This window comes from Leuresthes tenuis, unplaced genomic scaffold (assembly GCF_036924035.1).
Source record: "Leuresthes tenuis unplaced genomic scaffold, fLeuTen1.0.hap1 SCAF_14, whole genome shotgun sequence".
Lineage (NCBI taxonomy): Eukaryota > Metazoa > Chordata > Actinopteri > Atheriniformes > Atherinopsidae > Leuresthes > Leuresthes tenuis.
In genome coordinates, this window is record NW_027325368.1 from 13,097,369 (window position 1) to 13,166,347 (window position 68,979).

The window sequence follows — 68,979 nt, forward strand, 5'->3', positions numbered from 1 at the left end:
CCATTCCATAAAAAAGTCTGGAGACAGTTAAGCTGAGACTGCCATGAGAATGCAAACCGCATGTCTTCTTCTGTTAGGGTTTCTTAAATCACCTCAGCTCAGTTAAGACAAAATATCAGGGTACAATTTGACACATCAGGCAAAAGATGCATGCAAAAGGCATTTCTGGAGCTACGAAAGGAAAGAAGTTGGGATAGTCTACATGTCAGCTATGATGATGCTATGTCAGCTATGATTTTTTTGCACAGACATCATGCTTAGAAATATTTTTGAGTGGGTGTACTCAGCCAAGAGCAGCAAAACAATTAATTTTGTATGTCTGGATAAAAGAATTTTAGCAGTTCTCAGCTGCACCTTCCACTAAAGTAGACTTTCTCCAAGTTTGGATAGAGAGGTTTGAAAACTCAGGATATGAACAAAGATGAGCCCGATAGGAGAAAATTTCCTGCACTTGGGAAGGCTAAATGGAGGTTCCGTGGCTAAGACTGTAGATGTGAATCAAAAAGAAAGATTGTTGAAAAAAAGCCTGAAAAAAATTCAAACTCGGAAAACTGTCTCTGGTTCTCTGATTCCACCTGTTTTCTATTCTTTTGTGTAATCATAGCCATGCATGTGTCATCATTCCCTCATTTCAGTTCGAGGCTCAGTCCACTAACTTTCTATCAATTTTCCTGACACAAGCAATCTCTTTCAACAATGCAATGACTTTTTTCTTCTTCCAGAAGCTGTGAGGTGTTACCTGCCAGATGTTTCATGCTCAGTTCAGATGTTTTGATTTGGACATAGCTTTTCAAGACCTAGCTAAAATGTAACTATGTGTGCAATAGTGGTAAGGAATACCGTATGGAAATGTTCAAAACTAAGCGAATGATCCACATAAATGTTTATGTCGCACTGCCGACTTAATAGTTACCTTGGGCTGCCACCTCTTCGTCTGACATTTTCTCTCCATAAAATCACAGATGAGTGACATCTGGACTCCATGCAATAAACCACTTTAATGTTTAAACTGTAAAAATGGCTCTCACTACCTATCTGCATTAAATGTGCTCTCCAACAGAGTAAAGCAATATTGCATTAAATCACTGAACTTCCAAAATATAAAGTGTCACTTGAAAGGCTGCATGGAAAATATCCCTCAGAGCCTTATTTTGTCTGACCATCGATCAAACATGCAAAGATACCAGATGAAAGATGCTTTAAATACTTAGTAGTGCATTAGATCTAGATAAATATTGTGTCACAAAGTACAGTGAGTAACACATTTTGAGATTTTGCCTTTTCTTAGATTAGTCTTTTCTAACAGGTAAAAATATTGTCAGTACTGCTTTTAATATTGAACAGATCACGTAATTGTACACTGTAAATGTAATTTTTTCACTGGAGCTAGATACACAAACAAAATTCATAGCATTACGGCTATGCACCATTTTCCTTCCTTGAAGTAAATGCTCAGTGAACTCAGCTCCAAATAAAGTGTAAAGGCTGGCAGTACATGACATGTATGAACTCTGACATGACAAAATGACTGGTTGCATTTATCCCTGCACAGGTTGTGACTGACCAGCTATGCACAATGGCTGCACCAGTTGATGAGATTAATTAACTATCTGGAAACTATTTTGGCCCTGCCAAGTTTGTGTCACTTCAGGTATGTCTCCATTTGATGACTTCTGCTTTAAGTACAGGTGGCTGGTGCTGGCTCACAGTGTTTTTCTTATGTGTGGAATTATAATGTTAGGACATACATATGGGCCCAGACTCAAAGAGCTATGTGTTTAGTAAAAAAAATAAGAATAATGAATTGATAGACCCTCTATTATTGGATTAGCATTTCAATCCAACATACAATATGCCCTTTCTAACAAAGGAAAAGCAGTGTCTTGAGATGTAAAGATCTAAATTTAACGTTTTTCTTTTACACTGTTATGGATGATTATGTTTCCCTATTTATTTAACCCTAATTGATGCAGTGAGTAGCTTCTCATTTCCTAAACAACCATGTTGGAAAACACATCCTATGGTCGTGGAAACGATGTCTGCTTCAGACGGGTGAAATTATTAGCATGCATCAAACTACTAAAATTGGATTAGGAACTGTCCAACACATTATTAAATACTGGAAGCATAGTGGGGAACCATCATCATCAAGGAAGAAATATGGTCAGAAAATAAATTCTGAGTGATCGTGATCGGTGATCACATAAATGTTTGGTGAAATCAAATCATAAAAAAAACTCATGTCTTTGTTTAATAGTGAAAGTAAGAGCATTTCCACACGCACAATGCGAAGGGAACTGAAGGGATTGGGACTAAACAACTGTGTCGCCTTAAGAAAACCAACTATCAGTGAGGAAAAAAAGGTTTCAATTTGTTAGGGAGCATAAAGATTGGACTCTGGAGCAACAGAAGAAGATTTGTGGTCTGCTGTGTCCAGATTTACCCTGTTCCAGAGTGATGGGTGGATGAAGTTTTGCACCCATCATTCTTACCGTACTTACCGATTTCTGCAGTTGGTCAGGTCTAGGTTCAGCAACTTTATGTGCCCAAAGAATGAGGTCAGCTGTCTACCTGGATATAATGAATTTGAGTATTTAGTGCTTGTAAGTAAGAAAAGAAAGGAGTTATCAGAGGCACTTGCCATCATAACAGTGCAGAGTGGAGAAATTCTGTGAAAGCTTTCATCTACCTGTGTCCAAAGGTCTACTCTCTCTTGGCCCTATCAGCTGCCAGTTCTTTTTCCAAAAGAAAATCCATTCAGAGCCTCTTGGGCAAGCACAATCCCAAATTTCTGTTAAGGAAAGGATCAGTAGGCAATCTTGTGTTGAAGAGATAACTTTTTTTTCCAACAGATACTATATTGCTTGTGCGGCAGAGATATTAACCGTAACCCATAAAAAAAAAAGAATGCCATTGTATGCGCTGCTCTCTGAAAGAGAGCTTTTCACATATTGAGGGCTGCCATTCACTAAAGTCAAGAATTGCATAGTTGTTCAATAGAATAGAATAGAATAGAATAAAATAGAAAAAATACTTTATTCATCCCCCAGTGGGGGAAATTTAAAAAAAAGTGGTTAAGTAAATAAATTAACAGCAACTTATAGAGACAACAAAATTTGTGTGACTGTAACACGGAAGCGTCAACCATGTAATTCAATTCTGTTCAATTTCATAATACTTTAATAATCTTGTTGCAACATATATTATTAGATATAGTATATGCTATAGTTATAGATAGATAGCAGATAGCAGAGAGAGATGTGATGGAAATTTTAAGAGATCACCATTAGTGGATATGGGTGTTTTTGACGCTTGGCAGCTCAACATCCGGGGTGCAGAGACGCTCCTTTCTACTGACATGTCAGTCTGCTCTGAATCTACAACATCTCCTCTTCAGCCAATGGGAATTGAGGTCTTGTGAGGTCTTTCTGGGCAATATTTGGGTTTTGGAAAGCCCAGCCAACTACTCCACTATGCAAACAACTTTCCCGTTGCCATGGTTATGCATCATAACAGATATATAAAAAAAATGCTTGAAATAACATAAATCATTGCAGCTACACAGCATCCAAACCATTACAGAAATATGTTTTCAAAAATCAGCGTTTTCCCAAGTAAAAGCTCATGAGAAAATATGAAGAAGACGCAAAGAAAGACGTGTTTCCGTGTGTGTTCATATGTTCCGAGCAGCACCGTTCTATAACTTAACATAACTTGACTTTCAATGTTTGAATATTATTAATTTACTTATAAATGTTTTGGTAACAGACAATTACAAAAAGTTACAGTTATGAAAATAACAATATGTAGGTTTCTTTTAGTCAAAATTCAGAACTCATTTATTTGGTGTCTATGTTGAAAAGACATCACAGCAAAGTTCAGGGTGTTTTCTTCTAAGCATGTGATTTTTCCACTTAAAATAACACAGCTTTTTTATCTGTATATTTATGTACATTGTATGTATATGTATGCATTGTCAATGATGAAATTAAGATGGAAAAGGTGTGAATTTGTGAATTTATTGGTACCTCAAAATTTTTGCTCCCCCATTTGGTGCACTTTAAAATTTTTGAAAAAAAGTGAAAGAGTACTGTGAGACCCTGGTTAAATTATAGTAACAGTATGAGAGCACCCAGGTCAATTATTGTCAATAGAAATAAAACTGGCTAGATAATGTGGGCAACAGCCGACATGTTCTCACAAATCATGTCCTTCTTCCCACTAACATGTGATTTATTCATTCAGTGAACATGTGCTAGAAATTAAGCTTATTTCCTTCAATAAATTGGCTGAAATAACACAAACATTGCATTATCCAAATGCAACTTGTGAATACCAACCAAAGCTATGATAAAGTGTCTTCATTACAGATGTGTTGCTTCTATGGAAATAACCGGGCAAAATTATCAGTTTATTCAAATGAAAGCTAGCCAGCTTAATGACTTTGAATGCTTTTGCTTATACTTGTTTTACTACTTCAGTGCTCTTTGTCTTTGTAGAGCATAGACGTCCTTGCACTGTATATCCCAGCAGCAGTGGTTTTAAGTGATGTTTGTACTGTAAAGTATGAAGTTGTACATGTGTTGATTTTGGTGAAGCACAAATCACAACAATTGTATACTGTAGCTTGACGATAGTAAAAGTGAAAGAACAGACATGTTAATGTGCTCTGTGGGGTCTTTGTTCATGCCTGTGCTTATTTGTTTGGTGCATTAGCATATTCAAATATTGTATGAAACACAGTTGTTGTATTGTTGCATTGCTTGCACGAGTGATGTGTGGATGTCATCTGGTCTGTTGAGACAGTTATTGCAGCACAATTCATCTGGGAACATCAAAGCCTCTGTCTTCTATGTAAAACAGCAGAAAGCTCTTGACGGTTTCACATCTGCAGCTCAGTAAATTGCCACTTCAGTACGGATGTGGAATTTCTGACACACAATGAAATGTATGAACATATATTGTCAAATCAATCTTCAGTTACAGTGATGCTCTGTAAACATGAATTAATTATATTACATTAAAAATGTCTTTGTGAGAAAAGCCTCTAATACAGCATATTACCAGCCAGTGTATGTGTGTGTGTGTGTGTGTGCGTGTGTGTGTGTGTGCATGTTTCTGGAAATTGAAAAGACAGTTTGATATTGTACAATTCATGAGAATCCAGGATTTAATTTTTCACCTCAGTATGAAATTATTGATGGACAGCATTTATTATTCACACTTCTCATACTCTGTGTAACAAATTCAAATGCGAAAGACAGTGTGTTCTCTATTCAACCAACTTTACCATAAAGAATTATCTTTAAAGGATTTGTCAAAGACACAGCCTAACAGTGTGCAGTAAAAGAACATCCAGAAATAACCAAAGTGAGATTGAAATCCCAGAAACTGCATTATTTTGTTTTGCTTTCTGTAGTGTGACTTAATGTTTAACGTTGAAGTGTAAATATGTATCATCAGAGTTAAGACAGATCATTTCTGGTACAAGAGTAGAACTGGATTATTGCCAGCAAGTTCAAATTGAAGACTATTTTTGCATTGTTCACAGTGAGCGATTGCTGAGTGTGAGCATTAGTTATGCTGACTGCAGAGCCATAAATAATATTTTACTGTGGTAAGAGCGTGTGTGTGTGTGTGTGTGTGTATGAGCATGACAACTGGGTTTTAATTCTGTGAGAAAAATCCCATATCTGCATGATCCTACCAACGCAAGCCATCTGAAGAGAATACAGATGAGCAACGGTCCTTCTATTCTCCCAGAACCTCCCTTCAATAACAGTGCTTGGAAATACACACAGTGACCTTGGCTGATTAAATATTCCTCTCTGCTCTGTATTTTGAAAACCCAGCCTTCACCATGTCTCTATAGTGTGTTGGTACTGAGCACCTACAAAGGTGCTGGACTGTGAAAAGGGATTTGAAATGAAATATTTTAATAGCACAGTGATTCGAACTGCTTCTGCAGGAGCTTGTTTGTCAGGCTGATATTTATGCATATGATGGGGAAGAATATGTGTTTGCAAATCAATAAGACTTCATTTCACGTGTCTCATGGGATTTATTATTATCAGTCATTTTAATGAGGTAGCAAGTGATAGGGCAACAAGATTACTAAGAGTAATGTTCCACTGGGAGAGTGCAAAGGCCGCCAACAGATGGTTTGATTGGGAATGACTGGAATACCAAACAGATTTTTACAAATAACATCATTTGACTCAGTGTTTGGATAATGTAATTTCTGCCATGTTTACAGAAATAGACTTAAAATATCCTGTCAGCGGGTTTCAAGAAAATATGGAAAGCAAAAAGCATGATGCAGCGCTCTTCAATTCAAGCAGCATCTTTGAGAAACACATCATGATTCCTATGCAATATGAATGAAAACAACTCCTTCAGATGAATGCTACAGTGGACTAATATCTACAAGAAAATAATGTTGTTTTGAGATCTGTATTGAGGACATGCTAAATATCTTCATCATAACATTTCATAGTGCATCTCTGAAGATATACAGTATCCCTGGCTTAATTTCATAGCAAATTGCCAGCACTTTGAAGCCTTCGGTTACCACATGGTGGCACTGGAAATGGTCCATTTAATACCTGTTATATTGTCACTACACCCACTAGTCATTCAGCCGCCTCAAGCTCTATGTGAGATTGGAAAGGAACAAAGGGAATATGAATTAAGTCTGTAACTGATCTGGCCCTTGGCATAGGACTGAATTCAGCAGTGCTTTATGAGCCTTTCATTTGATTCTGGTCTGATAATTTGTGGTCTTAATTACAGTGGTAGCAGGCAGACAGAGGCCAGACAAAGATGTTGAACACAGGAAGCAGAGCTATCAAGAGAGTTAAAAAAGACTGAGATGAGCTAAGAATACCACTCCTACATTTTTGATTTATAAAGGGAAAGTTGGAATCAAGTTGAATACCGAAAGATCAGAAAGCCCTCCTCGAATCAGCTATGTCTTGAGCAGCGTGTTTGAGGACTCTGTGCAGACTTCTGAGCTCTGAATTTAGAGATATTTGACAACCCCTTCCCTGCTGAACACTGGTGCCTTAGGCCAAAACTGTCTCCCATGTCCGAGGCAAAATTTAGAGCTATTTGAAAACAGCAGTAATGTGAATGGAGTTTAAATCCAAAAAGAGTCAGATCTTATTAAAGCAGACACAATGCACGGAGTGCGTGTTTGCAATGGGTAAATATTTAGAGCAGAGGCAGTGACATTTTATTGACTTGGAATTCACAACTACAGTCTTTTGTGCTGCTGCCAAAAACGTAATTTATTCAGTCCTTGAAAAACTAAGGAGTGAGAAAATAGAACAATGCAGAGGTTATTAAGTGAACTGACACAATTGTTGAAGCTGCATTGATAAGACTGTTGGTAAAAAACATTGCATGGCCATACTCAAGATAAAAAAAGAGTTGCTGACTCACAGGATAACTCATACAATACTGAGAGTGAATACAGAATTAAGGTCAAGTAAAACTGCCCAAGACGTACTTGAGGAGATCTATTCAGTCATTCTCTGTTTGACCTTTCTTTGGAATTTTCAACGCAAACTAGTCAATAAACCTGTTAACCCATAGCTTTGCCAAATTAAATTGTATACATCAAATACCTATTTACACTTTGAAAACCTTTCATGTAGTCTTTATTCATATTTCTCCACATTTATAAGAAATGTTCTAGGACACACAGGAAAGTAAAATGCCTGCAAGACTGAAAGCTGTTGCAAACCAAGCCAGAGTGCAGCTAAAAAGGGAAAAGAGGACAGAAAAGACTTCAAACAGATTGATGAAACATCATCAAAATGAGAGTTCCTCATCCTCGCTCTCACAGACATCACACACACTCCAAAAGATGTCTGTCTGTGAAATTGACAAGTGGGACCAGGTCGGGTGTTTGATCTCAGTCATGATCATTACGATGCTTTTAATTGACATGTGTTTGTCCTCTACTGCTGCAGGCCCAGGTGAAACATTTGATCCATGTTCCCGGAGGTAAACTTTTCCCAGACCAAAAAATGTACCATTCACCTCTTTCCCTAAGGCAAAATCAAACATTTACGAAGGCAAGTTCAAATGCAGAGCCTATAGATATTTCTACATGGAAACTTCAGGGTTTGCCCATTTACGATACTCTGTGCATATTTAATGTCGCTGGCAACTATTTCCCAAAGTATACAGCAGCTTTTTAGATTGATCAAAGTGTTTTTATTCCTTCTAGGGAGCCACTGTTTACTCTTTAATGTCTGTTCAATTTGAAAATGAACTTGATATTTGCAACATGCCTCTGAAAATGCATCTATCATAATATATACTCTAAGACATTACTTGTGAATTGAATATTGGTTAAGTTTCGATATCATGGAAAGCAGAGGGGGTACTTTCATGTTCTGATGTGACAAACAAGAACTCGAAAGCTTCTCTTTGTAAGAAGAAGTTCCTTTCTGCACTTTTCAAAGCGTTTCAACAAAAACCTCAGCTATATCAAGTACATTTCTATCAATGTAATGCTGGCTAACAATACATTTCCATTATGACAATTACTTTTCCTTTGAAAGGTTCAAGTGTCTGCTGATGATTTTTATTCCATACTAACATAAACCAAAACTATACGCTGTCCAGGAGGTGAAAAAAACTGAATCAGTTCATCTAAAACAATGTGTGTAAAAGTCAAATGTCAAAAGCCGAAAGGTTTGGTAAGGTATCAATGGACCTCTATAGAATGGTGATTTAACAGGTGGGTTTTCTCAGATAAACTATTTGTTGTACATCCATCTACAAAATGTATTTTTTAATCTAAGGTCAGGACTTGGCCAACAGCATTAACAACATTCCTTGTGTGCTTGAGCTTGTCATCCTTCTGCAGCACCAACTTTGTCTTGTGAGAAAATGTCCTGTCCTGTTCAGACACATGTCCTGGATAAGGTTTTGATAGTGGACTGACGTAGTTCTCTTTCTACGATCATAATGCTGAAAGGTTTCATTTTGGCCTAATCAATTTACAAAACATTTTTTTCCAACATCCTTCTGGCTTGTCGAAGAGATGTTAGAGATGTTTTGCAACCATCAAAGAGGCAACAATGTTCTTTATGGCACTTTTCATCCCTTTGTTTTGGTCTTTATTGCAAGACCAAACTTTTTAGAAGCTGGCATGGAACCTTTTATAACTTGATGTGCAAGAGAAACTCTTTTTTTGAGGTTCCAAGAATTCTCTTTAGTTCACGATGCGATGGACTTTTACAAATGAGCTGTGAAGATCAGACTTTCATAGATCCCTGTTCTTGAAACAAAACAGGGAACAGATTAATTAAAAACATCGGACTGTAATTTTGTATAATTCTGTCGATTGCTTGTAAAAAAGTATTCTTCACAGTCTTTTGCTGCTCTCAGATGTTTGATATTGGCTCATTTTCCTCTGTTCCCTTTAACTGGGTTCTCTATAGGCTCCTTGGATTTGAAGGATAGTCTGCTGGTGTTTTAGATGGTATTTTATCAGAAATACAGGCAGTTCTAAAGGGTTTGACAACTTTCAAACACCACTGTATCATACCTTAAGCTGTAGTGCACAAGTCCCATGCTCTAACTCTTTGTAAAATGATACGTGAGTCAAGATAAATTGTTTGTCGTGACAACATTATATGGCCTAAATCTCCTCCATAAATGATTATGACCAGTGTCATGTCTTATCAGTACTGGCATTACACAGGCTTTGCACCACAACGGCTCAGGTTTAATATCATCATAGGTCATTTAGTGTGCTGTTTGCATTGCTTTGAAGGATTTATGTCTAGCTTGCTTGCTGTCCAGTTTTCAGGCAAAAGGGGCTTATGTTGGTCCCAGACGTGGAAAGACTGAGGATGGAAACAGTTGAGTTGAGTTTAGGGTAACGCTCTTGCTTCATGAGGGCGGGGGGAGGCAGACATTTAAAAGAGCTTATTGCTGTAGCTTTCACTCTGGCTTTGATTGTCTTTGCTTTGATCTCGTTTGGGGCGGCCATGTTGTGCAGTGTTATCCTCCCATAATCTCTGCCATCTCAAAAACTCTGCAGTGGTGCAGTGGAAAAGACACTGACTGGGGTTTTTCTGTCTCTGTGCTGGCCAATATTTTCACCCCTCACTGAAAGCACAAATCACCCTATGAATAAAACTGAGAAGGATACACATAGTTGAACCTCTCAGAGGAGAAAATAACGCTGCACAGGGTGACCCAGCCTACTTTCTGGCTATACTTTGTGCTTTCTCATGCATGCCCTGCTTTGTAAATTAATCAACCTTATACTTAATCAAATGTATCATCATCTCCCCCTCAGCAAATAAAACCGAGTTCTACAGAGAAGCTGTAATGTGCTATTTTCTAGGGGGAAATTTTAGAGTGATAGCACGAAAGCAGAACTTCAAAGGGATATTCTGCATCTATCCCAAATTAGCTGCTAGTGCAACTGTCTGAGCACTCTGAGACCATTCTCTGCTGGTAAGAATACATTATCCTGTGGTTGTGAAATTACAGGCATTCGTGTTGTAGTGCACCATTGAGCCTGCCAAAGAACAAAAAACATGGTTATATCTTGCATGAAGCCACAATGCAGACCTGTAACAGTGAAAAGAAACTGCACAGAGACAAGCCCTTGTGTTTTTCATTCATGATCAACATTCCCAGGCGAACGTGCTGTAAATATGCAGCACCTCTTCATGCTCGGCGCTGCTTGGAGCTTACACAGGAAGATGAGTGCCAAGCTCCAAACACAAGCGAGCTTTAATACTTAAAGGCTGTAAAGCAAAAATAGGAACAGAATACAAGGCATTTTTGTTTGTATGTTCCTGTCAAGTTTTAAACATCTTCATAAAAGCTTACAAAAAAAAAATCGACTGTGTGTTAGTTACAACATCAGACTTTGGGTCTTTGCAATAGGTCATTTGAACCTCTTGACTGAGGTCCAAAACACATATTCAACAGAAATATTTTTTACCAGGAGAGCTGTCACGTGTGTTGAAACACACTTGGAAGACCTTCAGCAGTTTGCACATGATTTGTATCACCTGCATGTCATTAAACCATGAGCATATGCTAGAAATGAACTATAACAAAGACAGGACCTACATCATACTAATATATCTGATCAAACTACAGCTGAGGACAGTACAACACAGTTCTCAGTGCTATTTTCTAAGCTTAATTACATAAACAATGGATGATTAAAAGTTTTTCTGAAGCTCTACACCAGCTGTTTGAAGCAGGCTGACACAGCTGTATACATGTGTCTTTGCACACTAAATCAAATGTCCCATTGTGCTCATCTGGAGTGAATTAGGGCGTTAGAAGGGAGGGGGACACAGAGGCTTTGATATACAGAAAAGGAAATGGGTAATGTCCTGGAACCACATGCAATCTCCTAATAGGAGCCGGTGACTGATAAGAAGGAGATAAACACGACATCTCTGTCTGTCTGCAACCTGTAACCTCTACTTACTCTCTTTAACCAGCTCACAGCTTTCAAATAATAGAGATATGAAAACATTTTTGGAAACAAACTAATCCCATTGCTCTCCATCCATCCATCCATCCATTTTCTGTACCTGCTTAATCCAATTTAGGGTCGCGCGGGTGGGGGGTGGGGGGTCATTGACTGAGAGGCAGGGTACACCCTGGACAGGTTGCCAGTCCATCACAGGGCCCATTGCTCTCCTTCTTTTAATATCAGAATTCATTGATGACTAATATTTAACAGTAAAAATGCATGCCGCCAACCCTACCCCTAATCCCTGCAAGATGAAGGAAATGTAGGGAGTCAGTGACAACAAGAGGCTGCAGAGCTTCAAATATAACACACTCTTCTCCCTATAAATTCAGCTGATGTGCTGTGGAGGAAGCCACTCAAGCCGTAACCACTAGAGTAGAGTTGGTTGGTAGCCAACAGAGGAAATCTGTGGTTGTACTAGGCAGCTCCTGTGTGAATGTGAAGCAGGGTGTGTCTGGAATACAGCCCCCATATTTCAATTGCTGAGAAAAATGAATGAAATAGTGTTAAAACTATATGTTTTACACTCATGATCAAATTCACATGAATTTGTGTTAATGGATACAAAATGATATTATCATTATAACTAAAATAAAGAAACACAATCTACAACTACCATTCTAAGTAGGCCGAATCCTAAGGATAGACACAGCTTTTCATTCATTCATTTGGGTGACATGAATCATTCCCTTTGAAGCACAGCCAAGGCTGTTTACAAGAAACATAAGAAAACCAATATGGAGAGCAGCTGGTCTGATAGGATGAACATGACCTGCTCTTTGTGGAGAAGAAAACTGAAAAGAATGGAGAAATGAGGAGATAGGAGGGAAAACACTCAATGACAAAAAAATAAAAAATCACAGATTTGCACACATTCTCTATGCAAAGCAAAATGAAGTACTCGACTATGTTTACAGAGAAAAAAAGCCTCTTGGACTGCTATCATTCCACAAAGGGTTTCTTTTTTTAACCATCAGACATGCCAAAGCTTGAACAGGACACCCTGTCACATGTTTGTTACAAAAAAGTTACTAACTAAAAACTTACTAACAAGAGAAAGCCTTGTTGTCCTAAATTTACACAGCAGACAACCAGCAGGCTTACATCAGCCAAATCCAATTTGAACATACATAGTGTGCAGAATTTACCAAACTGACCGCAGAAAACTTAAAAATTAAGAAATTAAATCAACTCCTCGAGATGGTGGTCAAGGGAAAACATGACTGCACACAGAATTTGAATGGTTTGGCATTGCAGAATATGTAACAGAGATCTGCTGCCCTCCTGTGTTTCAAAGTATTATGAGCAGACTGCATATCTGGCTAGCTTAACATCAAGCCAGGATAGCACATTGTAAATGTGGTTTTCATGTTAAGCAGGAGACTATTCAGCCAACAAGGTGAGTTAAGGTAGAAGTATGTTTTCAATTTGTCAGTAAGCTTGTGCCAGGCTGAATTTCATAAAAGTATATGGTGAGGTGGAACGTAGGTAAAGGGGAAATCCCAGTAATTATGGGGGAAATGAGGATCACTTGTTTAAATGTGTGAGGAACAGGATTCACCTATGAGCGCTTGTTTCCCCACATACCTGAGGACCAGCACCTCAAGGGATTTTTGCCAATCCATTCATTCACCCATACTTTTTCTTTATTTGGTTTAGGGACATGAAACCATCTAACCTGATGGAAAATAAGTGAGAGGTGGGATACAACCATGTACACTCACACCTACAGTTAAATTACAATTACCAGCTAAACTTAATTCATGTGTTTGGAAATTGGAGCATCTGGAGAGACCAATGCAGGCATAGGAAGAACATGCAAACACCATTCAGAAAGTCACCGGGTATAATTTAAAAAGGAGGGCTGGTCGAATGGTCTTTTTCATTTTAAGAAGGTTTCTAGTTTAATGAATTGACCCAAAAGTACTAGAGCAGCAGCCATAATGAGAAATCTCTGACCATCCTTTATGAAAAAAGGAGATCATTCCATTCCACACTTCCCTGCACTTTTAAAGGAAAGCTCAGTTATTTTCCATCTAGTTAAACTAACCGTGATTTGGATATAAGGACACGGGGGTAGGTGTGAGCAGACTACAACATCTTTTGTGCCTTTTTCTTTCCTTTTTAAATGATGAACCTTGACGATAAAATAATATTTTACATCTTATTTTGCTAACACAATATAGTCTCTCCTCTCTCTCTCGAATTCAAAGCACTTTGTGGGGAACATTTATTGAATATTTGTAGTTTCAGTGTTGCAAAGCCACATCACTGCTTAGTGTAACTGTGGACAGATTATTTTTTCAGTCCTTTAAAATTCATCTTATCATCTTTCCTTAACCCCATAACATTTTCCAACACGTTCAAGGAGAAGAGCTTAAGATAAGACAATAGGAGCCTTTTTATTTTACTATATGACTGGACCAAATGACCTCCTGCTGCGTGGCAACAGAGCAAACCACTACACCACTGCGATGCACATCTGTCCCCAAACTGAAATTTGATTAGAAGCTTTGTAGCTAAGGTAGTTATGTATCTTAAAATAAATGACATGAGAACGAAGAGATATTATCTGGCTTCTTATCATAGCTATTTTCTTGGTTTCAGTGCTTTAGTAAAGAGTGTTGCAACACTTTTGTGAGACACATAAAAGACTATCCTGCATTTGAAATGTCACAGATGTCACAAAATGTCCCCGGTTTAATGCAACTAGCTAAATCATACACTAGGTAAAGGATTTCAAACATGTTTTAATTGTTCTGAGTTTATTACAATTTTGTCAATAATTAAATAAGTAGTGTTAGTGGAAGCTAAGAATGACAAAATAACACTTGTTAGGTATGTTTAAATAATACCCATGACCAAGGTGAATAACAAACAGATAAACCTACATGTGGATAAGTGTAGCTACAATCAACAGTTACCACAGCGAATGTCATGCTAAGAATGCTGTAAGTCTGCACTCAGAGAGGAAACAAGCATCAGACGCCTTATCAAAATATGACAGCTGGCTGACTCTGTTAGAGAAGAGGGAACCTCCCATCCCACATGGTGATGATAATTTGGCTCACGGTATGTGCACTGGGCTAAGCAGTAAGCTCTTCCATCTCAACAACCTCTGCTGTAATCACTCTCTGGTGCACCGTGCCTTGAGATGTTTAAACTTACATGTGGTTATTCCTTATTTTTCCAAACTCATTCTTGATCATAATGACATCTCTAGGATGTAATCACAAAGACAATCATTTAGTATTTGATATTAACTTTTACCTTAGATGCTACAAAACCATCATACAATTTACAATTTATATCATACAGTTACAATTTATGTGGACATCATTATCAGTGGTGCAATGACACTTGAAATCGTCATCTTTATCATGGAGAGTTTAGAGGATAATTTTTTTCTCAATGCTCTCTGATCTTGAGAGATCTGACACTGTGGCTATGTCTATTTTTTTACATACAGTACAAGACAAAAACACAAGCTTTCTCCATACTAACTCATCATCAATGAATCATTTGTACTACATGAGAGAGCATCCTCGGTTCCTCAGGATGTTGCTTCTTGTGTTATAATTATAAGCGCATGCTTGAGCCTAAGAAAGAAAAAAGGAAAGAAGTTGGCAGCATAGACTCTGAATTCAGAGTCAGCCCAATACGATGAAAGGAGCCTGTTATAGTGGTTGAAAAGAGCTTTACTTCCTACTCAAAGACATGCCTAGTGCATTGATGAGGACCATGGATGTTTTCTGTTATATTCACTGGAAGGAAGGGGTACAAATAAGCCTGTAGTTCAAGTAAGAGAGGATCTTTGCACCACAAAGGCACAGTTATATGACTGCCCTCATGCATATAGGCAAGACGCAAGGAGTCATGGACAAAAAAGAGCAGCATGATATACATGCACTTGAAAGGTGAGGAAAATGTATTTTCTGCTTAGACTGAATAGAAAAAAGGTATGCATCTTTGAAATCTGTGACGCAATTCCAGTGCCATGGATTCAATATCTGAATGACATGCATTCAACATAGAATCAAAATTGGAAAGACTAAGGTATTTGTCATGCCTTCTCTGATCAAGACATTCCAAAAATAGGATTAGTGGTTTTACAGCCCAGGAGATGGAGCTTTCCTGAGACTATTACAAACCAGTTTTATTCAATTTACTCAATTCAATTCAATGCAGTTTTATTTATATAGCGCCAAAATGAAACAAATGTCATCCCAACAAGTTTGAGAGACACAGCCCAATCCAAGCAAATTATAATCAAATTCAAATAGTTGAAAACAATATAATCAAAATAATTCATTAAAGCCCTACTTACTGTCATCTCACTAATTTGATGCCAATTGAAAAAAAAAAAGTTGCCTAGCTAAGAAAACCAACAGATGGCATTGAGACTTTTTTTCTGGTTAAATTCCCCCATCCTGAGCATGCATCAGGATATGAAATACTCTCTTTAAACAGGAAAAAACCTCTGGCAGAACTAGACTCAGGAAGGGACAAGAGAGAGGAGTCAATAAGCACCATAACACCAGGCGAGGGATACCTGCTGAGAAAGGGAAACGCAAGTTCTACTCATATGCACATGGAGAGTAAAGAGAGCACAGTGAGGAAAATTGCTCAGTCCATCATGTGAGGTCCCCCAGCAGTCTTGGCCTTTAGTAGCATAACTAAGCGATATAATTAAGTGCCTTGAGATGACAATTGTTGTAATTTGGCGCTATATAAATAGAATTGAATTGAATTGAATTGAATTGAATTGAATTGAATTGAATTGAATTGAATTGAATTGAATTGAATTGAATTGAATTGAATTGAATCGAATCGAATCAGAAGGTCACATGAGCCATCCTTAATGATGAACTTTATCAAAAATGAGCGCTTTAAGCCTAATCTTAAAGGTAGAGAAGGTGTTTGCTTCCTGAACCTATGTTAGTAGCTGGTTCCACAAGAGAGGTAACTAATAAGTTAAGTCTCTGCCTCCCATACTACTTTTAGAAATTCTAGGAACCACGAGTAAACTTCCAATCTGAAAGCAAAGCGCTCTGTTGGGAAAATATCAAACAATAAGATCTTGTCAGATATGATATAAATTGGTCATTAAGAGTATCATGATAGAACTGGAAGGTAAGGTAAGGTAATGCCATCCAGAGTAACTACACTGTTGAATTGAGTCTTCCTGAGGCACTCAGCTCCAAAGACGACAACTTCAGTTTTGTCTGAATTTAGAAGAAAAATAAATAATTTCATTATATAACAATAACATCCCTTAACAGAGAGTCTGATGTCTGAGACCGTGACCAGGACAAAAAGGAATCTAATCTTCCACAGCCTGTACTGTTTCACCGAGTATAGGTGGATGTTATAGTTAATGCATGGGTCGTAAAGTGCTTTTCTAAGATGACTCACACTTGGAGAACAGCTCATGGTCATTGTCCACTTTAGGTTGGGCTTTACAAGAAGCACTGAACAGCATTAGCACTTCTTTGCTTTTTAAATAAATAAATAACAGCGTGGGCACAATAACTGGAAATTTACTGGTTTCAGTGTGCTTTTAGAGGATGCGAATAAGCAAAAGGTGAAAGGAAAACACTTTTACCAATGCGTAAAAATATTCAATCTGCTGCTTCGGGTGGTTTTTGCCTGTTTCAAGGATAACTTCATAGCTTTAGCGGAATGGAAACAGCTTTTCCAATGGCATCTATGCACTCTAATACACCTAAACAACATCAAGAAGACATCACATCGCCAGATCCTAGTGAACATAATATTTTTATAGAGTCATTATTTATAGAGTAATTATCCCTTCAGTTTTTAATTTTCCTTCTAGGAGTGCTAGCTCAGTAATATTGTAATGTGTGTGGACTTAAAAACCTGCTTTTCAGTTTAAACGAGCACATCATATTGATTGTTTTGCACATGTATACTTTAATCAAGCATTCAAGCATCTTGATGAGTCATAAGAACTTTAATAAGGGCAACTGGACTTCTTCTTGGATCTCGAAGACGTTTCACCTTTCATCTGAAAGGCTTCTTCAATTCCTGGATCTTCATCAACATAATTAGGAGAACTATTTCTGAATAATTAGAAACAAGCACCAACGCTGACACCATCACCAGTGTGGTTACACTACACATCCTTTATTGTTCCACATCAGTCCATCAGTCCATACAAACGTGACTGATTCACATTTCTTTGGGGGGGGGGGGGGTTGATGGATTCCATCAGATATGCTGGATCAGTGAATATAAACCCAGACAGACAAGCACTAAATTCACCTTGCTAATCCAACCGGATCAACTAGCAAGCCCAGAACCTAATCAAATCCTCCAGTAAAGTGTGACCAACCTGCAAAAAAACAAACAAACAAAAAAAAAGGATTCCAGATAACTGCCCTTCACTAAGTATTACATTAATTTAGCCTAAAATGAAGGCCACTGTGCTTTAGCTTTATTAGGAAATCCAGATGAGAGTGATGCTCAAAGCTGGGAAATCCAGTATTGGTCATAACTTATTAGTACAATTCTATTATTCTATTCTAACAATTCTATTATAACAATAATATGAAGAAGAAATGGAAGAACATGAAGAAGAGGAGAAAAGTAAAAGAACAACCGCCATATTGCACTTGTATAAACACATGTTAAGTGCTTCATACCAGTAGCAGATAGGAGAGTAAAATCAAGTATGACAACTTGATAAAATAAAAAAAAATTTAGTATTTGAATCATCCAATGATGGACCACAATCAACCAAATGGATCAAGTAAAAAAAAGGAATGGCTATCCAGTAAAGTAATGTGTTAAGAAGAGGTCACCGACTCTGCTGACCTGATATCCTCAGGCAGCTTGTTCCACAGTTTGGGGGCTTTGACCCAGCTGTTCACCTCCGCTCTTCAGCTGTCCCCTTTGAACAAACAGAAATACTCTGCCTGTGATCTCATTCTACACACAGGCTTATAATGCTAAAAAGTCAAGTCATAAGAGCCCCAACGGTCAATAGTAAATTATTAAAATCAATTTGTCATTTATCATTATTTTTTTTGCAAACCTGGCATTTTTGGCCCAAGAATTTAAAACACAAGTTTAGCAAGTATTCTAAAAGGTATTTTAGAGTTTGTCATTTGTTTTAGGAAAATTTTAAATGTTTAGGATTTTTTTTTACTCATCCTGCACTACTAATGTGTGTCCATTCAAACTGTGTGAGATTTCAGCGGGATGGGGCACAGCTGACCAATCAGACTGAGCTTTCCTGGAGCTACAATTTTTTAAGGACAATCTATAAAAGCAACATTTTATGCTACAGACTTGATAATAACTTTGGACTTGCTGTGGAACTAACGTGTTTTCATCCCACCGGTTTTTTTCTCTTTCTATTAATGATCATTTATTTGATCATACAACAATTTCTATTGAAATATGTAAATAACAAGTTCACTGTCAGGTCATGCTTTTTAAAATGCACTTGCAAACACGTAATTCACAAACTCGAACCCATGTGCTTAAAAGTGCAACAGCATCGGATGAACTTAAACAATGTCTCTCAAATAATACGCAACAATGTATTTTTAGCCAAGCTAGGCCCATTATCAGCAGGATTAGTTACTAAAGAAACAAAGAAGGAGCCGTTTTAAAAGTCGGGCAAAACACACTCAGGTGACTCCGTATCTATGAATTGAATCGTGATAGTCCGAAAACGCGGAAGCTAAAAACCTGTACTGGTATCTTGTCAGCTACATCTCAGGCCAATCCGAGCTCTTAGCACGGTGCTCGTGAATGTCGCTGAGAGCTGGTGCGAGCTGGTGAGGGCTGGAGAGGGGGAGCAGCTTAGTCAGAGACACAAGTGACCGCTAGCTTCATGTCAGCCGTGTAGACATCACCGAAGTAGCAGCGGAAATCTTTCCGAGGGAAGGAGGAGAGGGAGAGGCAGAGGGAGAGTGAGGGGGCAGCCGGAAGGGACACGGGACGTTATTTCCTCACGATTTCACCGAGTAATTATTTGTAACGATTCGGTTTCACCTATTTTGAGGACTTCGCAAACATCAGCTGGAAGGTTAGCTAGCCGCCGCCATCTCCTCTCAGTCGGAGCGTCCGCCGTGTCTTCCACACCATGGGGAATGCTGCCACCGCCAAGAAGGGCAACGAGCTAGAAAGCGGTGAGTCGGGGCTGCTGTTTGGTCTCAACTGGGTTTTATGTCCTATATAGGCGTTTCACAAACCCCCCGTAAAACCGCTATCCTGTTATAACCCTGAAATTGTCTTAACCGGTGGCTACTGAAAAGCAGTCGAGGGCCGTCAGTCATCTATCTCTCACTCGCACGTATTCCACCAGTTCTGCAAGCAGTCTACCATAAGCAGTCGATAAGGGTCGTGGATAAATGTTTGTGTGGGTTTGCATATGGAATTAACATTAGCCTCAGATAAACCAACTTGCAGAAGAAGAGCCCGGACTTGTGGGTGTGTTAGCTTCCATAGGATGGGGAAGGGGGAGCATTGACAGTATAAACAAGCTACTAAACGCAAAGAATTAGCTGCCAAAGCAGAGTTTATTGACACATTCATCATACTGGAAATTGTAGATGTTTCGTAGATGTGTGCATGTCCGCTGAAGCTCAAGAATTGTCAAGGCTGAAGACCAGCTAGCCTGCTAACTTTAGCTGTGATGTGGGGGGGATTAGCCCACAGAAGGCCCCTTATTCCGTCCTTATGGTCGTAGCTGTTCAGGCCCTTTACAGCTAGCTGTGGCATGTAGCCGTTTCCTGTCAGAATCATGGTGTGTATACTAAAAGTCTCAAAGTCAAAGCGTCACTTCGGCACCCCTTGTACAGTGTCATCTTGAACTTGTGTCATTGACTGTGTGGCTCTTTACTGTATGTTTGGCTGCGGGCTCTTCTTAGCACAGCCAGCTGTGTCAGGCAGAAACTTTGCACTGATGATCTTAAATCTGCAGCAATAAACCACAGAGCCATGACTAATTGGTATAAATAGGCATTTAATTATTTTATTTGAAGGCAGTGTGGGACTGTTTCAGCCCCAGGCTTCACTGCCACATTTTATTCTTAGCTACATAAACAAAGCTTTCCCTCTGTACAGCACCATGACCAAATATGGTGAAGAAATGACAAATCCCCTCTTTCCATTCATAAAACTGGGACCTACTACTGTCTTTCCAGCATAGGCACACACGTCTGAATTATGCCACTTGTGTTTGTTTAGAGCCCCTTCTCTAATCTTGCTGTGGTAAAGGTCCATTAGGGCTCACTTCTCACACACAGCTTGTCATTGACTGGAGCAGCTTGTCATCGGACCTTCGTCAGAGGATAAGGGGTATTACAAGCTTTGAAAGGTTTGACGTAACTCGGCCTAGGCCAGTGTTACTTTACTGTCATATAGTTTGATGTGTCCGGCAGATCATCATTGATCACCCCATGTTGTAAATCATAACTGTTTCCCTATGACCGGTTGTAAAACACAAAAGCTGTAGAGGTTTATTGTGTGTCGTGTTAACCAAAAATTCCTAAATTATCCTTTTTTTTTCTTCTTTTTTTTCCCCACACGTTTTCAATCTCTTAAAGCAAAAAAAAAACAAAAAGAAAACAACAGTGTTGAGTTTTGCACAAAGTCTGTTTTTATAGTAATATCATTTTATTATGCTGTGAGTAAGCTCCTTTGAGATTTATTGACCTGCTGAGAGACATCAGGCAGGCGCAGTGAACATTGCCAACCGACAGCTTTCGAGCAGGACAGAGATGATCAGATCAGCAATAGTATCTATACTACAAAGCACTTCTTTAGAATGCAACTATGATCCTTATATCCTGGGAAGAGGCTAACTGTTAAACCCGTTTAAGCTGACACTGTTCCCTGAGCTGCAGATTTGTCTGCAGTGTTGCTGCTCTGGACAAGGCCTCCTGGTAACCTACCGTCTTGTGCGTTTTCTGTGTTTACTGTATATAGATGTCACTGGCTAGAATGGTTGGAAGTGTACCAGCACAGTCACACTTGGACAGGGGGATCAAACACTTGCCACCCCGACACCTATTTTATTTCACCGTACCCATGTACTCTGTTCACGCCACAGTGCAACAAGATAGGTCGACAGAACTCAGCCATGTTATGCTTGGCTGAATTTTGGCATTGTTCTTCGAAGCAGTTGGCAAACTTTGCAGACTTTAAAGCAGTCCCCCTCCACCCCCCCGTCAGGCACGAAACGTTGCAGGGAAGTCTTCGTATTTTTGAGAGTTTAAAATGTCTCAGCTTGACTGCTGGATGTTAAGTCGGTGTGAAAATTCAGATGTCTCGGATGTCATCTTAGTCTAAGGAAAATTTTGATATTTGTTTCTGTAACAGCCGATAAAACAACTGTCGGGTGAAATGAATGATGATAATTGTTATCTGCAGTTTTGCATGACACAAAGAAAAGCACCGTGGAGAATCTGGAACTGCAGACATGTTTGGTATTTTTTGACAGCTAAGTACTCTCTTATCAGAGTATCTGCTGATTCTGTTTTAATCTACTTGTTTTGTGTCTGCTCTCTCTCTCTCTCTCTCTCTCTTTTCATTTATCTTTTGTCTTTTAAAGGTTATTACAAAGAAAGAAGTCTGAAGTTCTTCTAAGTTAAATGCTTTGCAGTCAACTCTATAGATTTTCATTTATTTCTGGGGTTTTTTCCTTTCGTTTTGGGGCGTTATCGTTTCAATCTGCCCTAATGTGCATGACTGAATTTCTGCTACATGGCATTTTGGTACACCTGTTATTCAACTACCACAGTAGACAGTTAGTCTCTGCTTAAATTCCTCAGGTGTCAGCTATGTTCTCATGCCTGTTGCTTTGAGTCACGACATATCCTTCATGTTTTTTTGTTGTACTTGTCATGTACATGAACTTTATGTTTCTCTCTTGTCTTCTCTTCTGTATCATCCCATCCATGTGGGTGATTGTTCCTGCAAAACCTTGGTGATCAATAGAGACTTTTGGTATGCTGATTCCTCGAAAAGATGACCAGAATAGCAGAACAGCACTGGTTTCATTGTGCAAACCTGCTTGACGTGCTTGCTACTATTGTATGCTTTAATAATAAGTCAGTGTCTTGTGTTTGTTTCTGTTTATTTATTTATTTAATTTTTTTTTTGTTTGTTTTTGTTATCCACATTCTCTCAATCTGGATACCTGCGACCTGCTGTGTTTCCTTTACATTGGTTTGTCTTTGCTCACCGTTTTTATTAACCTTCCCGCAATTTCTGTCACTGCAAGTGATGCACAAGATGCTCAGAGAAACTTATCCGATAGCTCCCTTGTGGTGTGTTTTCCCGTTACACTATTGGATAAAGCTACTAAATAACAGAGTTCTAAGTTTCTTGGCATGCATCACTTGTCTGCCTGTTGTGGATGTTGTTGTCTTGTGTTTTTCCTTGTCTTTACCGTAAACTACGTGATTTTTTTTTTTATCTTTTATTATACCATTTGTTTCATATCCAGATGAGAGTTGATCCTGCCCTTGTTCTTCTCCTTTGCCTTACAGTTTAATTTCCGTTCCCGACTTTTATTCCCTTCCTCCTCTCATATCACAGCTATTTAGGCTTTTTGCCAGTTCAATTAAACCCCAAATATGTTTTTGTACTTGTAAACCTCACTTGTTTTGTCAAGAAGTGTACCAACTGTCTCTTTTTTGTTGTTTTTGTATTATAGTGAAAGAGTTTCTAGCCAAAGCCAAAGAAGATTTCCTACGGAAATGGGAATGCCCACCACAGGTCAGACTGACGAGAAGTTGAACGTAACATTTACAGCCTTTGTACAGCAAGTATTCTAACATACGTTGTTTACACAGAGCACAACGTGCCTAGATGACTTTGACAGATTAAAGACTCTGGGTACCGGCTCATTTGGGAGAGTCATGCTGGTGAAACACAAAGGGACAGAGCAATATTTTGCCATGAAAATACTGGACAAGCAGAAGGTCAGTGGCAGCTTTATCAGGCCTCTTGTGGAATTTTCAAATGAACACCAATGTTGACATGACCGTTAAAATGTGCAGAGACGATAAAAGTTGGGGCCTACTTAGCATGGCCTGCAAAATCACTGTTTATCTTCTTAAGAATCACATTTTTAAACCATTTGTGCTGCTTTATGAGATTACCGGGGGCTGCACAAGTCAAATTAATTTGAATTGGAATAATAAAAAAACAACTTCTGCTTTTAAAGTTCCTATAATCTGTTGCTAACTTAAGTTAGATTTTCCTGACTAAGTTATCTTATCTTGTCTGTCAGGTGGTGAAACTGAAGCAAATAGAACACACGTTAAATGAGAAGCGGATATTACAGGCAGTGAGCTTCCCCTTTCTTGTCAAGCTTGAGTATGCATTTAAGGTACTGTGAGCTTATTTTTGAAATTCCAGAAATTCCTTTTATTGGTTCATCTGCAGAATGCAACTTTTTATTTGCCTGTTTTGTTTTGTAGGACAACTCCAATTTGTACATGGTAATGGAGTATGTTCCGGGAGGAGAGATGTTCTCACACTTAAGAAGAATTGGACGGTTCAGGTGAGCACCGTGTTATGTTTACTTTTAGTTAATTTTGTTGATTAATTGTTTATTTTTCTCCATTGTTGACTCTGAACACGTCTTACTTCTTCCCTGCCAGTGAACCACACGCACGATTTTATGCCGCCCAGATAGTGCTGACGTTTGAATACCTACATTCGCTAGATCTCATTTACAGAGATCTGAAACCCGAGAACCTTCTCATCGACCACCACGGCTACATTCAGGTGTGCTAGAGTGCAACGAAAGTAATTCATCGTGCTGACGCATCTTCACTTGCCAACAAGCAGAATACAGTACATGCTTCTTACTTCCAGGTGACAGACTTTGGATTTGCCAAACGCGTAAAAGGCAGAACCTGGACGTTGTGCGGGACACCCGAGTATCTGGCACCTGAAATCATCCTCAGCAAAGTATGGATCTTAAATGCTTTTGTTTTCCGTGTACATATCACAGTTTACGTTGTCTGCACGTGACAGAAAACTCCACCCGAAAATAATCTGTTCAGTTGACACAGTTTGGAGCCAGAATATGTTAACGGAGCCCGTTTTCACCCACTGCTGATGGTTTCTCAGTTAATTCCTCATATTCATATTCTTCGGCACCACACTGTGCTCCCCTCCCCAGCAAACTAACATCCTGCTCACTTGTAGCTTTAAACCCAGAAAGAAACAGCATTTATCTTCCATTTTGTGTCACAAAAAAAAATGTTGCAGTGCGCGTTGCTATGGCAACAAAAGCCACTCAAGGAATTTTTCATACCCAAAAGACTGAACCAAGGTTCATATTTTTGTTACATTGTATACTTTTGATCCAGTTGAGTGCGGTTTCAAAATGTCACTGTGCAAACACACCATATAGAACGTTGCACGACACCTGCTCCCTAATCATCACCGACACACATCTATGTATTCTGTTATTGGTCTGTAGACTGGTGGAAATTTAACGGTGGCGTTTGGGGTTGGAAGCCTGTCATCGTTGAAAGGAAGGGAAATGATGGATGACTTTTTTTTTTATAGTTTCCTTTTCACGTCATCAGTCCATATTTCCATCCGAGCAATGCATTCACACCAGAAAACAACAAGAACCAAACCATAGTTCACTTTCTCTTTTATAAAGGGAAAGAAATGAGGTGGTTTAACATGTTTATTAAACAGTTTTGTCAAACTGAGAAGTCCAGACCAAAAGAATTAGGCATGAGAGCACTTTTCTCTTTCTTTTTCTTAGCTTTTTAAGTTGCATTGATGTCTATTTCAGGGTTATAACAAAGCTGTGGACTGGTGGGCCCTTGGAGTCCTCATCTATGAAATGGCAGCTGGCTACCCTCCTTTCTTTGCAGATCAGCCGATTCAGATCTATGAAAAGATTGTGTCTGGAAAGGTGAGAAGGGTTTCGTTTTAGATTCTTTATTTGGAATAATGTAGCGTGCAGAAAAAGAAGCTCCCAGTTTTAACTGCTGAAATAAAAATAAAAAAACTCTTTCCAGGTACGATTCCCCTCCCACTTCAGCTCGGATCTGAAGGACTTGTTGAGGAACCTGCTGCAGGTGGATCTGACCAAACGTTTTGGCAACCTGAAGAACGGAGTCAACGACATCAAGGGCCACAAATGGTTCGCCACCACAGACTGGATTGCAATCTACGAGCGAAAGGCAAGACAAACACATTTTGTAGTGACATCATCACACACGGACTTATTCTTATTGATTTTATTTGGAAGTAGAATTGTCAGTTCTTAAAAGGTTAGTGTTGGTTTTGTGTGTGGATGTTTACTTGTGGTTGGACACAGTGGAGCATTTTCCAGAACTGGAAAGCCAGTGTTTTTTGCCTCGGCTCTTTTAAATCACCCAGCTTCCTCTGGAAGACAGTGAAGATGGATTGTTTTTTAATTCATCAAATTAGTTTTTTTTTTGGTGTTGAATAGACTGAATGAATGACATAAAGAAAGATAGAGAGAAGGCATTCATTAGATATTATTTGATTGTCAACAGCTCTACAAAACGAATGATCCCAGCCGGCCTTCAGGGCCACCATTCTAGTGACTCGGTTTGCACACAAACACGCTATATTCTGTGCCTTCTCTGACACGCTCTGTTTAGTAAATACAAAGCTGGTTGAGGTGGATCGATGACTTTATTTTTATGTCAGGTTTTTGCCGCAAAAAAACATTCACTTTATTGCCCCCTTCATTTGTAATACTCGTCACCTGTAATATTTCCAAGAGACGAAAAGCTCATAAACTAGCATGATTTAACCTCGGCGGGTAGTGAAGCATTTCAGGAAGAGGAGAATGACATAGAGAACACCTCAATGTTTCTTCCTGTGGCTCAAGAAAGATAATGTTGTTTTTCTTTTAATTGTAGACGAGCTACAAAGATTCTTCTGAATAATGAATTAGTTTTTCAAGCATTAGCAAAAGAGTGTGAATGCTTTTGAGAGTTAGGTGGGCTCTAATGTTCACTTTTATGCAACAGCCTTTGCTAAATGTGCCAAAGTGTTGTGGACTCAAAATTAGGGATGCACCGTTTGTGAAGTCCATGTGTTAGAAATATTCCAGGTTGGGTTTGTCATTAGTTTTCCCTTAATGCCGGGGAAGCTATGAAATGGGTTTTTATAAATATTAATGTGACAGTTTGGAAGTGTTTTCGCTCTTCATCATACTTTTTAAATGAGAAAAAAATGCGTCAAGAAAACATTATTATAACCTTTCACAAAAAAAAAGGTGTTCTCTGTTCAAATGGGTCGATGTTATCCTGCTTGCTGATAGGCCAGTTGCAGTCAATGAGCTGATGCCGACGTTAGGCCAATATATCTGTCTCTTTACTCAAAATATATACATGTTTCGGTCTCTGCCGACTTATTTAGGCCTCTGTAAAACCTACAGCTTCACAATGAGTATAAACAGCAGGTTGCAAAAGGAAAACAGTCTGTGAATGTTTAGTCAATAATCAGAGAGTGAGAAACCACAGTCGCCAAAGGTGCCCCTTTAAGTAAAGGTTTACGGGCCGATGGAAAAATAAATCCATGGCTTTTGGGCATATTTGTAATCCCTGGCTTGAGATCAACTTCTTTCTAGGAAGTATCAGCTGACAGTGTAAAAAATGTCTCAAGTGCTATGGAGGACAAAAGGCCTCGAAGGGTCCCAATAAATGTATGGGTATGCCCTGCTGTTAACATGAAAAACTGTAGAGAGAACTGCATGTTGTCGTCTCTCCACACACACACGCACACACACACACCTTGGAAATTGCTTACATAAAGTGTGTAATTGTCAGTACCAGAATGTGGGAGAAGCAGCTGGATCCAATAGGGTAGGGTCCCTGATATTTGATGATATGACAACCACTTAAGCTGAGAGTGTTTGATACTTCTACTTTAAAATACAGCAAAGTCTTTCTAACTGTGTACAGCAGCCTGAGCTGTTCTTGACAGATTTTTTTTCTACTTCTACATGAGACCATATATCTTCCCAGCTCCCCTGACAAGCGGTGTAGACACAACCCTAACAGCCTTGTGAAACGCACGTCTCTGTTGCTCTTGCAGGTCGAAGCGCCGTTCATACCAAAGTGCAGAGGCCCCGGGGACACCAGCAACTTCGACGACTACGAGGAGGAGGATATCCGCGTTTCTTTAACGGAAAAATGTGCAAAGGAGTTTGCTGAGTTCTAGGACGCAAGAACATGGATATATCAGGGAAAATAAGGGGTTCTTTGCACTCTTTTAAAAGACTTGTGATGGAGCAGAGACCATCTTTTTCAGATCTACTACATAGTCCCTTCATTCCACAAGGCTGAATGAGGTCGCCATGATCCTTGGGTGCCGATAACCTATCACACTGTTGCATACACCTGCGTATTAAAGCAGACACCTCACTATTCTTTTCTTTTCTTTCCATTCTTTTTTTTTTTTTTTACTTTGAAGGCAGTTTAGTCTTGGGTGTTTTTTTTTTTTGTTTTTTTGTCCCCAATTAAAATGCGATCATTTTTTGATCCACGAGCAGAAACCGAGAGAGCGGCCAATCACGATCCACAAGCTAACACTGACTCGTCTGTGGCGGGTTGAAACCCCGTCCGGTCGGTTGTGCGCCCTTTCCCTCTCGTCATCACTTCATCACATTTAGTTCTAACCAGCTAACCGAGGTAGATTTTGTCTCGCGTGCATATCTGTCGGTTTGAGATATTCGACCACAACGAGTGTTTAAAAGCATGACCAAATAGAAAACTTTGGGTGACACAATAAAGAGGAGATGTACTTTCATTTCTTTGCTTTTTTTTTTTTTTTTGCCTTAGGGAGCCAAATCCTTCGACCCCCCCCCACCCTGACACAGAAGCATCTGTTGACAGTCTTTTTGGTACTCTGACCCAGGCACAGAAAGCCATTGCAGAAATATGACAAACCTTGCATGAGTATGACTGCAAGTCCACTTTTTTTGTTTGTTTGATCCATTTGGGTCTGTTAGTTAAATGTCAAATTTGTCATTTGCTATCTCACTGTTTTTTTGTTTTTAGTTTTTCTTTTGTCGTTACCCTGTTTTAACATTTTAGTCATTTTGTCCCTAGATTTCAGGTCTGCTTGGGACCCGTTGTTAGAAGTCTGTGGAACAGTGTGACCTCAGTAAAATTGAAAAGTGAGTTGGAAATCCTTTTTAGGATTTTTTTTATAGTGTTTTGTAAAAGTCGCAAAAGGTCAGCGTGAACAGTGTTGGGGGGGCTTTGCGCCTCAACACGTTTGAACCTTACAGGAATCAAAGTTTATCATGTATTAAAAGAAAGATGTTTTAAGATCTTAAGAGACAGAAGGACAAAAAACGGCATATTTACCATATTCTTCTTGTTATCATCCCCCCCAAAGAATTTTTTTTTTTTTTGCTCCATTCTTGTCAAAGAATGTAGATTTGCGACTTCTAGGTATGCGTATTTGAAAGCTTGATTTTCAAAGTACATTTTTCTCACAATACACTGGCTAAACTAAAGACTGCTCCTTCCTATCACATGTAACCCTGTTATTGTTAAGCTCATTACATTATACGTATATGCATTGTTTCATATATGTTTTTATTTATACACATTAGAGATGCTAATAAATTTTATTTTTAAAAGTGTTTTTAAGTTTTGGCAACTGTCATTCCATCGTGGCGTTTGTCATTCTGCCTCCTGTCCGCTGGCGCACGTTTGATCTCTTCGCTGGAGAATGGATGGATCCGAGTGAGAGTTCCTCGTGGACTGCCAGGGGGGTTTCAACAAGAATGTAGCCTTTTATTTTAGTGCATGGAAGTCAGAGACACGGAAACAATTAGTTTGGTATCGCTGTAAAAAAAAAAATATATATATATATATATATATATATATATGTATAGAGAGAGAGAGAGCCGTCAAGTCTGCAGAATTCTAGAAATGTCAATATAATGTCAATATAATATTTGCATATTTCTTCCTATTTTGTCCAAATATGGAACAGAACTTGTATAAAGGCGTAGAGGTAGACTATATTGAAATATAATACTATGCATATTGCTGAAATCGAAATATAAATCTGTAGTAATATCGATAAGAAATAACTAAATACAGTACGAGTTATGGCTAAAGATAGGGGATGCCTGATATTATCATATAATCCATATCAAGCTATAAAGGCTTTGAAACAAAATGTTTGCACTGCCTCGAAATTGATGTTAAAAAGCAAATGCAATCCAATTTAACCAGGTTTTGACTAAGTTGGGCATCCTATTAAAACGAGAAGAAGTTTATCACTTTGTTTGAATACGTGTCCTGACAAATAAGTCAGATGTCAGAAATAAGGGATGTTTTGCATGTTACTGGAAGCGGTTCCATTTTGCTCTGAATTCGAAAAGCGTATTTTTATGTGTTCGATGTCCAGTCATGAGTGGAAGTGTTAGTGTTACAGTAAACTCATGGACTGCAACAAAATAGGCTTTTGTTTTGCAGCCCACGCTGCCCTTCAGTTCAAAACATTAACTTTCCCCATTTTTGCCTAAACAATTTCCGAAATTTAAAAATAAATGTACCTTATTGAACGTTGATTACAGCGACTTTCAGGGAGGAAAAAAAAACGGGGGTTATTTTTGGACCTTTGCACGTGCCGTTAAGTTCGTGAGGGGTTGATGGGTAATGTAGTGCGGCAGCAGACACGTGGGACGGGGCGTCACTGTGTGGAATTAGCAGAACCATGGCGGGCCTGGAACTGTTGTCTGACCAAGGATACCGTTTGGATGGAAGGAAAGCCACCGAGCTGCGGAAGGTTCAGGCCCGTATGGGTGTGTTTGCTCAGGCTGACGGTTCCGCTTATTTAGAGCAAGGAAACACGAAAGCTCTGGCTGTGGTGTACGGTCCGCATGAGGTAAGTGGCCCGTTTGTCTGCTGAGGACGGGTTGAATTATACAGTATAGGAAGCAAGGGTCTGATGTGGTTCAACAGCAGACATGCCTGCTTATATACAGGAAGTTAACTGTAATTCATTCATTATATCCAGAGGTCCAGTGTATTTAACAGCATTTCTGTTGTTTTTCACTTTCACAACACAGTTTAATCAGTGTATTATGGGTTGCTATTATAGAGAGCCTGCTGCTATCAGAGGACGTTGTTATGTGTGTAACAAAGTTATTTCTCGGTTTCGGAACATCGCTTTAAAACTAGACGGTTGTTATTCACTTCAGTTTTTGGTGGTTTTAATGTTTTGGTTGATGGTACTGTGTCACATAATGGAACATCACAGATTTGCGATCAGTGTGCTGTGTGATTAATTTAAGATGTAACTGTTTTTTTCTTTTCTTTTTTTTTTTTTTTTTTTAAAGCAGTATTATGGCACAAGTCATTCAGTCCCGCTCAGATTAAAGTACCAAAAGGAGTTGTGCGTTACTTATTTGATGTCTCTCTCTCTCTGTCCCCTCTAGATGCGAGGTTCAAGGAGTCGGACCCTTCATGATCGGGCTGTTATCAACTGCCAGTATAGCATGGCAACATTCAGCACAGGGGAGAGGAAGAGGAGACCACACGGAGACCGCAAATCCACTGAGATGAGCCTCCACCTCAAGCAGACTTTCGAAGCTGCTGTGTTGACGCAGCTCTACCCGCGCTCTCAAATAGACATCTATGTCAAGGTGAGCGTCGGACTGATTGTTGCCATGTCCCACCATCTTGGAAAATGTGCAAATTTCTCTCTCTTTTTTTTTTAAAACAAAAATACTGTTCGTATTCCAGATTCTGCAGTCGGATGGAGGTAATTACAGCGTGTGCGTAAATGCTGCCACGCTGGCAGTGATTGACGCCGGTATCCCGATGCGGGACTATGTGTGTGCCTGCACGGTAGGCTTTGTGGATGAGACTCCCCTCGCTGACCTTTGCTACGCGGAGGAGAGCGGAGGAGTGAGCTCCCTGGCTTTAGCGCTGCTGCCCCGGGGAGGACAGATCGCTCTGCTTCAGATGGACGCCAGACTGCATCAGGATCACCTCGAGGCGCTGATTGAAGCTGCAATGACTGCTTGTAAAGGTGTGAGCAAGGTGCTGGATGAGGTGGTGAGGCAGCATCTTCGAGAAGCCTCGATGCTCACCACAGAGTGATGTGTATGGACTATGATTCTGCGAGCAGCTTTTTTTTTTTTATTTTTGTATTCATTCATAGCATTTACTGTATACTTTTGTATATATGTGACCCAGAAAATAAATATATGAATGCACAACTTTTCTTTGTTTCTTATTTATTTGAGTTGATGAGTTAGAATAAGTTTTGCGATAAAACTGAACAGGATACACAGAAGGGGGGAAAACTGGAGGACCAAGAGGTGAGCAGACTATATTTTGAGGAAGCTGATGTATTGCTTGTCGTCATGGACAACCTGTTGCACCCCTCTATGCTAAAGAACACAAGCAGATGAGCTCATTTTTAAATCATGAGCAAAACTTTGTGTTTTTTGTCATGAGGAATGCTTGCAGAGAATGTCTGACCATAATACTGTGTGACAGATTTTTACTCACTAATCATACAGCAGTACTTAAGTGTATACTTCTGTATTGATTGTTTTCCAGGTCTGCAAATCTATAATTGAAATGTTACTCATAATCTGTGGTACACTACGATGTGGCAACACGACCATTTATTTTGGTCAAGCGTGTCAAACTGAACTTTATTTAGAGTCAACTTTTATCACAATTTATTTATCTGTTTATCAAAGATTTACTGCAAATTCTTTGGTCTGATAGTATTTATTTGGAGATGCTCCTTTTCACATTAAAAAAAGAAAAAAAAAACTGTACCAAAATCCGGTGCTCTTTATTTCTATTTAATTGCTTGGGCGGAAGTCAGTCCGCGGTATTTGCGTTCCCCCAGGAACAAGGAAATTGGAAAAAGCAGCTGCTGCTGTGATCAAGCCCAACATCCGCAGGTGGATGAGACCACGGGACGAAGGTAGGTTATTATTCACAATATACATAATACAAAACTATTAATATGATTATCAATTCCGGACCGTCTTCACAGCGTTTTGAAGCATTCAAGGTCTCGTGGAACTTGCTTGGTAATTAGCTAGCAGCAAGCTAAGCACAGTTGTCAGTCGATGCTGCTGTGTGACCGGGGGTGGGATAAAACAGGTCTAGCTGGATGGAAACCCACCTAATGAGGCGTGTGTGAATATTTGTATGTTTGGTAATGATAAAACCGATTATATCAAGTTGTCCAGCTATCTTTACTGGTAGTGATTGATTTATATCCACGCCTTGAGTACATTTAATGATTGCAATGTGTGGTGCCTTAAGTGTCCTGTTTATCCAGCCTTCGGCGTTACAGAGGAAACAAGATGGGACTGTTGTCTGACCCCAACAGAAGACGGGCTTTGATCAGCCTGCTGACCCGCCTCAATGCTCCAATCTCGTGAGTACCAATCATTGAAGGAAGTCTTTAATTCCGTGTTGCACTTTAGTGTTGCACCTATACTTTATTTTATAACCAATTTGATTTGTCTTTATCTTTATATGTTAGTACGGTCTGCTACTTTGCGGGTGTGGCTTGGTTTATGGGGTTGGCATTTGAGCCGTTCACTCTGCGGACCTACATGTCAGAAAATGCCATGGGATCCACGATGGTGGAGGAGCGCTTCCCTGCTGGGGAAAGGGCACTCGCCACAGGCAGAGAGTTTTCAGCTCATAAGAAGAGAGCTGGGTAAGAATAACTGTTATTACCATACATTTAAGTGGAAGTGCTCTGGTTTGTTTTTCACCCTTACAAACCTCATGATAACTTTTATTTCTTTCTCTGCAGTGGGATGCCGGTGGACTGGCTGGTGAAAACCATGCAGGCTCGAGGGCTGGAGGTGTATACACAGAGCTTCTCTCGCACACTACCCTTCCCTGATGAAAACAAAGAGAGATATGTGAGTTTGCGACTGAAAACATACTGCATTTTGGCTCTCTCCTCACATTTCTGCTCTCAGTTAATGACAGGCTTTTTAAAAAATATTTTAACCTTTTCCCGGCAGATGGTGAAAGGTACAAATGTGTATGGCATCCTTCGGGCGCCCAGAGCTCCGAGGACTGAAGCCCTGGTGCTCAGTGCTCCCTGCAGCCCCGGCGATAACAACAACCAAGCTGTGGGACTGCTGCTCGGCTTGGCTCATTACTTCCGGAGTGAGTGCTGCATCTGTATCAATGAGCCCAAAATGAGACGGCACTGGAACAGTGTTGCATTTCTTTGTGTAATAAATTCTCTCTTTTGATAGATCAGATTTACTGGGCCAAGGACATCATCTTTCTTGTAAATGAGCATGATTTGATTGGTATGCAGGCCTGGCTAGAGGGCTACCACCACACCAACACTACAGGTGATCGACTGCATTCATCCAGTGAAAATAAACCTCAACAAATAGCCCTGAAACGTTTAAGTTAGTCACATGCATGTAGTCAACATTGCTCACCCAGCTTCTTGCAGAACTGTTCTTGAACCAAAACGGCTGTTTGTTTTTCAATGTTTCTTTCCCTCTGGAACGTTTAATTTAGGTATGGACTGGTCCCCATTACAAGGTCGTGGAGGTTCAATCCAGGCAGCCTTGTCCTTGGAGCTCAGCAGTGACGTTATCACCAGTTTGGACATAGTGCTGGAAGGCCTCAATGGCCAGTTACCCAACCTGGATTTAACAAACCTCTTTTATGCCTTCTGTCAGAAGATAGGGGTCCTTTGCACAATCCAGGGCAAGGTAAAGGCTTTTAAACCAGTGCAAAGTGTTTGTTAGCAGACCAGGGGGATGATCTGACTTTTTGTCGTTTGTCCGTTGATGTTTCTGTAGCTGCAGAGAAATGACTGGGACAGTGTGTCAGGCTACAGCCATGCAGTTCAGACCATGATGCTGATGGTAATGAAGCAGGCCAGTGGGCGCCCATGGGGAGACCACGGTCTGTTTTTGCGCTACCACATTGAGGCGGCCACCATCAAGGGCATCAACAGCTTCCGCCAGTACAAGACTGACGCCACCACCATCGGCAGGTCAGAGCAAGTGCTTGTTTATCATAACCTTTTTTTTTTTTACATTCATTACCAATGTGTAATTTAAAAAATAAAAAAATAAATGTTGTCTTTTAGGCTGCTGGAGGGAATGTATCGTAAACTCAACAACCTCCTGGAGCGCCTGCACCAGTCCTACTTCTTCTACCTCATGCCGTCGCTCTCTCACTTCGTCTCTATCGGATACTACATGCCAGCCTTCGGCCTCCTCGCTGTTATCTTGCTGCTTCGTGTATCCTCCCCCTCTGATTTCCCATGCATTTTAAGATGACCTGAAATGAAGTGCAGAAAAGTCACCGAACGACAGCTTTAAACCTACATATGACATGTTAAATGTTCGCCTCGCAATCTTTCAAATTTCTCCCTTAACCGTGATTCAGGCTTTAGACCTGTGGGTTCAACTGTCAACCCCGCCTCCCAGGACTGAGGATGGAGTTGCTGATCTCGAGCAGGTTGGACACAAATACTAGAATAAAAAAATGAGGAAATAAGCTATTTTCTTTACTTGAGTCGGTTTAATCGCCTCTCTAAAAAAAACTTCTTTCCCTGCAGTCCAGTCCAAGCGTGCTGTCGGTGTTGACTCCTCTGGTGATCAGCCACCTGACCGGAGCAGCTCTGTACATATTGCCAATCCGTTATCAGGAGATGGCTGTGGAACACTTCCCGGTGTCTGGCACCGAAGCTGTGGTCCTGACAGCCATCGCCGTCTACACGTCAGGACTGGCTTTGCCTCATAACGCACACAGGTAGCTACTTGTACTGATTCTGATTTATGACCAGTGGACTTTGAATTTCAACACGCCTCGAATGCCATTTTCAGTCACTTAAAGTCTTTGTTGGCATAACCAGGTTGGGTTCAAATGGATTTTTAAAAAGTCTGAGGAAAAAATGCAATCCCATTGATTAAAATTGGTCAGAAATTTTGGTCAGATTTCAACAGATGCGTCTCAGTGCGTCACTCTGGCCGCTCGGATTGGATGCGTGTGTTTTTCCTCGCCTTCGGTCCGGACATGGCCAGAGACTCATATTCTGAAACGATTTTTCACCATTTCGTCCTCATTAATGACAGTTGTGTCTCAGAGATGATGTCCCTCAAATCTTTACTGGAAATATAAATGTCCAAACCAACAGGAAGATCACACTGGAGATGTTGCGAGAAGCTTTTTTTGTGTGAGCTCAGATTCAGAGCAGGAAGTGCGTCAAACTCAGCACTAACAGATTTCTGACCCTCATCATTGGTACACCAACGGTGCACCTGTGAGACCCTGCTGCAGCGGAATGATCTGTTTTTGGGGTCATGTTTTGCAGGCTGCTGTCAGGTGAGGGGACGGAGCAGGGCTGGAAGGTGCTGAAGCTCGTCGCCGTGCTGTACCTGGCTGTGCTGTTGGGTTGCACTGCCCTCATCAACTTCTCCCTGGGATTCATCCTGGCTCTCAGCCTGGTGCCCGTGGCTGCTTTTGTCACACCCCATGTGCCCAAGTAATACATTTGCACACACACCCTTCGGCCACTGTTGCTCTGTATCCATAATCCTGTCTTGCTTAAGTAAAACGTCGTCGTCCTCTTCTTTTCTTTTCAGGGTTCTGTCAGCTTTTGTCTTGGTCATCCTCAGCCCCGCCTGCGTACTCCTATTCTCAGTCTTTTTCTTCCAAGAGCTGCAAGAAATGCCGGTCAGCTTCCAAGATGGTTGGTTGCTGTACCTGTCAGTCATTTCGCAGGGCATTCTGGACCACAGCCTGTACGGATCTTTGGTGTACCCACTCATTGCCTTGCTCATCTATCCATGCTGGCTGCTCTTCTGGAACATCCTGTTCTGGAAGTAGCCTGGAGGTCCAGGCTCCACTGTCTGTCCACTACAACCACTGTCTGAGGTGATCTCAGCACTGGAGGAATGTGAGGAACTAACAGTTGTTTCCACTGGAGTCTCGAAAGGAAGAATTGCCTTGGAGAGAATGAAATGACTTCTTTTCAGGACATGTTGTTGGTATTATAATATTCACTCCAAGTACTTCAATTCAAACCATTTTAAACAAAACGGAATGAACTGATTTTTTTTTTACTTCACTTAACTCCTAGAATTCTAGACTTGTAAAAAGGGGAAGACTTTCATCTAGTCTCAGTGTCATTTTGGGTTCTGTTTGTGCGGAAGGCATTCGTTTGAAGACTTTCCTTCTAAATATTTTGGTTTGGGAGACATGAACAGTTAATGCATTATTATTTTTTTTTAATTATTATTGTTTATCAGACAAAATGGTTAAACAGCACTAAAATAAACTGTTGTAGTTGGTAGTTTGCCTCCTTTTAAGATATCTACATGTGTGAAACAAGCCATTGCTACATGAAATATTTTTATATTTGTTTTGATAAATTTCTTTTGAAACAGGTTTATTTCATATTTATAACTGCCAAAAATAAAAGAATGAAAAGGTGAACACGTTCTCTCCAGCATACTTTCAGACTTTAGGAGGCTCGGGTTAACCTGTTATTCTGTTGAAATGAATACAGTCCATGTAAAAACTCATTCTCTGCAAAAGCTACATTAACATCTCCATTCACATCTAGACTTTATATTTAAGTAAAATAGTATAATGAGAACAATGTTTAAACTAATGCAGATACATGCTCTTTCTGAATTTAATGCCAGCAACATTGTTTGGGTGAAAGAATCAAATAGCGGGGACAGGGTCAAGAAAACTTTGGAGAAGTTGTGCCATGCTAAAAAAGATCAAATAAAGGGGAAAAAAATGGCCATAGAAAGTTCATCCTAGGTGGAGACAGTCGTTTTTGGGTAAAGATGAGTTTACTACTCTGTGGCCAAACAGTTTCATAGCTTCAAAATTCACAGCGTCCCAATAAATCGCTGCAGACAAAAGGAAAAAGGCTCAAAATGAGTTGTGAATGTCTGATCTTCAGGCCCTTTGGCCCGAAGATCAAACCTGCTGAACCCACGGACCGAGATGAAAACTCTACGCTAACGATCCCGAAAGACCGACTCTTTCCTGGACCCGATCTCGTTTAAGACGCACTGAGGAGATAACGGCAAGCTGTCCTGCGGCCCGCTAACCTCTACAAGCTGAAGAAAGGACCGACCCCACTGTCCTGCACGCAGATAAACAGCCAGCATCCACAATGATGAGGGAGGGAGCCAAAGCTGCTGAAGAACATGTGCAGGAATGTTTAAGCACAGCATTTGTTGCACATCTTTCAGGACAATTACTTGCTTAAATCAGCAATACAAACTGAAAAGCTTACAAAGTGTTATTAAAAGAAGTGATGCTACACAGGGGTGCCACCGTCACAGCTATTTAAAAAAAAAAAGAAACCGTTGCTGGCATCCAATTCACACGGAGCACACATTTTTAACTTGAATATTCTTTGTTGCATTCTCTTTTTGGACTCCTGATTTTATTATTCAGGAAACTACTCTATCCTGGGTCTGACCAGAAGTAGAGGAGATCGAAGGAGACGTTGAGAAGTGAATAACTCGCACTCAGACAGATACCTTTCTTTATAGTTTGATTATGTACTGAAAACAGATCATTCCTTTGCTGTCACAGCTCAGAGGGAATTGAGTATAATTAGACCACTTGCTGAAATGTACATCAAATACTCTATGCATCCAGGTAAAAATAATACACTAAATACAATGTTATTTAAAAAAGAAAAGAAAAGCACTTGACAACCCTGTAAACTACCCATTGCTTCTCCTCTCAGCCTCGTCTCTTTTTCCGTCTTTGCTCTTCCGAGATTATTTATTTTGGCACCAACGATGTAAATGTCGCACGAACGGACCGAACGGGGTATTGCGCAGGGCTTCGCCTCTGTCCTCACTTCACAGTTGGCAGACACCGAAGGATGACACATGCCCTCATCCTCAGCTGTGATCAGATTCAAAGAAATTTCATCACCTCTTTCACCCCGAAAATAAATATCAGGCTGCTTGTGTCGTTTTTTGCGCCGCACGCACACACACCCTCTAAAATAAATAGCAAAGGAGGTCTGGCCAAATGCGTGTGTATGTCATGGTCATGTTGTCTGTATAAACAGACAAAGCCCTCCGTCAGCAGTTCATCGTCTGAGCCTCGACCGGTGCAGCTCTGCGTCATGCTACAGTGCCTCTAAAGCTCCAGTCTTCAGCAGCCAGCCAGCTGTCAGAGGACTCTCAGTGCACTCGACTGTCTTTATGTGAGTATCTTGTCAACATTGATGCGGCAGAATTAGCCTCCTCACTCTGTGTGTGTGTTTATGTGTGTGTGTGTGTGTGTGTGTGTGTGTGTGTAAGTGAGCGAGATGTGAAATCCAGACAGTGATGATGATGATGGGCAGTCAGCTGCTGCTTAAACCAGACTCTCCCCGATCTTCTCTCCTTCCTTTTTCCTTTACAAAGAAAAAGAGGTGAGAGTCAGCGAGGGGAAACGTTAACAGGAGTGTCTCCAATGTTAGATATCGTGTCGTACCTGCTGGATACAGCTCTGAGTGTCAGGTCTGGCTGTAGCGCAGATCTCACAGCCAGGGCGAGATGGTTTGTTGATAAAAGTGCATGAAGGACAAGCCCACTCTGTCTGCTGTGAGAAAGGAGCAGACGGTACAGTTTAATCGAGTATTCACCTCACTGAAAAGCTCGGATATGATCATAGGTGCCTTTTTATGTCTTAGAACTCTGATTCTTGGTGAGAAAAAGCTTCATTCCCTCCAACATTTAACCAACTACTAATGTGTAGCATCACTGCATCCACAGCCTTTTAATGGGCATAGCTTGCTTGGATACCTGTGTTTTACTGGCTTTGTGGGCGTGATCATTGAGCTGCAGCTTCTCAATGTCGAGGACATCTTTGATGTTACCCGATCGCTCGTTCCCTCCGCTTGTACCTGCTGGTATCAGCGAACAGAGTGACAAACACTGAATTAACACAAAGTCAAATGAAAAAAATAAGACAGTCATTTTCGAGGAATTTCTTTGGATTTTGAAGTGACTTGAGATTAACATTTGTTGCAGTGTGGTGCTATGAAAATAAATTTAAAAAACAACCCTCTAACTAACAACATTTTAGTCCTGGTTAACAATATTCTAATATTTTTGGTCACATCTGCTGCGTGTCGCTAGGCAGAGATTCTCAAAGTTCTGAGGACCGAGTATCAATATATGGAATCAAGCATATGTTTGAGGCCCGCTTATGAACTTTATCCTTTCTTTGAGCAACTATAGGTTGATAAGACAGATAGCTTTTCATCCTCTGAGCATTGACAAATGTGGTCTTTATCTGTCACGTGACACAACAGCCAAACTGCATTTTTACTGCAAATGGTGCCGTTTAAACACACAGACCTCAGACCTGTTCTGCTTAAACCCCAGCAGCAAGTTAACATCCCCAGCAGTGGATACACTCTATATATTCCCGGCCTCTGCAAAGCTTTCCTCATTTTGGTTTATCAGGACATATTTTCCTACAGTCATCAAATATATCCTAATTTTGTTACATAACCTAGTATTCTGTGATGATGAATAAACTGACACCTGCTACACTCTGAGGATGCTGCAGAAATGGAAGAATCGTTTCCCAATAGTAAGCGTGTTTAGATAACACAAGAAAAAAATGATTATTGTGCTCGTCCAACCAAAACCAGACTTTTAAAGTGCATGTAACACATTAGTCTGACTAAATTGTAATAAATGTGTCGACTCACGGTCAGTTAAGGGATTTGCTTTGAATTCTGCTGTTCATGCTGCCTTTTTAATAACTGATTCTCCTGCATGCATATACCTCTTGCAAACATGGTGATCCAGTTCGATGGCACAGTCAAGCTGTAACCATAGCTCGATTCAACGGTGCACGAGTTTAATAACTTGACCGCCCCAAACACTTGATATCTACTTTGGTGGCACCGATTGTCCTCTTTGTTTCAGTTAATAATGTACAGCTCAACCAGTTTCCATTAGGTGTAACTTCAGGGAGTTGACACAAACAGGAGGTAATGGTTTGGAAGTGGTTAGCTCTGCCATCTAGCAGGACTGCAGCAGGTTGCGGTTTGGCACAGAAAGGCTGAAGCAGGCCAACACAGGCAAGTTGAATTTAAAAAAAAAAAAAAGTACAAAATCGACAATACAGTGCAGATTTGTTCTTAAATCTAATGTTGGACTCACCTTGGTTGTTGTGGGGAAGCCTTGAGGGCAGGGTGCTGTAGCCCCTCCAGTCCTGGGAGGTGGGGCCGTTACCTGGTGGGAGAGGTGGGGTGAGGAGGGCACCCTCCAGGTCCTGCTGGAACAGCTGGCGTGTAATGCGGGCTTGTCGGGCAGAAATTAAGTAAAGATACGCCGTATCGCCGTCCTTTTGCACCCCATAAGAGGCTAACGACCTCGGCTCGGTGCACAAGCACTGACCGATCACCCAGCGCTGCACACGAGGATGGAAGCCGTACTCGAGAAACACCTGAAGAAGAAGCGCTGTGGAAGTCAGTGGAAGAAAACCCACCACACACTATCATTTTAGCAACTGGCAGCTTTCTGACCTGTTGCTTGAGCGCTGCCACGGTCATGTAGGGGTAAACTTTCACTGTGACACAACAGGAAGAAGAAACATCCTCCACCACCACCGACAAACTGAAACACAAATATGTAAATGAATACACACAGCAGCCTAAAGGACAGTGCAGGTCCTTTCCATGTCAGCCCTCTTCACCTGATTTCTCCATCAGCGTAGTTTTTTTGGGACAGCTGTATCGTCAGCACAGCTTTCTGCCGAGCCAGCGCCGAGGCGTGCTGTGAAGCAGCCCGAGTGTCACCTGCCTCGATCGCCCGAGCGAGCTCCAGACAAAGCTCCTCTGGAAAGCACAGGTTAGAAATCAAAAGGGAGCTTTTTGGAACATGTTGTGAGCAGAGAAAGAAGAACGCCTGGCAGAGCTACTCACCACAGAGTGGCAGCGAGGCTGAGCTCCACTGATCAGTCGCTGCTGGAGCGTTGTTCGGTTTGCCATCTGATTCGCACGTGTTAATATTTGCAACTGTCAGATGAGGGGAAATTGTTACTAAAACACTGCGTAACATCTGGTTGGTAACAGACTCAAAATAACTAAGAAATAGTTCAATCTCAGAACTTACACCAGCTGCAATGAGCTGACAAATGTACAATGTCCCAGTAAAACACAAACATCTTAAATCTACGCATCACTGTGGCAATCGTGTTGATCTTTCGGACACTTTATATCCGAGAAGTAGCGTTTCTAATTTGTGGTTTGTTTACATTTCAAGCTTTTAGCCTCAAGCTGTTCCATCTGCTAAATTAACCGCAGAATCTTTTCCACTGGAAGCAATGCCTTTCTGAAACAGGAGTGAAACCCGCGGTCTCCTAAACCTTTTTTCACCCAGCAGGCAAAAGCAGGTGCTACATAAGCCTCAACACTTTTTAATCCCTTTTCACATGGGGTTCACGGTGGGAACGTCGTGTCGCGTTTCAGTTGTTAATTTCTGAAAATGGATTTTTATTGAACGTCATCTTCTACGGTAGTTTTGAGACAGAAAAAGAACCCTGGGACGGAGAAAATGGTGCAACAAGCAATAAAAGTCCCAGCTGAGGATGCTGCAGTTATATGCTGTGCAAACTAAACAGTGTTAGGAGCGACCAGGGGACGCCTGTGTTTATATTTGTTTGGTGGTTATTAATCCCTCAACGTTCAGCCACTTTATTAAAAAGAAAAGGAAAAAAAAAAGACTGAAACCTTTGGAGCTCTACGTCTGACCTCTGCAGTGAAAACTTAAAACAAAGTTAAAACTAATTAAACAAGTATGTGCCGCAGAAAGGCACAGGAGGCGGAGCCAAGCCGAAGGTTGGTGGATCAATCCCCAGCTGCTCTAGCCAACATCTGGGAATGTCCTCAGGCAGTAGACTAAAGCCCATATTGGTGTCTGAGTTCATGTATAATAAATATGTTTAATGTATGGAATAAGAAGCATAATATGCATGTAATTATAAATGAGTGAAGGTGAAGGGCTGATGCCTAACATCATCCTCACAAACAAACCTCTGTTTCTTTTCTATTTTAATGCAGCTCAGACTTTCTGAATAGAAAAAAAAAGTCCACAAACTGACCTCTGTGTGCCTCTCTTAGTGACGACATCACCACAGTGGCCCATTCCTCGGCCTCCCGGTCGCAGCGGAAGTTGAAGCGGATGCAGTCATGAGGCGGAGCAGCAAGACGCATCTCATGGCAGCGCGAGGATTTGACCTCATACTGCACCGAGCGCAGGTCAAACTCTGCAATGAACTGAGGGTAAAAAAAAGACAAACTAATGCAAAACTGCTCTGAACAACATGTGAAATCAGCAGACGTTTCTCAAAATCAAACATCAACTTAGAATGCCTCCGATTTGGTTCATCTCGCTGTTCGTTGCAAAGATTTTCACAGAATCTCAAATTTAAAAAGCCGGAACAAATGTTTGGAATTTTAGCAAATCCTGCAAGTAGTTGTGTATTAGTTCAATGGAGCATTACAGACTACCCTTATCCTTCATTAAACTCAACACTCAAAAAAGTGCAAAGGACCGATGGAAGTGAAGTATATGCTGCAGAGGAAAAGGAAATATTCCCCGTGAATGTGGCCAATACTGCGTGAAATCCTCACTCCGACACAGACAGACTGTCGTCAGGGAGGTAATTTGGCAGCAGTGATGTTTCCTTTGCATAATCTGTTTCCTCTTATTCACCGTAGAAATGGAGGGAACTTAAAGGCACTATTGCCGGGAGACAAAAGCGGCAAAGAGGGATTTACCTCCCTGCCAGAGAGCAGATAGAGCGAACGTGGATTCGCTGAAATGACTGTGTACAGAAAGTCCCACAGATGATCTAAAAGGAACTGCGATCAAAGTCAAAAGCGTGCAAATCAGGAAACGTTTTGATCGTCGTGGGTGGAATCTGACTGACTTCGACATGAAAAACAGATTCAGAGCTGGTGAGAGGAAGATGTCAGGCGGCAAACTTGACAAAAAAAAAGGAGGGACAGATGTGAGAGTTCAGTTTGGAAGTGGTGAGCCGAACAGAGTGCAAAGGTCACTTTGAATTATTATCAAGTGTCTACATTTGACTGGATGTAGAAAACAACATTAACGATCGATAAAGTTAGGCGACTGGACATAACAAGTACTTTACGTGTCATGATGTTTAAGCTTGGAAACGCTGTACAGGCGCTAAATTCCCATCATACAGTGAACCAGAAGAATAGATGGAGCTGTAACAATCACTCAAACAGCTGTTATGCAAAAGATCTGATGTGCCAAGAATACTCAGCTTTGGGCTCACCCAATGTGAGGATAGTATTCTACTTCTCATGCAATATACTATCTCATTACATCATAAAAATCATTGTTTACCTACAGACTGATATAGCTTTAAAGCCAGAGCTCTGAGGAACATCTGAAGCTATTATCCCCTAACCAACATGTCATCTTCACATCTGTAAATCACATCAGGAAACATGCAAAAGGTTCTTTCACATCAGAAATGGAGGAGGGTTGTCTGTGTTTTGCTGTGTGACATCTTAGAGAGATGTAACAAAAGTTAACTGCACGCTGTATCCGCAGGAGCCTTCAAAAATATACTTTTTGACAACGAGCTTGGCAAGCTGACGGAGATATGCAGTGTATCACAACCAGACTCATCCGTCTGAGAATTTTCTTAGCTCCATAGCAGATTTAAGCACTCATTAGCCGCATTCAGCTGCACTACAGCTCAGTTCAGTTGCACAAAAGCAATGAAGGTACGTTTAATTCATGAGCTTTGTGTTCTGCTTTTTTATTTACTCCAACAGAATGAAACCCTAACACTCTTAGCATCTAATAAAAAAAGGCTAAACTGACTTGAAAAGTAATAAACTCCACCCATTCAAGGCTCAAACTCATTTCTGAGGTACCTCATCTCACTATTACCTGGAAAGCAGCATCAGCATAACAGTTAACGAGGCTAAATGTCAAGACCTGAATCAGCTGGTGATCTGGTGCATGACGCGTTAAAGAAGTTGGATTTCACAGTGGGCTGACATTATGATGAAGCTTAAAACGAAAGTAAATCTACAAGATTCGCCAACAACACTATTGTAAACCCAACAGACGGTTTGAATCTATTTAAATGTACGTTTTCCTGTTAGTAGTTGTCACAGCGGATCCTTATCTCCAAGTATGTTTCCGCGGAGCTGCATGTGCGTGCCTGACAGCTCCCAAACAAGGCGAGCAACGTGCAGGCCTATGGTGCTGCAAAATATAGATATAATTCAATACGGTGGATCATCACGAGCGTGTTGGAGCGGATAACGACAGCTCTTCCTCTAAACATACAGGTCTGCGTGTGAAATCTCACCACACTGCGGTTTCCGCTCGTATCTCGCAGCGCCAGTCGGAACTCTCCGGCCCGGCTCGGGTCCATGCTGAGCTGCAGGCGCAAAGCCTCGCTCCCTGCTCCGGGGAGGCACAGCGGTCGGATTCCGGAATTAGATACCGAAACACGGACCGACATTAAAACAGTACTGCAGCAAGCAGTTGACGGAGGCCCGCCGCATGCAGCCTGTTGGGACGAGGCAGGGACCGAAGCTGGGGGAGCCCAGCCGCCCGAGCTGAGTGCCATGTCGCGGACACCAGGAGCGGAGTGAGGGTCGTCACGGCTGCCCGCTTCTGCTGCTGAGTCTATATGGTCCACCGCTGTTTGGAGTTATCGCGTTTGTTTATGGGCAGGCTGTGGTCGTCTCCTCGCCTCGCAATCTTTTCCATTTCTACCCGACCCGAACGAAAGAGGAGCGAAAGAAAAACAAAACAGGAAGCGGAGAAGTCCGTCTTGTATTTAGCTCCGTGTAGAAACCGGGCGCGGAAACTTTCCTACATTGAATATGAAGAAAGGGGATACAAGTATTGCACGTATTTGTTTATTGCACTTGCATTCGTTTATGGGTATTTAAAAAAAAGTAAAAAAAATAATCCAATATACTTACTTTTTTAGATTTTGTTAATCAGGGCTATTATTGTTAAGGAACAAATCACACACACACAGAAGATAAATGGATGACAAAAAATAAAATAAATATCAATGATACATGTTGAATATTTCTCAATAAACAACTCTTGTTGAATCGTAATTTTTATTATTTGGTGCCATATATATATATATATATATATATAAATTTTACTGATCTGGAATGAGATGAATTATTCTAACAGAAAACAATACAATGCTGCATACACATTGAATTGGTGAGCCAATTCACCAGCTAAATATGAACTTTTAAGGGTAACACTTTATAACAAGGGTATAAATCATATGCAATCGTAAATCATTGTTAATGCATTGATTTGTTATCGAAATTATTGCAGGAAATAACCCGATTTCCCATTTGTCAGTACTGAATAATGACAGCTCAGTTGATTCATGCCATTACTTCACATTTACTTTGTCACAGTTTTTTTGGGGGAGGCCTTTCGTGCTTTTTTTGAAAAGTGATTGATGTGGACTGGTTATCAGAAGCATATATGCTTCTGATAACCGGTTAGATTTTTTAAAACATGAGTTGATATTTTTGTAACAAAATGTGACGTTTTCTTGCAATTCTTACTAATCAAAGGAATTAAATGAAGACTCATGGAAACCAAGCAATTTCATGGCAAATCAGTTATTGTCTGAAGTAACAGTGAATTAACAGAAATTAAGTCATTATTTAGAGTGAACAAATCTGATAAATCCCAGTGAGTTGATCATAAGTTTATGGTGACAAACAGGAATTCAAGATTTTTCCAACATCATATCATGTACTAACTCACGAGTCATGCATTAACTAAGGATCACTTAAGTATATAATCTGCACCCTTATTATAAAGTGTTACTGTTCTCGACATGATATAAATATAAACTGTATAGTATTCTTCTTGTGAATTTCACTGCATTGTTTGTCTAAGGTTTCATTTTAATTATCAAAACTCTCTTAGGTTTTCGGCATTATTGTCAGGTCTAAGTCACCAAATAGATTCATGAACAGATCAATTAAATACCATCCTAAATTAAACAAATATGATATATATATGATATATGATATGATATATATATGATATATGATATGATAAATATGATAAATAATGATTAGGTATGGGAACTTCTGAAAATGAGTGTGTTGTGTGCAGTCAGTAAAGCTTTGCCAGTTGCTTGTGAATGATTTACACAGTTTTGGTTTTTGACAACCTGAGATCAGTGATTACAGAGTCCACCGTGAACCGGTTTTATTTCACTAAACACTGAAGCCAAATTTGATCTTTTTTTTTTCTTTACTTGGCATTTGTGTGTTTGTGGTGAGATATTGTGAGCCGGTGGGTTATAAGTGCTTTTGGTGTAGCTGCGAAGCATGAGTGAGTTCGTCTTGATTTTAAACCTCTTTTGTGTACTGAGAATTATTTTTCTTGTCCGTTCATAAATCAAAGTAAACTTTGGATAAATTCAAACATGTGACAGTTTTCTCAGGTTAACAAAACTATATGTTAATTCATTTAATTAAAAATTTGATAAAGAAGGAGACGCAGACACATCTGTACATGCAACCATTCTTGATGTTTCCCAATCTCTCCATCACCATGATGGAAACCTTTGAACCTTCCATCTACTCTCGGTCATCACTTTGTGAAGTGTCAGAGCGGCTAAAGCCTCTCCCAGTTGGCAGTGAATAAAAAGTCTGGTTACAGTCTGGACAGTTATTCGGTGTAGCCTCTGAAAATATGCAAACTCCACAGAGAAAGCCTCTGCAGAGGTTCAAATCAGAAACCCTGTTTATATTTTCTACTGTGATTCTGTCTTTTCTCTTCCACATGACAAGGAACCTGCTGTTAATCTGTTTTTTACACAGTTAATGTTACTTGTAATAATTTTCTGTACTATATTTGTAGAAATAAATTCAAATGAATGAAAAAGAAACGGATGGACATAAGACAGATCTGAATTCAGTTTAATTGAGAGAAAACACTTCTGTTTTTTCATGTCACGCATGGTGAAGGTTAAAAGTTAACATTTAACAAAGAAGTAAATTGTTGTTCACTTCATGTTTTTTTAAGTTAGGTGAGGAAGGAATAAGGCAAAAAATATCACCATGCCACCCACAAGCTGTCCTTACAGTAGACTGCACTGTCTGTTAATAAGGCACATATTACCACATTTCTTCCATGTATATATTTAACTACAAGACAAATGCTGAAGCATCATGTGTCTGAGAAAGACAGAAACTGTTCAGCTCACTACATCTCAGCGTCTGGTCAGAGAGAAGTGAAGACAAGTCACAGAGATGTCTGTCCTGCAGGAAATCAGCTCGAATGTGAAGAACATGAAGCAGTTAGAGTATTCAGCGCTGGCCAAGCGGGCAAACAAGATCAAGGAAGAACTCGGACAGGTATAGACAAACATTGATTCTCACATATCTGCAATATGTACAGATGCAAGAGTTTTGTAACCTGTGATGTATCTGTTTTTATTTACATGTCCACAGGGACTAAGAAAGCCTTACAGGGAGGTGATAGATGCCTCATGGGGTGACCCACACAGGTTAGGTGTGAGGCCGCTGTCATTTGTCAGACAGGTAATTTCAGACCCACGGAAGACCGTGCAAGCTTGTTAATTATGTTCTGACTGAAGAATCTCAGGCATACACTGTCTCACAGGTTCTGGCAGCATGTCTTTACCCTCAGCTTATGAACACCGATAAACTGCTAATGGATGTCAGACAGAGGGCTCAGAGACTGCTGGGGAGATGTGCTGGAGAGAGCGTAGGTAAGGCCCATCCTGTGGTCTTATGATGAAAAGATGATAATCGGGTCAAATGAAGTGTACAAATAAACTATTTGCATGTTCACACATCATATTTTTGCATGAGAATTGTCTAGTTGTGAAAACTTTTGTGTTTTGTTTTTCAGTATGTTGAAGTGTTGCCTGCTTTAGAGAGACATGCTAAAGTTTGGTCAATATTTCTGTTACTGCTAAAGGCTTTGTTAGTAACATATTACCTCATTTCCAAAAGGAAATCAGGTAAAGATGAAATATTTCTTCATATAATTAGACTTTTAAACAACAAAAGAAAGAAAACAGAAAGAAATGGGCTGTTCTCTGGACTCAATAACACTGCATTTGGCAAGTTTCACAGCTTATAAATACTTTTTGTATTCAATTAAGAGTCCTTCAATCCTAGAATTTGCTGGTGTTGAAGTAAAGCCAGTCTTTTCTTATCTGTGAAATGTTCCCAGGATCACTTTTTACAACACAAGCATGGAACAGCTGTGGAGGTGCTTTACTCACGAAATTCTAATCCTTATTTTCCCTGAGCATATCTTTACTCATTTCTTAAAAAAAAAAAAAAAAACAGTAATAATGAAATAACCCATTCAATTCTAATTTCATCACTGCAATAGCCTATATTAAAAGAGAGCATCAAGGCTTCGTCTGAGCGGGTCTTTATGAGTCAAATATGATTTGCCTTCATAGAAATCCTACAAGCAGCTCTTTAGGAAGTCATCCTGGCCTTCCAGTGCACAACATATCCTCCACCATTACATTACTAGTCAAGGAGAACCGCACATGAAAACACTTTGCTGTATTCTGTAACAGTTTGCAGACATACATTAAATCATTATTCGGAGTACTGGCAGCTGCTTCGAGGAGCAAATAGCCTGCCTTTTCAGTACATCATTACCCGTACAAACAAAGCCATTGCAGTTTTTTTTTAATTGAATTTACTATTTTTTTCCCCCCAGGTTCATATACGGCTACAGCAGGTATACCTGAAATAGTCCAAAGAGTCTCTGAATTCATAACAAAACGGGATGGTGGGGTTCCATCTTACCCCGAAAATATATACATCACCCCCGGCTCACAGTGGGCACTCAGGGTAGTATCACTCCCACACTGCAAATGGTCCCTTCTTATCATTGGTCATCAGGTTAACCCAATCCATCTTTTACTGTGGGAATTAGAACATCTTCAAGATCCTGGTGAACCCTGAGTCTTCAACTAGAACAGGAGTATTAACTCCGGTGCCATGCCACTGCACCACCACTTTGTCCATTATGGAGCTGGGAGCAGCAGCCATCCCCTACTACCTAAGTGAGGAGCAAGGGTGGGCGCTGCAGGTGGAGGAGCTGGAGCGAGCGCTGCAGACTGCGAAGGAAGTCTGTAACCCTGTTGCTCTGTATGTCATCAACCCAGGAAACCCAGCAGGTAGTAAAATTCAGTCAACATGAGGATTATCTAGCAGTTTTGCCTTTGAGGACACATAAATCTGTTTTTTTTTTTTCGTGTGACATTGCCTGTAGGTCACGTTCAAAGCAGAAAATCAATGCAAGCGGTGATCCGGTTTGTTTCAGAGAAGAGGCTCCTCCTTCTGGCTGATGAGGTGGATCAGAGTATCATAATCTGTTCAAGCATACTGTGAAAAAAAGACAAACCCGCTCACAGATTTATGTGTTCCTCCATAGGTCTATCAGGAATGCATTTATGGGGAAAACAGCAAGTTTGTCTCCTATAAAAGAGTTCTGGCTGAGATGGGGCCTCCTCTGTCAGACACGGTGGAGCTGGCCTCTTTCCACTCAGCATCCCAAGGCGTGATGGGGGAGTGAGTTTTCAGCCCTGATGTGTAGCTGAAGTGTGTCATCAACTCATGAAAAGGCTCTCCTCTCAAAACTTTAATTAAATACCATGCTTTAGTTTAGAGTAATGAACGGAATGACAAAACACGTCAACAAAATGATAAGAATGAGAAGCCGGCAACACTTGAATTGTAAAGTTTAAAATTCATCAACAATGCTTAAACAATTAATAAACAGCTTTTAAGACGCTATGATCTGTTGCAGGAAGGTGTTAGGAAAATCATGAAGTTATACTATGAGAAAAGCTGCAAGAATTAAGGTTTATGTGATGGGGGGAGGCTTCCTCCCACCCGTTGGTTCTCATAACATTGTGTAGCTAGTGAGACTGTTTTTGTCTGTCTGAACTCGTTTTCCCATAACTTTGAATGGCTTGTAATGTTAGTTTCCCATAACACTGTGTGGCACAGCAAACATAAATAATATAAATAGCAATAGTATCATTTTGTGAGGCGGACAACTCTGAGCCAGCTTCTGAGCCAGAGTTTGTGTTAATTGGATCCAGCGACCTTGAGCCTAATTTTGATTTCTGACAGAAAGCATAAGGACAATTGCAAGCGTTTGTAAAACAGCAAGTGCCTATACTTATTGTAAATGCTAAAAAAGTCCCTGCAGAGATACTAAAAAAAATGGCAAACAATTCCATGACAATATGTTGCAGAAGATAACTCTTTAAAATGGTTACCAGTTGATCTCTAACGTTTAGATACTTCATACAAATATCTCCTAACAGGTGTGGACTGCGTGGTGGATATGTTGAACTTGTAAATCTGGACCCAGCTGTTATGAAATACATCTACAATCTATTCTCCACTGATACATGCGCACCTGTGTTAGGCCAGATTGCTCTGGATCTGATGGCAAACCCTCCACAGCCAGGAGACCCCTCATACCCTCTTTATCATCAGGTGAGACCTGTGAGACGCAGTGCAGTTTTGCTACACACTAGCTAATAACACGTGGCACTCTAGTCTGAATTTTGCAATTGTTCTTGGCTCTCATAAGTCTGCTCTGTCCTGTGTAGGAGACTCAACACATCAGAACCACACTGGTTCAAAATGTAAAGAGGGCCTCTGAGGTTCTCAACAGCCTGCCGGGTTTCAGCTGCCAACCAGTGGAAGGAGGAGCGTTTGCATTCCCCAGAGTGTATCTCCCACTTAAAGCCATTCAGAGAGCAAAGGTCAAATACTGATAAAGCAGAGCAATATGATGCAATTAATGGGGGAAGAGGGGGGTGGAGTGATTAAAAGAAAATTGTGCCATTTCAGTGGTGTACCATAACATGAGAGGTCTGTGGATATTTTAGGAAGTAGGAATGCAACCAGATACATTTTACTGTATGAGACTGCTGGAGGAGGCTGGAGTGATGGTCAGTCCCGGATGTGAGTACGGACAAAAGGAGGGAACCTACCACATCAGGTATGAGACAAGCCCTACTCCAGATGCAGACTTAAGAAATACTAGACTTTGGCTATATAAAGAACAACTTTTCTTTTTTAATACGAGTGGTTAATATCAAAGTTGAAATATGCCAAATGCGCAAAACCTCTAATACGATTTCACACCCCTCTTTTATCTCTGCAGATTGTGCATTATGACCACTCAGGACATCATGGAAGAATTACTGAGACGCCTGACCGACTTTAATATAAAGTTCATGAAGGATTTTTCTTAAAACGAAAATAAAGGCGGCATTTGCTTCAATCGGTGCAGACAATAAAATATTCAAAATCCTACTCATGTTGGCATGTAAATGTTTATTATAATAAATATGACATTATTTATCATCAAGTTCAGAGACCTTAGTCTTTACTCATTAGAGTAAAACACAACTTCTGCCTTTCAGAAAGCAATTGAAATTCAGTATAATGGGAGAAAAAAAAAAGTCCAAAACTCCAAAAGATGGATTTTTACATAACATGTTGAGTTCAACATTTATCAAGAAAACAAAGCAACAGCGAATAGTTCACTGTGGATTTCTGCTCTGTAAAGAGTTACCGATTCATTTAAGGGAAATAATTGTCTCCATTACTCAAAAGTGCTAACAAAACTAAACTTTATCCTCTTTGGTTCCCCTGTACCAGCAGGCAGAGCAAACATGCTTGTGTAGATAACAGTCACTTTCAATCCACCTCACTTTCTCTGCTTTGACTGGGAGTAAAAGGGTTCGACTCTGTGTTCTTGAGCAGCTCTACAATTAAGGAAATGAGCTTTCCATCTTGGGTCGTGTTAGCATTGCTGGGATTGTTGAGGTTCCGGTACAGCATGGTCTGAATGGAAGTACGCATCTCCCACAGCAGCTCCCACATCTCAACCGACAGCTCGCAGCGCACCAGAGAGCGTCCGGGAAATGAAACTTCCACCCTGTCACCGTTCACTGAGAAACGCACAAAAAAGAAGAAGATTTTATTTTTGATGCTTGGGGGAAGCTCCTCTTAAATCCTTCATAATCACCGATTCATCCATTTGTTGTGCATAAGAATAAATACAAGCCACTATAGTAAAAAAATAAAATCAGTTACTTCTCCCGAGTTAAAGAAAAAGTTAAGGAGTCAGACTACCTTTGCATTTATCCTAACAGACCTGGAGCAGATCTGGAATAAGTGTAATGTTGTAGGCAGGCATTAACAGGTAAAGAGTTGAAAATTAAAGAGATGGATGATGGCGATGCTGCATTCATTTTACTTTTTTTCTTTTTAAATATAAGAAGAATATCTACTGCTGCACTCAGACAGCATGTAGGATGTAGTGACTTCTAGTGGCTCGGAGCAGTGCAACACACTGAATAACAGAGACTCACAGTGGTGGCAGTTTAGAAAAAAATTTAAAATAAATAAAATAAAAAATTACCAGTAACTTCTATACAGCCAGATGGACCCAGTGCATTTTTGAAAATGAAAAATCAAACTTTTCAAAGGTGGTAACGTATTATTTTCTGACAATCATTATATACACTAAACCAATAGAGCTCCCTTTTACTTTTTTAAGACAAAATTACACAATCTCACTAAAAGAAAACATGTTTTTGATTTCAGACTGAACAATGTAATAAAACACAGCATTTTGACCTCCATTACCAAAACTGATGTCCACATCTTCCAGTCCTACACTAACAACTCTCACACCTACAAACACCACAACACCTGTGTTATTAGACCACAGACAAATATACCCGTCTCTGTGATATCACAGTCTGTGAACAGCAGCAGGGCAAGCGGATGAACTGCAGAAGAATCTCTGATGAAAACATTCCCGTTAGACTTGACAGCACCGAAGAATGTCAGCCAACGACTGGGGAGGTCATTTTTTCCTCTGCAACATCAAAAGACAGAGTTCAGATGTACGGCATGCAAGCAGATAATGCAGCAGTGGAAGTTCTGAGCATTGTCAAACCTGTTCACTGAGGAGCGATGAAGCAGCACCGGTCCACCGAGTGTGCGGAAAGATAGACTTTGGGGACGAAAGCGCCCATCCTTGGTAATGACACCCTTCTTCATCTGGAAACACAGCAGGCGAATTCATGCCAAGCTAAAATGTGACCTCATTAAGCAGTGCAAGTGGAACTCAAGATCCAATGAGCAGAGGCAGGTTTTAGACTGATATACATAGCAACTGTGACCAAAAATCAAAAGCCAAAAACAATCATCTTACTAAATGATGATTTACAAGTTTTGGGGTTTAAAATAAGCCTCCCTAAGGTCACTCTGGGATGCTGCCGTGTACCTGAATGAGGTTGGGATACAGTCCAGCCAGAAGCACGGCTTTCAGCAGCTCATCTTGGTTACTGTGCTCATTGTAGAGAGAAGTGTGACGCTGACACTCACTGGCACGAGAAACCAGTCCCGCTTCCTGCAGATTCTCGCAAAACTGAGAGACAAGACCTGCCACAGAAAGAAACGAGTCCAAAATGAGAAATGTCAAAAAAAGTTGCCTCGGCCACTCTTTAATTGTGCGTGTAATTCACACAAACCATTTATAAACCGGAGACTAGCTTTAGACAGAGTATGTTTTGCCAGAAATTCCTCTCTGTCCTCTCTGTCGCCCTCCCGCTGAACTTTCCTCCAACCAAGAACCGCTCTACTGAACACCAGATAGTCACTGAAGCTGGAGCCGCTCAGAGCCTCTTTGGCCTGGATAGACAAAACACAAATGACTGAACGACATCTAAATCAAACGCATTAAGAACAAACTGGTATTTTACACATTTTAGGGTACAATCGATTAATAGGGACAAAAATATTTGGCATTGGTGCAACCCTGAGAAAGAAAGCATTACTGGGAGCCCTAAACTATAATTCATAGGGCAACTGTTCATGTCAAAATTAAAATTCTTGTTTTTGCCTCAGACAGAGGGAGACTCTGAAGTCTTGCTCTGAAATCATGTGGGAGGCGAGTGTCAACAGAGAGCCATCCTTGGAATAGTCTAGTAAGGCAGATTTGAAATACAAAAGCATAGTTTACCGTTACCTAAATGAATAAGCAGACTTGTTCAGGGGACACACCGGTGTTGTTGCTAGTTGTGCTACAAGCAGATTAAAGCTCACCTTGCTGACGAGCGCTCTGTTCTGCAGGCTGTTGTAGAAAGGGTCTCTGGTGAGACAGGCAGCGACAGACAACATGGGCAGAACACACCTGAACATAGCACTCAGGACCAGCACTTTGCCCAGCCGTGGGTCACATGACATACAGGCGACCCGTTCTCCTAAAGGAGTCAGAGTTTCTGTCTTATCCAGAACCCCTGCCAAAGAAAAACAATGTTGGGAATTTAGTTGGACACTGACGTTTAGAAACTGCTATAAATGAGGGTTAGTCACTCACCTATATCATGTAGGTTTTGCACAGCATCTCTCACAGCTTCTTTTTCAGGACTGTCCAACACTTGGGATAAGAAGTCTACAGCCTGCACACATGCACACGCAATTCCAAGCTGTCATTTAATTTGGCAGAAAAAGATTACTAAAAATAAATAAATAAATAAATGGGTTAGAAGCTCTTTTCAAGTACCTTGGAGTTGGGACTGTGAATTTTAGCCTGCAATACTAAACTCTCGAGTGGTGTACGCAGGATCTCAGGAACGGGGAAGGGAGTCATGGAGTCTAACTGTTTCCTTGGGAACAGGTGGTAGGACTGGCCTGGCTGACAACGTCCTGCTCTCCCTTTTCTTTGTGTGACATTAGAGCGAGATACCCAAACTGTATCCAGACAGGAGACCTGGAAAACGAAACAGAGGGATTAGTTTCATCATGAAGCCGTTTGCTGACAGATCCCGACAGGACACAGAAGTTAGGTGTAAATACTAGCCTTTGTCCGTGGGTCATAATTCTGTTCTTTTTGAGTTCCTGTATCCACAACATGCACGATGTCGTCTATTGTAACGGAGGTCTCAGCAATGTTTGTGGCTAGTACGATCTTCCTTTGTCCCGCTTTTGGGTGCTGGAACACAGCCTGTTGATCAGCCACCGATAGGCTAGAGTGCACTAGAATTAAAACAGAGGAAATTATGTCTTTTTTTTTTTGGACAGCAGGAGAAAGAAATTCCTGGTATATCTGTCTGTTTTTTTCTTACACGGTAGGATCATGTGCGAGTCTGAAGAAAAGCGTGGTTTTTCCTCGAGCTTCTGTTGAACTGCTTTGATGTCCTGCCACCCAGGGAGAAAACACAGCACGGCTCCTACAGAACGATAGAGAAGATGTAGGACAAGAAAAACAAAAAACTGAGGCTACCGTATTAAAACACTTATGCCTTACTGTTTTGAGATTGTGTTACTCACCAGGCTCTCCAGTTCTGTCAATGTGCTCTAGAATATCAGCAACCAAATCCAGATCTGGTGACGCCTCGACAAGTCCTCCCTTAAACAACATTGAATATAAATTCATGAGACCCATGGAAAAATAACTACATAGTAGATAAACACTTCATATGCAAGTCACCTATATATGAAAGGACTTAACACATGAAAAAGCTAACAAATCTGGCAGTCTTCGGTTTCACCTGCTTGTCTGTCTCCACTCTCTCCCTGACTGGAGCTTGACGTCCCATCTCTCTCAGCAGGTCCTCCAGGAATTTGTCTTGTACTGGATGCATGAACCCTGGCACCTTTACGATAGGGCAGCCTCCAAAGTACTTAGCCAGCCGCAGGTTGTCCCCAGTAGCACTCATAAGCACAACTCGTAGGTCAGGGTTCTCCTTTAAGCTTGAACGCAGTAAGGCAAGAAGTAGGTCTGTGTTTATGTCCCTCTCATGGACTTCGTCGACTACGATGTGACTGATTCCCTTCAGAGTCGGATTCGACTGCAGCTTCCTCAGCAGGACGCCCACAGTCAGGAAGAGCATCGCTCCTCCGCTCCGCTCAGGAGGTCTGCTCTCAAGTCTGACCTATTTAAAAAAAAAAAAAAAAAAAAAAGAAAGTTTCAGCTCCAACTGACTGGAAAAAAATGTAATAAAAACATTCAGTTCGATTCAGTTTTATGAACACAAATCCCAACAGATGTCATCTCAAGGCACTTCAAAGTTTCAGTTCAGTGAGAAAAATAACAGAACTCTACTTTAAAGTTGCATCTACCTGATATCCCACACAGTGTTTAAGTTCTGGTCCCATCTCATGAGCAACGCGGTGGGCCACAGACACAGCACTGATCCGGCGAGGCTGAGTCACCAGGATGTTGCACTCAGCGCCCTTCCCACCCTTCACGTGTTCCTCCAGCAGGAGGCGAGGGATCCGTGTCGTCTTGCCACATCCCGTCTCGCCGGCGATCACGACCACCCTGGAAGACCGCACAGCTGAGATGACGTGCTGGCGGTGGGCATCGACAGGCAGCTCCACACACAGCCCGGGACTTGCTCTTTCCCATTCCTCCTGCAGGCGTTGGTTGAGCAGCTGAGCTTGACGTTCAGACAGAGGCCTGTACGGCCTGCCGGTGATAGCATCAGTTACAAAGTCTTCATCCTCATCTTCTTCCTCCTGGTTTACAGTCTGCTGTCCTCTTGCCTCTTCTTCCTCCCATAGTTTCTGAACGTCTGTTGCTACTGGGTACTGTGAGAAAAAATTAAGTATTACTGAGTCATGAATTGAATACATTTAGATTATTATAGAGGCCCAAGCTGTGGTTCCTAGCCCAATACAGATCTGGGTGGTCACAAAGTGGCTTTGTGAAAAATTAAAATACATTTTTTCCACAAGGTTTGAAAATAACTTAAATATTCATACATAAATATGATATATGTATCTATATCCTTTTATTTTAAGAAGAATATTTGTGCTTGTAGCATTTAAAATGACCAAGATCAGGACAAAAGGGTAACATTAGTGATCATAATAAATGAGTAGAGTCTAACTCTCACCCATATGGAATGAGAACCAACCTGTGCAAGGTACCCCCTCATGTTTTGTTTCAGGTACTCTGGGACTTGCAGTGGGAGCGGACGCCTCTCACGCTCTCCTGCCTCCTTCACCTTCTCTCGGTGGTACTTGGCATGAGTGAGTGGGTTGTTGTTTTTATCCAGCAGCTCCAGCTCCTGCAGCAGGTGGCATGATTACAGGTCTTGACACAGTTCTGACATGTAGGTAATGGTATGATTGTTTAACAAAGCTCGCCTCACCTTCAGCTTCATGCAGGCCAGTGCTGCAGCTTTCTTCTCCGCTGCCACTCGGCTACTCGCTGTGGCTGTAAATGACATCTCCTCAGGCCAAAGCAGAGTCAGCTCACACTTTTTCACCTTTCCTCCTAACGTTCTGAACTGCATCAGTTCCTGCAGTGACATATTACAGAATAACTTACAAAAATAAGGACAGCTAAAACTGACAAGCTGGCAGTGCAGAAAGAGAAGACATTTACTAACCCTGATTCTATTGGATGATGTGGCCACTTGGACAACCCTGGTCAGGAGAGACTTAGGTTGTGGAAAAAGGGAAAGAGCTTCAGAGACATTGGAAGAGTCTTCTTTAAGAGGCAATCGTTCCTCTGCTCTGGGTGTGACAACATGGACATTATCTGGCAAGCAGTCTTCCTCATTATCGTAAAGTTGGGACTGTAGCCTTCCTTTTCCCCGACCAGCTCTCCTCTTGGGGAGCTGATTGTTTGGACCAATCACACCCATTTCCTGTGCACAAACAGAGTGGTGAGAATCCATATTTGCACACTGGCAAGATAAAATGTTAATATGTGTCCGTTTCTTCTATCACAACTGCTCACCCTGAGCTTGAGACAAGCGGCGGCGGCAGCAAATCTCTCTGCATCGACCTTCTTGGAAGCATAACCCTCCTCTTTAATCGCGCAGGGCCACAGCAGCGTGACGATGGCTTTCTACAGAAACACATTTGCAATACACACTTGCTGAGCCAAAAGCCACGAATATTGTGAATACGTAACAGCTATGTCATCATGACCGTGCTGACCTTGAGACCCGCATTTTCTGTGCAGCTGTACTGGATAAGCTGGGACGGGTCGCTTATCCCCATTGACCGAGCAATTGTGTTATTTAAGAGGTTTTTAGGATCTGGGAACTCCTTCAGGAGGTCTGGGTTAACATTACCTAGTTGATAAAACAAAAGTCAGACGGAGAAAAAGGTCAACCATATGCATACACCACTCCAGCCAACTAAATGACTACAGAAGAAATATCTTGAAATAGAAAACAGGAACGAATGATGGGTTTTTACACAATGAATGTCCTTGAAGTTAACGATGTTGTGAGCTGTTACCTGTTAGCTAACGTTAGCCAGCCGGCATTTTTCTCTCACCTTCTTTATTATGAACATACGACGTGCCATGTTCCTGAGAGCTTCGAGCTTTTGTCCTATACCACCGCATTTCTCCGCTCCAGTTGGACGCTGTTTTTACACTGGTAGGAAAGCATTTGGCAAGATTGCAGAGCGAGCTCAGTCGCATGAGTTGACCACCGGGTAGCGCCATCTTTAAACTACAAACTCTTCTTCTTTGCCTAACAACTGTGGTAAGGCATGGATTTTTACAGCGACCCCTGTTGGATCGGAGCTAAAACGAACGTCTAGTTCCCCCTCTCGATGGTTAACCCCAAAATATAGACAATTGAAAACTTAAAACGCATCAAACACGCATCAAACTGCCCAATTTAGATTCACCAAAACCATCCATTCTTTTCAGGCATTTACCAAGTTCTTAGAATTTTTCTTTTTCTAACAATCTTCCTGTAAAACACAGAATGAAAGAGACTCACGCTGTACACATGTTATAAGTCTCTTTAGATATTGTGGGACATTCTGAATATTTCATAATAATAGATAAATAAATAAATTTCAGTCTCTTTATACTTGCTTTAAGTCTTTGTGTAGTTGCATTTAGTGAATTTGAATTTCTTTATCTTTAGTTATTCCTTAATCAATTAATTCATTAGTTCATGCATCTCCATAGTGTTTTGATTTACAAACACAAAATGTTTATATCAACTTCAAAGAAAAGCACAACCTGTGTCTGTGCTCTAGGGGCTTATTCATTTAGTTTTCTTTCTCTAAGTTTTCACTTCATGTGGAACATCTGATAAGTCCACTGATGATCGGTTGAAGCTTAACAATGTAATTCAAGAGGTTCTCAAACTACAAAAAAGCCAAAGGTTGTCACAGTTCCACCCTTTAAATGCGTTTATCAATTGTGTGACAGCTTCATTATATCATTTACTTGAAACAGAGTATTTGCACAGTGTTAATTAGTACTTCTGTGTCAGTAAAGCCTCTGAATTCTATTCCCACCACGGTGACAATCTGAGACTCACAGTTAAAGCACTGACCAGATTACTTTACTTGCTGCAGTCTGACTCCACCCTCAGTGCACTTTTTCTTCTTCATGGCAAAGAGAAGATGTGAAACCTGGGACCCCATTGTGTTTGCTGAAAGCAAGGACATTGATGAAACCTTTCTGTGCGCAATCTGTTTAGAAATAAACCTAACATAACTCTGCACCTAAAGGAGACCAGTGTGAAATGTGAGAATATAGAGTGCTATAAGCTGTCCAACCTGTTGTCTGTCAAATTCGGGACAAAAGTGGTTACTGAGCACCAGTTATTGGACACTAAACTGCAAATTTGTCTGAGCAACATACCCCAATGTCCATCCAACCATGTATTTTCTATACCTGCTTAATCCAGTTCAGGGTGCCTATCCCAGCTACCACAGGGTGAAAGGCGGGGAACGTGGTGCAGATCGCTGACACAGCAATGTTACAGACAAAAGCACTTTACCCTTAAATCCAACATAAAATTGACTGTTTAGAAAAAGTCTATTGATTTTGAATTTTAGTTGTTTGATCACATGTATATATATATATATATATTCATGGAATTAATGGAAGAAAAAAACTCCCAATTTATCCATGAGAAGAGAAGCACTGCCATACAGCTCTAATGCTGGATACTGTGAACGCCTAAATGGTCAATCAGTGAAATCAAGCTGGGATATTTTACCCCATGCATAACTGGAAATAAAAACTCTGATTTGCCGATGAAATATAAGACATGAATAATTCTGTATTGTTTTGTACAAACAGAATATGTCAAGCTGCAACTGGTGTGTAGTGTACACTTTGACGATAGGCTACCTGCCACCTGGAGAATACAAGGAAAACTCCCAGACTGTGTTTGGTTTTGTCTGGACTGATTCCTATAAACAGCTCCTGCTAATAGCTCCCTACTTTTGGACGAACGAGATATGGAACTGGAACTTGTCCTCCTGCTTGCTGTCACTACTGGTAAGTTCAGATTAAACCCTTAGTCATTTTTTATGGAGGCAACCACCAAAAATGAATGTGGAGCAAGCTGATGACCTTGATTTAGGATAAATCTGGTTATACTTTGGGGAGCCTTTAACAACAGCTTCATTAGTCTCACACTGTGTTTAAGTGTCTGGATGTGGTGTGCCCAGCTACCGACCCAACACCGACCGTGTGGTGAATGGGGAAGAAGCCCTTCCTTACAGCTGGCCATGGCAGGTGAGTCGGTGCAAAAACTAGTCTGTACATCTTCATATTTCAATAGTATAAATGGTTGTTCCATAATCTAATGTGTTGTCTAATGAATATTACAACAAACTAAATACTGTAGATAATTGATATGATTTTTTTTTAGCTACTGCAAATGACCTGAAATTATGTCTGATTTCCAGTATCACAAAATTCCTTTTTGTCATACACTTTAGGTTTCTTTGGAGTCTTTCTACCCCACTTGTGGCGGAACACTTATCGCTCCTGACTGGGTTTTGACTGCTGCACATTGCATCACGTCAGTAAAAGTTTCACTCTGGCATTTGAATCTCAACTATTGGCTGTTGTTATAAAAGTGAAAATGGTGCTTGTAGTATCTGAATGAATATAAGGATCACATACAATTCCCAGAGAGACCAGGGAACTGATCGGAACCTTTCTTATATGACGTAAGTGATGTCTATCTTTTAAACGAACGGACGAGGTTCTGCTTCCCCTCTCAGATTCCACACATACCGAGTGGTTCTCGCTGAGCATGACATGAACAAAGAAGAGGGACCTGAGCAGTCCATCATGGTGGCAAAAATGTTCATCCATCCTAAATGGAATGACAACTGTGCATCCTGTGGGTAAGTCGTGCCTGTGAGTCTTTTATTTGATATAAAGAATGCAAACCCTTAAAAAGAAGAGCAGCTAAACAAATCATTTTTGCACATCTGAAATAAACATGTAGAAAAGAACACGTTATAAAAACAATCATACCTACAGGTTTGATTAATGGTATTGTTCTGTTACACAGGAATGATATTGCCCTGCTTAAACTGGAGAAGAGTGCCGCTTTCAGCGACAAGGTTCAGCCTGCTTGCCTGCCGCAGCATGGTGCTACTCTCTCCCACAACCAGCCCTGTTACATCACAGGCTGGGGACGTCTCTATTGTAAGAGCTGTGTCTCGTGTCATTGTGGAAACCAACACGGAATTGTTGCGACATTCCAGAGATGCATCAAATGATATTCAAATAAACAAGTCATTTTCTCTGTAGCTGGGGGTCCGCGGGCAGCGACGCTACAGCAGGCGTTGCTTCCTGTGGTCGGTCAGAGCGTCTGCAGTCAAAGTGACTGGTGGGGCAGCTCAGCTAAGACAACGATGGTCTGTGCAGGAGGAGAAAGCAAGTCAGCATGCCATGTGAGAAGCAACCTCAGACCTCCATGTTTCGTTTTTGTAAGACAAACTGATTGAACTGTTGTTCAATGCTCCCGTTTCTTTCTGCCCAAAACTTGCAGGGCGACTCTGGAGGTCCTCTGAACTGCCAGGGCCAAGACGGCAGATGGTATGTTGAAGGAATCACTAGTTTTGTGGATGGACGTGGGTGCAACACCCCAAAGAAGCCCACAGTCTTTACCCGAGTAGCCTCTTTCATTCCCTGGATCAGTGAGGTGAGGAAGGCAGCTTAGACCCTGCAATCATTCAGTTTACACACGGGAGGCTCTCTGTGAAGTGTTCACATTTCATCTCGCCTTATTTCCTTGCAGATAATGGCCCAGAACTGAAGAAATTTCCATAAGTGGTGAAGCGAATGGACAATAAATAGTATAACGACATGTTTGTAATACATTTGACTTGTATTTTTTGTATGTGCATACAAAAGGAAATTAGTGGTTTATAATCAAACACAAAAACTTTTTTATCGGTTTAAGAAATGGAAGCAAATTTCACAAGAATAGAAAAAATGCAATTTTTTTTAATATGAACAGATTTAACATTGTAAACAGACAGAATAATATAACGGAAATGAAAACACACTGGATGACTGTGTCTGTATCTAAGCAGGAAATGAATATGAACAGAAGAAACCTAAAACTGATCATTATGTCTAAGCCAACCTGCCTGATCTGAATATAAATAGATGAGCTGATGGTTTTTTTTTTGCCTTTGTAAATGATCGCATTATGAGAGCACATGCTAAAATCTTGAGTGACTTTGATTTTATGTAGCTCTTACTTTAAGCTCGACGACCAGCACAGTAAATCGAAACAGAAAACACTCATGGGCCTGAGGGCATCCAGGTGAAAAAGTCGACTCCCTGCAGCTCCTCCGGTAAGTACTCCTGCTCAACGGGACCCCTGAAGGCTGGGTTGTATTGGTAGTCTTTACCGTAGCCCAGCTGTTTCATCAACCTAGTGGGAGCATTGCGGAGGTGCAATGGGACAGGAGGCAGGGGGCCTTTGTGGTTTCTAAGACAAGTCTTTACATTGGCGTAAGCTTTGTAGATCTCAATAGACTTGGGGGCTCGCGCCAGGTAGACGACACACTGAGCCAGGATTACCTGACGGGGAGAAAGAAAAACAACTTTGGTAAGAATGACCTAATATTACAAAACGGCTGCTCATTGGTCAGATCAGCCTACCTCACATTCAGGCATCCCAATCAAATGACAGGCTTGGAAAGCGGACACAGCCTGAGGAAGGGCAGAGGGGTCTGCCATACCTGAAAAGAAACAAGAGACAACATATCCATTCACCCTGCATGATAGAAAGAAAACATTTGCTTTTCACTAATATTCTGTGTGCGTTTCAGTCCTGTGGGCATCATCATCCTTCTATTTGTACAAGCACCAATTTCCCTAACAGTGATGGTGTAAAATAAGAACCCACATTACCTGACCTGAAGTGGTTCCGCCCATTGGATGGGTCGGTCAGGTTGGGGCACTAATTTCATTCTGACACTGGGTTACTCGAGCAGCAGAGGTCATATGACAATGTGCAAATACGACTGGTCTATTTTCAACAAAATATATCAGAACCTTCTTAAATATCCCTTTTGTATAATATATTTATAACACACAGGGTATTTTGTCCTTGCTGGAAAGGATTAAGGGGGAAAAAAAAAGAAAAAAGTTCTGAAATTTGCCTGGTCTACCCACTTTTCTGGGCATTTCACCACCACTGCCAAACAGTATTCATATCTAACAGTAGGAAACACTCAAAAAGGAAACTGTCAAACAGAAGGAGTATTTCAGTTAATCAGAACATTGATAATCAGAACTGGGAATGGGGTCACAACCATATTAACCATTAAGATTTGCTCACGCGCTGACCAGGCCAACTTTTAGAAGCCATGCAAGCTGCTAACAACACATCATAGTTTATTACGATAGATACTGGAAAGAGATATCAGACAGTACTATGTGTGCAGCTGATATAATGACACTCAAACTGACATTAGTACGAAGAAACAGTTTATTACTTGAGCTATCCTTACTTTTTTATGCACAGGGCAGCCATGTCAGATTCCCCTGACATACCAACTTGGCTTTTTGATGATATGTAGGAAAACACATTTTTCCATTCAATTATTTGCTCACACGTCAAAACAGTATCATGAACGTGATTGTTCTATATTCCCCAAATAAAACAACTGGTGTGAACACAGGACAATCCACATACTAGTATAAACAAGATCTACAGAAGATCTCCCGTTTATAAGGGTCCCTGTTCAGAGAAAACGAAGGCTGAAATGAAGCAACAACACCAGGGAGTGCAACAAGGGTTACAAGGTTACACATATAATACATTTGCTCTAAGAAAAACCCTCTAAACTGGATGACAACAGTTTAAAAATGAATAGAAATAATTATTATAATAAAATCTGAGATGATGAAATATTTCATGCTTCACATACCTACATCCTCACTGGCAAAGCGGACCAGTCTGCGGGCCACATAGAGTGGGTCCTCACCACCCTCCAGCATGCGGCCCAGCCAGTAGAGAGAGGCATTCTCATGGGAGCCTCTCATCGACTTATGCAACGCTGAAATGCAGTTGTAATGCTCTTCACCTTTGAGTAAAATATACACACACAGACACATATTATCACATGTAGCAAGGGCCGGAGATCATCATACGGTATACAGCCTAACCCTAAGCCACAACAAAGTTCTAAGAGACCAGATCTGTAAAGGTCATAGTAAAGCTGAGGAGCCGTTTCATCACCCAGGGAAGTAGGGAACAGTAAATCGCAATCTCCCGGGACAGCTGAGTGTTGTGTAACAGGTCAGAGTCGAGGACTAGTAAGTCTTATGAAGGAGTTATCCATGGATACTCAGCAAAAAAGGGGGTAGATGACTGGAGCTGCTAAAACTACAGTGAGCACGTGTTAAATACTCCATCTATTAATAAACACAATGCTGATAGAAGCTGTTGTGACTCGGAGAACAAAGCAACATGGAATCTCTGCATTAGTTAGCTGCCATAGCTGTGAGCTCACCAAATTACATCTATCTATAGCTTTATGAATGCACAGCACACTGACCACAGTCGGTTATACTTTACTCTGTCCTGGACACTAAAGCTCATAAATGTGTGCACTGTAGTCATGTGTGTTAAATGTAAAGAAAAACAACAAATATTCATGCATTACTGAGCTCTTTGCCTGCTAAAGTAAAAAAAAAATGAATATGGCTGGGGATGTCTTTATGTGTTATGGTTAATCTCAACATATGAGAGTGCACCAAGGAAGAGGGCAAGCTGTTTTTTTTTTATTTTTTCACAAACATTCAACTTAAAAAAGTCATTTTGAGAAACCAGTGCACCTGGTAATAAAAACAGAGGGATGCAGAATAGTACCTGGGCCAGATATTCTACGATTTTCCTCACAATGGACATTTCTTTCCACTTCTGATACTGCTAATACCTTTTTTACATTTAAATTAGCATGTTTTTCCCCCTCATTTTTATTAATTCATTGAAAAAAAAAAACAACAACACAGGTACACCTCCAAAATATTGTTATTAAATCATTTCTCATTGCCAGGAGTTTATCTGGAGAGTGCTGAGGGCTGTGAGCATACACACAGAACTAAAGTTACCTCCAGGGGCTTCTACTTCCTCCCAGGAGAGAACCCTGTGGGCTGAAGACGCGCTCGCATGCAAGCGTGTGCAGCTGCATCACTATGTGGACAATGCGTTTACAAGGCTGGTAACAATTTTGCTCCCATGATCTGCCAGTCAAGCTGAAAATTGTCTCCACTCACGAGCCAAGCAATTGGTGCAACTCGAGTGAGAATATTCCCTGCAAATGTGCTGAAGCTGCAGAGAAAATCCTGGACATGTTGATTTCTGCACGATAACACATTGTTGCAGAAATGCATGTGAGTGCTGTCTGATACCCATTTCACTGTTGAGGGCATCGCTGTCTCAGACTAATTAAGAGCAGTTGCTAACCCTTAATTCAAATTGAAATTAATTTTATTCAATTTATAATATAAAAAAAACCTCAAAAGTATGCCAAAATAGGCTTTGCACTTCTCTAATAGCAGACTGGAGATGACTGAAAAAACGTTTCAGCTGACGATTACAGCAGAGGGCAAAAACAGTCCTCTTACACAAGCGAGATACACAACACATCTGAGCTTACCAGCTCTATCATAGAGAATGTGGGACCTCTGAAGACCCTCCTTGATGTGCTTCTCTGTCAGCACTATTTCTCGGGGAGAACCGTCTTGTGCTGACAGGTTTGGTCGTGTTGAGTTCATCTGAGCCTGAACAGCCAGCTGGAGACTGTTAAGTCCTGTCCTTGCATCACCATCACAGAGGTAGGCTATGGTGTCCAAAGCCTTTTGTTCAATGTATATATTTGGCCTAAAAACAATACTATACATCAGTTACAGAGTAGCAGTTTAAAATGATTCTTAAACAGTGTATATGCTATTGTAAACACAGATACTATTATGCAGGTTTCCTCTGATTTGACTATCCTGCTAATGTATGTATGATGGAGTGGCGATGTTTAAAACAAGTTGATCTATCAAATGTAAATGTGACATTTGTCTGGAATGTGTTGAAACGATGACTACATTTTTTTCTCCCAGAGAGACAGCAGAAGAGAAAGAGTTGTTTCCAGATTTTTGTCCCGACATTCAGAACCAAACCTGCTCCTCTGGTGGGGAGTTTCGGTTACTCTGGTTAATGGCCGAAAATGAGCGGACTAAGCCTTTAACTTCAATATGTGCCGAAGGCCCCGTTTTCAGTGCATGCCAAACAACAGAGCTGCCATAACTCCCGCTTTGGATCTCAAAGCAGGCCGTTTACAACTCACAGGGCTGGAGTCCACACAGTGCTGGCAGCGAGCTCGGAAAAAGCGCTCTGACGCAGGAGCACTTTTTATTTCTACGATGACAATTTCATGACAACACACCTCCGCTTTAACTGCTGCGGCATTATATAGCCTACTCATTTTCCTTGTTTTATTTTAAGCCTCTGACCCCGGATATGTTATTTAAAAAATGATTTGTCATGAGCAGCAAACAGCGGATACTTGCCCTCATACTGACTGAACCGGTCTAACACTGCGATGCAGGGAGAGTTCAATCTGTCTCAGACATCAATAACACAGATTGAACCTCAGTCTTGTGTATGAGCCACTATTAGAAGACGCCCAATTCTGGGCCTCTTTTAGGTTTATTAAGGAACATTTTAAAGTGGGATTTCTTTCAAAGAGCACAACAAATGAGCCTTTCTTTGCTCTGACACTTTTTGCCTGACATGTCACAGCCTCCGGCTCAGAATACATAAACTCAGTGAGAACAAGGTTATCTTCCATTTTTCCTGGTTGCCAGGGTGACAGTTTCTGCCCATACGATTGGTTGCCTGAGTAAAAGTGGCCATGACAACTGAAAAGTTCAGAGATTTACAGAAAAAAAAAGTGAAGCACTTTGAAAAAAGACACTGGGTGCAGTGCTTTTTGTCGAGGTGGCGGTGCTTGATTCAATGAGAACAATTAAAAAAAGGCTCTGGTACTCAAAAAAAAAGAAAAAGAAAGGTTTTATGGACATCGACCTATACGCAAAACATTTTCCAATGGTTTTTGGAGTGATGTGTGACACTTCAGTCAAGGTGTACAGGAGAGCACTCACTGGTGTTCATCAGCTGTGTCTCGATCTTTCGATTTTGCTGCACTCTGCCCTTGAACTCTGATGCCAAGTGCGGCCACGGCCCGGTTCAGGATCAAGCCCATCGCCTCCACAGACAGTTTCTCCAGAACCAGCACTCGGCACCTGCTCAGCAGGGCAGAATTCACCTGGAAGGACGGGTTTTCAGTGGTGGCTCCGATCAGAGTAACTGTCCCACACTCCACGTGGGGAAGAAAGGTGTCCTGCAGATGCACACAGAGAGAAAACAAACATTTAGGTTGCGAAAATCATCGATTAGCAGACATCACTTACTGGTGCTCCAACACTGTGGATATATACAATCACTTTATTAACACAATGAGCATTTTTCAAGCTTTTAACGTCATTCAATAAGGATTTGGACTGATGCTTTCTATCATCTTCTCTGGGAATTTACAGTTACACAACTCAGGAAAGCTCAGAATCCTAAAATGGTTTATGGAAGCCACCGTTTTCAAGGTAAAAAGATGAGTAAAATTAAACAGAGGAAAGTGGCTAAATGTCATCGTTTGATTGACAAACATGAGACTTCAGTGTAAATTCTTGTGACTAATATAAGTTATTATCAGTGATTTAAGTTCTTCAGGTAATATACCACAAGCTTGACCACAACATACACAAATTATGTCCTCATGGATTTGTGTCTGAAGTAAAATCTTTTGGAGCACAACACTCCACCTGCTGGGATTTGTTGAATCGGTGAATTTCGTCGATGAACAGGATGGTCTTCCTCTTACACAGCCTGAGCTCATTCTGCGCCTGCTTGATCACCTCTCGGACATCACTGGTGGACGCGCTGGTGGCCGACAGCTTCACAAAGCGAGCCGTTCCCTTCTGTTTACTGGTGCTGGCGATTATG

General features: G+C 40.8%; 7 protein-coding genes across 10 annotated transcripts in view; 5 read left to right on the forward strand and 2 right to left on the reverse strand.

Annotated features, from left to right (window-relative positions):
- Positions 1 to 19,319: 19,319 nt before the first annotated feature.
- Positions 19,320 to 29,177, forward strand: prkacbb (protein kinase, cAMP-dependent, catalytic, beta b). The gene is made up of 10 exons (XM_072363132.1): positions 19,320 to 19,692; positions 23,226 to 23,287; positions 23,365 to 23,493; positions 23,805 to 23,903; positions 23,995 to 24,077; positions 24,178 to 24,304; positions 24,395 to 24,490; positions 25,335 to 25,457; positions 25,564 to 25,728; positions 27,620 to 29,177. The coding sequence occupies exons 1-10, from the start codon at positions 19,647 to 19,649 to the stop codon at positions 27,743 to 27,745; spliced, it is 1,056 nt and encodes a 351-aa protein (XP_072219233.1). The 5' UTR covers positions 19,320 to 19,646; the 3' UTR covers positions 27,746 to 29,177.
- Positions 29,178 to 30,164: 987 nt separating this feature from the next.
- exosc4 (exosome component 4) lies at positions 30,165 to 31,777 on the forward strand. Its single transcript, XM_072363133.1, has 3 exons — positions 30,165 to 30,433; positions 30,987 to 31,193; positions 31,294 to 31,777. Exons 1-3 carry the CDS (start codon positions 30,263 to 30,265, stop codon positions 31,651 to 31,653), a joined length of 738 nt encoding a protein of 245 aa, XP_072219234.1. The 5' UTR covers positions 30,165 to 30,262; the 3' UTR covers positions 31,654 to 31,777.
- Positions 31,778 to 32,395: 618 nt separating this feature from the next.
- Positions 32,396 to 37,014, forward strand: gpaa1 (glycosylphosphatidylinositol anchor attachment 1). The gene is made up of 13 exons (XM_072363770.1): positions 32,396 to 32,497; positions 32,845 to 32,959; positions 33,068 to 33,247; positions 33,347 to 33,458; positions 33,564 to 33,711; positions 33,804 to 33,905; positions 34,081 to 34,277; positions 34,368 to 34,564; positions 34,661 to 34,814; positions 34,963 to 35,034; positions 35,135 to 35,328; positions 35,891 to 36,061; positions 36,162 to 37,014. The coding sequence occupies exons 1-13, from the start codon at positions 32,479 to 32,481 to the stop codon at positions 36,403 to 36,405; spliced, it is 1,905 nt and encodes a 634-aa protein (XP_072219871.1). The 5' UTR covers positions 32,396 to 32,478; the 3' UTR covers positions 36,406 to 37,014.
- Positions 37,015 to 38,632: 1,618 nt separating this feature from the next.
- LOC140268789 (alanine aminotransferase 2-like) lies at positions 38,633 to 51,909 on the forward strand. Of its 3 annotated transcripts, none has more exons than XM_072363773.1 (13): positions 38,633 to 38,767; positions 42,686 to 42,847; positions 47,891 to 47,980; positions 48,077 to 48,166; positions 48,249 to 48,357; positions 49,335 to 49,468; positions 49,554 to 49,797; positions 49,893 to 49,972; positions 50,055 to 50,191; positions 50,956 to 51,130; positions 51,247 to 51,402; positions 51,529 to 51,641; positions 51,807 to 51,909. In XM_072363773.1, exons 2-13 carry the CDS (start codon positions 42,755 to 42,757, stop codon positions 51,895 to 51,897), a joined length of 1,512 nt encoding a protein of 503 aa, XP_072219874.1. In that variant the 5' UTR covers positions 38,633 to 38,767; positions 42,686 to 42,754; the 3' UTR covers positions 51,898 to 51,909. The 3 variants fall into 3 exon arrangements, with proteins under 3 accessions (XP_072219874.1, XP_072219876.1, XP_072219875.1); XM_072363774.1 differs by lacking the exon at positions 38,633 to 38,767 and adding an exon at positions 40,715 to 41,414; XM_072363775.1 differs by lacking the exon at positions 42,686 to 42,847.
- A 50-nt stretch (positions 51,910 to 51,959) lies between these two features.
- Positions 51,960 to 59,140, reverse strand: dhx30 (DEAH (Asp-Glu-Ala-His) box helicase 30). The gene is made up of 19 exons (XM_072363769.1): positions 58,964 to 59,140; positions 58,619 to 58,755; positions 58,416 to 58,526; positions 58,063 to 58,323; positions 57,823 to 57,972; positions 57,586 to 57,738; positions 56,786 to 57,256; positions 56,215 to 56,598; positions 55,994 to 56,072; positions 55,789 to 55,893; positions 55,524 to 55,699; positions 55,227 to 55,433; positions 55,041 to 55,122; positions 54,767 to 54,960; positions 54,193 to 54,352; positions 53,946 to 54,103; positions 53,616 to 53,719; positions 53,395 to 53,534; positions 51,960 to 52,599 (listed from the first exon to the last, which is right to left on the reverse strand). Exons 1-19 carry the CDS (start codon positions 59,133 to 59,135, stop codon positions 52,346 to 52,348), a joined length of 3,498 nt encoding a protein of 1,165 aa, XP_072219870.1. The 5' UTR covers positions 59,136 to 59,140; the 3' UTR covers positions 51,960 to 52,345.
- Positions 59,141 to 60,658: 1,518 nt separating this feature from the next.
- Positions 60,659 to 62,876, forward strand: LOC140268790 (chymotrypsin-like elastase family member 3B). The gene is made up of 8 exons (XM_072363776.1): positions 60,659 to 60,941; positions 61,093 to 61,181; positions 61,388 to 61,470; positions 61,676 to 61,801; positions 61,972 to 62,108; positions 62,214 to 62,356; positions 62,455 to 62,607; positions 62,704 to 62,876. Exons 1-8 carry the CDS (start codon positions 60,902 to 60,904, stop codon positions 62,719 to 62,721), a joined length of 789 nt encoding a protein of 262 aa, XP_072219877.1. The 5' UTR covers positions 60,659 to 60,901; the 3' UTR covers positions 62,722 to 62,876.
- Positions 62,877 to 62,924: 48 nt separating this feature from the next.
- Positions 62,925 to 68,979, reverse strand: part of wrnip1 (WRN helicase interacting protein 1) — a 7,470-nt gene continuing 1,415 nt past the window's right edge. Inside the window, exons 2-7 of one of the 2 annotated variants that reach the window (XM_072363771.1) lie at positions 68,799 to 68,979; positions 68,085 to 68,323; positions 66,587 to 66,810; positions 64,853 to 65,008; positions 63,579 to 63,658; positions 62,925 to 63,497 (exon numbers count right to left, since the gene is read on the reverse strand). The exon at positions 68,799 to 68,979 is cut by the window's right edge and continues 14 nt beyond it. In XM_072363771.1, coding sequence (XP_072219872.1) covers positions 63,216 to 63,497; positions 63,579 to 63,658; positions 64,853 to 65,008; positions 66,587 to 66,810; positions 68,085 to 68,323; positions 68,799 to 68,979 — 1,162 coding nt within the window. In that variant the 3' untranslated portion in view covers positions 62,925 to 63,215. The remainder of the gene's footprint in view (positions 63,498 to 63,578; positions 63,659 to 64,852; positions 65,009 to 66,586; positions 66,811 to 68,084; positions 68,324 to 68,798) is intronic. The other variant, XM_072363772.1, reaches the window with a different exon arrangement.

What these genes read in the sequence shown, in the direction of transcription:
- LOC140268789 (XM_072363773.1), top strand. Translation starts at nt 42,755, where the DNA reads ATGAGGCGGAGCAGCAAGACGCATCTCATGGCAGCGCGAGGATTTGAC. An exon ending in ATGTGCTGGAGAGAGCGTAG is followed by an intron (nt 48,358 to 49,334) that starts GTAAGGCCCATC and finishes TTTTCCCCCCAG; the next exon opens with GTTCATATACGGCTACAGCA. An exon ending in GCTCACAGTGGGCACTCAGG is followed by an intron (nt 49,469 to 49,553) that starts GTAGTATCACTC and finishes TGTGGGAATTAG; the next exon opens with AACATCTTCAAGATCCTGGT.
- LOC140268790 (XM_072363776.1), top strand. Translation starts at nt 60,902, where the DNA reads ATGGAACTGGAACTTGTCCTCCTGCTTGCTGTCACTACTG. An exon ending in CTTACAGCTGGCCATGGCAG is followed by an intron (nt 61,182 to 61,387) that starts GTGAGTCGGTGC and finishes CATACACTTTAG; the next exon opens with GTTTCTTTGGAGTCTTTCTA. An exon ending in AGGCTGGGGACGTCTCTATT is followed by an intron (nt 62,109 to 62,213) that starts GTAAGAGCTGTG and finishes TTTTCTCTGTAG; the next exon opens with CTGGGGGTCCGCGGGCAGCG.
- prkacbb (XM_072363132.1), top strand. Translation starts at nt 19,647, where the DNA reads ATGGGGAATGCTGCCACCGCCAAGAAGGGCAACGAGCTAGAAAGCG. An exon ending in AAAAGATTGTGTCTGGAAAG is followed by an intron (nt 25,458 to 25,563) that starts GTGAGAAGGGTT and finishes AACTCTTTCCAG; the next exon opens with GTACGATTCCCCTCCCACTT. An exon ending in TTGCAATCTACGAGCGAAAG is followed by an intron (nt 25,729 to 27,619) that starts GCAAGACAAACA and finishes TTGCTCTTGCAG; the next exon opens with GTCGAAGCGCCGTTCATACC.
- exosc4 (XM_072363133.1), top strand. Translation starts at nt 30,263, where the DNA reads ATGGCGGGCCTGGAACTGTTGTCTGACCAAGGATACCGTTTGGATGGA. An exon ending in TGGTGTACGGTCCGCATGAG is followed by an intron (nt 30,434 to 30,986) that starts GTAAGTGGCCCG and finishes TGTCCCCTCTAG; the next exon opens with ATGCGAGGTTCAAGGAGTCG. An exon ending in AAATAGACATCTATGTCAAG is followed by an intron (nt 31,194 to 31,293) that starts GTGAGCGTCGGA and finishes TTCGTATTCCAG; the next exon opens with ATTCTGCAGTCGGATGGAGG.
- dhx30 (XM_072363769.1), bottom strand. Translation starts at nt 59,135, where the DNA reads ATGGCGCTACCCGGTGGTCAACTCATGCGACTGAGCTCGCTCTGCAAT. An exon ending in CTCGCACATGATCCTACCGT is followed by an intron (nt 55,700 to 55,788) that starts GTAAGAAAAAAA and finishes TTTTAATTCTAG; the next exon opens with TGCACTCTAGCCTATCGGTG. An exon ending in ACAGAGCGCTCGTCAGCAAG is followed by an intron (nt 54,353 to 54,766) that starts GTGAGCTTTAAT and finishes TTGTCTATCCAG; the next exon opens with GCCAAAGAGGCTCTGAGCGG.
- gpaa1 (XM_072363770.1), top strand. An exon ending in GACGCCACCACCATCGGCAG is followed by an intron (nt 34,565 to 34,660) that starts GTCAGAGCAAGT and finishes GTTGTCTTTTAG; the next exon opens with GCTGCTGGAGGGAATGTATC. An exon ending in GTCACACCCCATGTGCCCAA is followed by an intron (nt 36,062 to 36,161) that starts GTAATACATTTG and finishes TTTTCTTTTCAG; the next exon opens with GGTTCTGTCAGCTTTTGTCT.